Here is a 72089-nt window from a genome sequence, read left to right as displayed (position 1 = left end):
TCAGTGACCTTGCACGTCACCCCTGCTGGAACTTTGGTTGACAATCTAGGAAGTCTCGGGAGGTGGGGGGATGTGGAGAGTGGGTCGGAACACCTGGATGGCGTCTCATGTGTAGATGAGAGTCTCAATGTTACTTACCTACTGGTAGGTTTTGGTGAGTGGGGATTCTCGATGTTGCGGCCATTGAAGGAAGGGTGGTAACTGCAGATTGTTGGTGAGCAAACTCAAAAGGATGCCGGTGGGTCTGCGGGTGCATGATTGTGTGGGGGTTGGAGGTCAGTGGACCGGAGGTGGTCAGCGACCAGCGTGTGCAGCTGCTGGGATAGGTTGGCTGCTTGGTCTTTTGTGGCTCATCCTATCTTTCCACTATTGCTTCGACTTCTCTGATTCTTCCTCCAGTTACACATGCCTCCACCTATTCTTCTCCTTGTTCCTCATGTTCCCTCTTTTCTTCCCATCTACCCTATTTTTACCCCTATTCCTCAAGTCTTCCATGTGTTACTACCATCTCCCCCTGTTCTTCACTCTATTCCTCCCATATCCCCCTATTTTCCCCCTATTCCTCCTGCCTTCTACTATTCTTTCCACTATTACTCCAGCCTCCTCCTATTCTTCCTCCAGTTCTTCCTGTCCCCACCTATTCTTCCCCTTGTTCCTCACACCTCCCACTATTCCTCCCATCTCACCTATTTTCCCCTTATTCTTTCCGTCTTCCATCTGTGACTACCATCTCTCTCTGTCCTTCACCCAGTTCCTGCCATCTCCCCCTATTTTTCCTCTATCCTTCCTGCCTCCTCCTAGTTTTCCACTATTGCTTCCACCTCCTCCAATTCTTCCTCCTGTTCCTCCTGCCTCCACCTATTCTTCCCCTTGTTCCTCATGCTTCCCTCTATTCTTCCCATCTACCCTATTTTTACCCCTATTCCTTCCATCTTCCACCTGTGACTACCATCTCTCTCTGTTCTTCACCATTTTCCTCCCATCTCCCCCTATTTCTCCTCTATTCCTCCTGCCTCATCCTAACTTTCCACTATTGCTTCCGACTCCTCTGATTCTTCCTCCACTTCCTCATCCTTCCCCTTATTCTTCCCATCTACCCTATTTTTACCCATATTCCTTCCATCTTCCACGTATTACTACCATCTCCCCCTGTTCTTCACTCTATTCCTCCCATATCCCCCTATTTTTACAATCTTCCTCTATTGCTCCGCACAATTCCAACATTAAATTTGTTATTTCATTGGTCTGAATATGTTTTGAGGGAGTACACTAACGTGCTATATAAGTAATATGTTTAAACATTCTGTAAATTCTGTACAAATATATTGCATGATGCTTGGTATATAACATATATATCCTTCTATGTCCTTTCTTGGTGTCCATCTTAGTTATTTACATGCAGGTGACTTAAAAACTGAGACAAACTAAATGTTTCTGGTCTTTGGGGAATAGATAGCAGTATGATGGATGGGTATTTTACTAACAACAATTCATGCCCATTTCACAGGCACTTCCTGTAACTGAATGTACAGTATAACATAGTGGGGGAGATGTTTCAAGCCTTGGAGAGAGATAAAGTCAAGAAGTTGTCCATATCATCCGATCAGCTTCTACTGTAACTGTTATTTAGCTGGCACAGTCTATAACAGTGTTGGCTAACCTTGACACTCCAGCTGTTGTGGAACTATATATCCCAGCATGCCCTGCCACAGTTTTAGCATGCCCTAATAGCAAAACTGTAGCAGTGCATGCTGGGTTATGTAGTTCCATAACAGCTGGAGTGTCAAGGTTAGCCAACACTGGTCTATAACATGAGAAGCTGAATCGTTGCTTTGGGTAAATACTTCACTTTATCTGTCTTCAAGAGGCATATTTATCACAAACCACATTTTTAATGTGGATGTGATAAATGATTTCTGCCCAAATTCTCAATTCTCACTAAAATTTACAAAAAATACTCTTTCCAGGAGATGGGTTCCAAAGAGCTGAAAGCAGTGTGATAATATAACGCTATCACACTGCTTTCTGGTTCAGGCAGTGTTGGACTTGGGCATGAAGGGCTCACTGGTGAATGCAATCATAGGGGCCCACAAAGGTGGCATGGTCATTTACCATAGGGGGTGTGGCCATCCATCTAAGAGAAGTGGCCAGCCATTAGAGAGGTTGTTTTCAGCCCACGCAGGGCATAATTAGTGCCATACCACAGTGGGGCAAATGTATGAAGCTCTGGGAAGTGATAAAGTGCAGAGTGATAAACAACCAACTCCCAACTGTCATTTTTCAAACACAGTCTATAACATGACAGTTAGGAGCTGATTGGTTGGTCGTTTATTACTCTGCACTTTATCACTTCCCAGAGCTTCATACATCTGCCGAAATATCTGCTTGTTTAGCAACTGAAATATACATATTACCCATCCTTCACAATTATTATTTTTGTAATTAAGGAAGACTACAGTATATCAGCAGCTTTATTTGGACATCAGGCTATTTACCGAAATATTCTTTGTCAATGGTTGAAAAGTCACTATATCATTATGCTATAATTTAAGACTGTAATCCATATATCTAATTACTCTGTAACTAGAGCAAAAAAAAATGTAGTTTATAGGTTTGTTTGCCCTTATAGGCACATACTTTAGATGGCGATAACGGGGGCAGGCAGCAGAAATAATGCTTTATTTATATAAATAAAAGCTTTTTTCAAAAACGAATGACATGTTGTTTCATCTTTTGTTTTATTGGTTTAAATAAACATTATCATATAGTGTAGAAGCCTCCCAGCAATGGTTACCACCTTTTTACTTTCAGATTCCCATACATGGGGTATGGTCAAAGAGTATGGCCAGTGGTGTGAACACAACCACAGTAGGATTACACACATTTTGTCAGAGTCCACTTATGCACATTTTATGCCATCAGAGCCCTACATGCCCCTTTATATGCCATCAGAGCCCTACATGCCCCTTTATATGCCATCAGAACCCCTTCATGCCCAGCTTGGCATTTCTCTAACATAAACAAGATCATAATTGTGAGGCTGTCCCCATAAAGTCATGGCTTGCCCTTAATACCTCCAGACAACCAATGCAGCTAGATATCCAACTTCACACCTCCGCACCACCCTGCAGCACAGCCAAGGCGAGCACCAGGTCTCCTAGCCTCCTGTGTAAGAATATTGGAGCTACCCCCCATTCTAAATATATCCATAATTAATACTATTATTATTATTATTATTATTATTATTATTATTATTAATAATAAATAAAACACCCACTTTGTCAAGCTTCATAAAAAAAATTAAACACACTGTACCCTTCTGGAGAAAATACACTCACACACTGTCTCACACAGGAAATATGTAAAACTCATTGTCCCCCACAGGAAAAGAAACACATACACTATCCCCCAAAGAGAACTGTAAAGACGGGACAGTGTGTGACTGTGTGACCTAGGATGTCACACTACCTTGTCACCATAGATCAGGGCCAAGGCTGTGTCTGAGAAGCCTGAAAGAGCACAGCACTGCCTGGACCTAAAGTTAGCACTGGGAGTGCTGTCGGCAGTTGGTGCTGCAGTTGCCGCCAGTCTTGATCAGTTTGGGCACCATGTGGCCGCTATGCTGGAATGGCTGGGCTAAGTGCAGCAGTGTAAAACAAGTGTGCATTTCCAGACAGTTACCATCCCTAATGATATTAAGAGAGAGCATATCTGTCAGCACATGTCCTGAAACAATCCCTCTCTTATAGAAGGCAGTGATGATTAGAGAGTACTTCCTCTTTATTGTCCCCTGTGCTTTCTATATACACCTACAACTGATGAAGTTAGCTGTTATACACTACTGTATATGTATTATACTAAATGTCTCCATTTATAAGCAGAGACCATTTTGTTGTACTGTAGCTCAGAAAGTGTAAAAAATACCCTCTATGGGGGTATTTCTCAAAGTTTGGAGAGAGATAAAATTGTGAGAGATAAAGTACTAACCAACCAGCTTCTCACTTACGTTTTACAGGCTGTGTTTGAAAAATGACAGTTAGGAGCTGATTTATTGTCACTTTATCTCTCACAATTTTTTCTCTCTCCAAGCTTTGATAAATACCCCCCTGAATCTCCTGGTCATTATTCGTATGGCAACTACAAGCAGCAACCTGATGTCCCCTGGTTCTGCCTCCTAATGGAGGCAGGGGAAAGGCCTCCTAGTGCCCTGCAATCCAGCATTGAAAGGCCACCAGTGGTCAACCTGCATATGTTCAGACAATCTGGGCCCCACCCACCTTCAGTAGTTGATATGGCTCTTAGGCAGTGGGGCCCCCTGGGGATTACCCAGGCCCCCCGCCAGGCCAGTAGGACCATCAGTTCAGTTAATCCTACAATTCCCGGAGATGACGTGTGGTGCGAGTGGCAAGGGGCATCTTTAGACACTTGCGAGTGCACTTTGCTGTAGCTCACTAACACATAGTGGGCATCCCTATACGACACAGTTCGAGAGCTTAATTTAAATATCCGGCCCCTTTTTGCCGGCAAGCGATCGCATCTTGCGAGCGAGTCAGAATGAGCTCCATAGTCCAAAAATAACACTAAATAGCCACGACTAGTCCTACTCCCAGTCTTTACACCTGTTCTGCTGCTTTATTTAATTACCGTTAAGTGACACCAGCAATGTAAGTGACGCTGGCAAGTCTACTCTGGGGCACCAAGACCCTGCTCCCTGGCACAACTGCCTTAACATGCTATTGACTCTGTTTTGTATTATTTCTGTACTCTCCAACCTTATATTAAATATCAATTTTTTTTTCCCATTTTGTTTCACATATTAAAGTAGCTCATTTATTCTATAGGCTTACAGCAGCTTACATACTGTATATAAACCAAAACATTTTAGTGATCTCACACCGTTGGGCATTTATACACTTAAAAATAAAAGAAAGTAAAGAAGTTGACTTGTAAAGTTTTTTTTACTCATTGTTAAAGTGTTATCCTTCTGTAGCATTTGTGGGTGAGAGAATAAGGAAGAGATTGGGTGGAAGATATTAGCTGTGTGACACATAACAATATACTGTATAACCGCTACTAGATTGGAATCTGAACCATCAGTAGAGACATATCTTTTAACTGAAATAAAACAAAATCATGAGAAGACAATGAGTAACAAATATACATCTTCAGTACATGAGTGTTTAATACTTCTAAAAATAATTCAACATGATGCTAATGGAAAATAGAGAAATGATTTACAAATCAGTAATAGGAGTACATACTACTGTATAGTACTAGACCAATCAGTAACTTTGATAAATATATTATCTTATAAACATCTACCATACTGTAAATGGACACCTCTTAAAACAATCACGTACATATAAAATACAACAACCACATAGTATTACAAATATATATATATATATATATATATATAGACTCAATATGATTATACCACCTTTTGCAATTCATCATTAATTTAAATGGATATTTGATACTACATCTAGGTAAATAGGTCCATGTAAGACACCGGAGCCTTAACAGCTGTATACAAATTTGCGGTCACTGGCTGAGACATGTTCCAAAATGCTTGCGACGTGCTTGCATGTTAGTTTCCACTCTCCCATTATCTCCCCCAAATGGTCACTACTTGTCAACACCATGCTGCATCCTAATCCACACTACGACCGCTGTCGCAAGACCGTTACAGCAAATGCCCAGTGAGACTCTGACGCGCACGCAGAACATAAACATTGACTGCTTGCAACCGAAAATGACACTGCATCCTCCTCTAAAACAAGCCCTGTAGGAGGAGGATGATGCTCAGCACAGGGCAATGCGATCCAGGACAGTAGTTTGACTGTGTCTGCTGTTTTGCTTTTAAATGTACAGAAAAAATTGTTAATAGGTCATTGGCATATCTATAACAGGTACAGGGTGTGTGGCACACATAAGACCCTGTGTCCAAGAGGCCCACACTGCCCACTCTGCATCCGTATAATTATTATACTTACCTCTCCGGAGTCCCGAGTCGGCCGGTGCTGCACACTTATTATTAGTTGCAAAACAAAACATAATAAACTGATTAACTAACCAACCAAAATAAGGATCCAGTCAGATGGTTCACAGTTACCATGTCGTCATTTATACTGTTGCCACGACAATGTCAACACTAGAATGTTGACAGGCACCATGACAACATTCTCAGGATGTCAACATGTTCACAATGTAAACATCTGAAATGTGGCCCTAACAAAGAGGTTGTCATGCTGTGGCTCAGCCATTTTGCCCTTCATGAATGAGACACAGTTTATGCAACATTATGGCTGGGGAAAACTGAATACATTTAATGGAATTAGATGTATTATGCAAAATAAGATGGATACACATTATACGATTTTGCCCAATAATACCAACGAGAAGATCAATCACCAACCAACCGTAACGATGCCAAAATTGGCCTATGTTCAGCTTATACACTGCACAAGAATTGTTTAGATCCAAATGATCCTCTCAATTCCAAATCGTCTCACCAGCAGATGTCGGACAGATTTCCATACACACCGCACTTTCTGAGATATGCCAAAATGAAAGATGAAACACAGGGCCTGATTCAGACCCGCTCACAAGCGGGTCGATGGCCAGGCAGTGCGCACGCAAGCCCGGAGCGAGTGAGAAATCACTTGCTCCGGGGCTTGCAACAAAACAGGGTGGCTGTCGATGTTGATCGACAGCTCGCCCCGTTTTGTAGGCGGGGAGGGGGTGTGGCTGCCCAAACGGAGACATTCCCAAAGGAACGCCTGCCGTTTGAGAGTGGCCCTACTGACATCACTCGTGATGTCAGTAGTTGAGCTTCCTGCTCTATTAGAGCAGGAAGCTCACTGGGGCTTGTGGGAATGAGACCCTACCACAAGGGTCTCGTTGCAAGCCCGATGGTCTTGACCATCGCGACCATCACGTGGCCGCTCGCAAAAGCTGTGGGTGGTCACCCACAGCTTAGAGAGCGGCCAGGAGACCGGATTGAAAAAAGAAAACAGGCCGCCCTGATTCAGAGCGAGCGCTTACAAAGAGCGTCTGGCTCTGAATCAGGGCCATAGTCTGTAGTACACCGTATGTTGGGAGCCGATCTGACAGGTTTTAGAATGACTATCAGGATCGGGTGCTGCATACACATCAAACAATTCTCACCAAATTGGCCTGCAAATTGTATAGTGTGCACCCAAATTTAGTTTTGGCCTTTTATCTTTCACTGAAGTTAGTTATTGAAGAACAGGAAATGCATCCGCTGTCTCCTATCTGACCAGATACAAATCTGCAGAGCTAATCTGTAAGAACAACATAAGCTGTTTGATGGACTATCATTTCCATTTGTGAAGCACTCATAACATCTTAGAACAAGATCTCTCTTCTGCAATAGTCACTTTAAATGTAATGTTTATATGTTCATTCTCGTACTGTTTGGAGAGAAGAGTGCTGTGAAGTTAAGACCACCACGCTGAGAAAGAGAGGTGAGAAGCAGTTACAATGGGTTGTGCACTGTAGATATATCACAATACATGTTGAGTTAGGAGCAAATTTGGCAAAAGGAAACAAAGTTACACCTGGACACCCCTTGTTGTGATATTTGGGGCAAACGTTATTTTGTGTTTCCATATAGCAAAATTGTAATTCAGAAATAGTATGATCATCTTAAATCATGACTGGCCTGGTGTCATTTCAACTCTTGGTAAATAATGTATATTATTAATTATGTTTCATTTCACACTCACCATTCATTGGGCTCCATTCATTGGGCTCGATTCAATTGAACGCGAATTAAATAGCGCTGGAAAGGAGCTCCCAGAGGTATTCAATTCTGTGCGCTGTCAAGAATTTGTTCTCGCACCACCTCCAGGGGTGTCAGCAGAAATCTGACAAAAGTACAGGCGCAATGCTGTTTTCTGCTCTTAGCGCCGCGGAAACAGCATCGCACCGGGCAGTTTAGTCAGAAAATGCCCGTTCTCGTGGATAAACACTGGGTTTAATATACGAATGGGCATTCTACAACCTAACAGCGCACTGAATTGAATAGCTCTGGGAGCTCCTTTCCGGTGCTATTCAATTCGCGTTCAATTCAGTCGCGCCCAATGTTTAAAAAGCAAAGAATCATTTTACCCACATTTCCAATGAGATGAGAAATGTGTAATGTTTTGCTGATAAAACCTGGAACTTAGAGCCTGGAGCTTATTAGTTGACTTGATCATATGTATCTGTAATGTATATAATCTAGATCTACATGCTACCTTTGATTAAAATGCTCTATTTCCATTTACTGTTAACTTACATGGGATCCAGTCAGATGGTCGACGGTGACCATGGCAACATTCATAATGTCGACACCTGACATTAAAAAGGGTTTGTCTTTGTTATGGAGCAGTTGAATAAAACACAACTTTAATTTTATATGCATATTACATAGGCAAACGCAGGGGGGGTTTCCGTCTCCCTGGAAACCCCCCCTCCCCAGCCCACACCATGACCACAATAGAAATAGTAATATAATAGAATGTTACTATCGCTGCATGTTCTTCTCAGTATTACAAATGAAATAATTAGCACCACCTGTGGATCTTTTAACATGTATCAGCCAGTAATAAATCACCTGTGCACCAACTAGGAGATCTGGAAAACATACACTGTTAGAGATGTACTGCTATAGAGCCCAATATATACATACTGTATATGTCCAGGGCAGTCCTAGGTTCTTCTGCTGCTCCTCCAGGCTCCCGGACTTGCTACAATGCTCTGGAATAGTGCCCACATCTAAAATAAATGCGTTCTGCTCAGGCAGGATGGCCCTACTGAAGCATCTAATGGCTTACTGTGATCACTGGTCCTGTATACGCTGGAATTATTACACATAATACATTTTGTATGAAGCTTATTAAAATACTAATTCACCCCTCTTCATTGACAGGCCACACTCACTCTAAAATTAAGCATTTGGAAACCCCGCTCTGGAAATCCCCTCGTTTGTCACTGTATTAAAATATAGAGTCATTTCTAAAAAAAAAAAGTTAGCAAAATATTAAAAAGAAAAAAATACCGTAGATACCAGATATGTACTAACTAAGCCTTGGAGAGAGACAAAATGGACAGAGATAAAGAACCAACCAATTAGCTCCTAACTGTCATTTTTCAAGCATATGACAGTTAGGAGCTGATTGATTGGTACATAATCCCCGTCCAATTTATCTCTAAAGGCTTAGTGTACCTAAACACCATTGTATCTAAAGGTGCAAAAAATGAAGAGGTAAATTGTAATTGAAAATGCAGTATTTATTCAGTGTACATGTCATTGTTATCTTATCATTATCAAAATTTCCAATTAGGCAGTTCCAAATGTGTGACCTAGAGGTGTATGGCCAAATACTAACATAGAATAGAAAAACATGTTTGTACTCCTACTGCGATCAGATTTTGAACTATAACCATGTTAAATCAATTTTTTTCATGTCAAACCCCCGTAAGATTCAGATTTCAGTTTATTATATATTCAAACTATATGGTTAAATATAGATATACTATTCTAAGCTGACAATAATGCTGTATGACATATAGTAGTGATACTTATGCCATTATTTTATGCAACTTTCAATCCATGCCAAGGATCAAATATTTACGTGCACTTAATACATATTATGTCCATATTTAGCCAAATATCTGGCAATGATATTTCATTAGGACCAGGGCCGTAACAAGGGTAGTGCGACCAGTGCCATAGCACAGGGCATTGCAGGGCAGGGGGCGCTGTATGGGCCTGTCAATTTTCATGTTTATTATCATTCTCACTTGTAGCTTCCTCTGCTTTTATCCCCAGCATCTCCTGGCCTCCCCTATCTCTTCCCTGGCCTTTCCCAATGAAGCCATGGCCCTTTTTCAGGTGCACTATCTTATGTCCCTATTTAAAACAGTGGGGGGGGGGGTGGCACCAATGCTCTCTCTCGCACAGGGCACTAAAAAGTCTAGTTACGGCTCTGATTAGGACTGTATTCTATCTCCTAGTATTATGCACAGATCCTAGTTTGTAAAGGTGCCGGACTATAAATAGACAGTAAAAAGGTAGACAATTTCTAGATAGACACCAGATGTTAGACAGTCAATAAGTCGACTGGGACAAAGGGTCGACACACTAAATATCGACATATAAGAAGGTCAAAAGATCCAAATGGTCGACAGGGTCAAAATGTCGATGTGAAAATTGTCAACACAAAAATGGTCGATAGGTGGATTTTTTTTGTTTTTTAGGGTTACGGTTATGGTTAGGCACTTACGGGAAGGTTAGGGTTAGGCACTTACTCTGATGGTTAGGGTTAGGCACTGACACCAATGGTTAGGGTTAGGCACCAGGAGGGAGTGTTAGGGTTAGGCACTTACTCTGATGGTTAGGGTGAGGCACTGACACCGATGGTTAGGGTTAGGCACCAGAAGGGAGGGTTAGGGTTAGGCACTAGAAGAGACAGTTAGGGTTAGGCACCTACCCCGATGGTTAGGGAAAGGCACCAGGAGGGAGGGTTAGTGTTAGTCACCAAGGGGAGGGGTAGGGTGAAGATTAGGGCTAAACAACAAAAAAATAATGTGTCGACCATTTTTGTGTCTACCATTTTCATGCCAACCTTTTGACCCTGTCAACCTTCTTACATGTTAACCTTTAGTGTATCGACCTTTTGTCCCTGTCGACCTTTTGTCCCAGTCGACCAATTGACTATCTAACATCTGGGGCTAAATGTAATAGGTTGCGAATTTGTAAAAATTGATAGTTTAGCGCTAAACTCGCATTTTTTTACTCACTCGCAAATGTAATAGGGTGCGACTATAGTAAAACTCACATTTTTCTGGCTTTACTATAACTCGCAAAAATTAATCTGGCATACAGATTTTTTCCCATTCTATAGATAGACAGTAATATGCACTCACACTCTATTACATTCTGAGAAATTGTAAAAACAGTAGACCAGCTTCAGGCTAGCGAGTTTGTCCTTAGCAGGTCAGAATAACACAGAAACATGCACATATCCATGTGATACTGTATGTGCATGTTTCTGTGTGTACATGTAAAAATAAGTTTATATAAAAATAAAAAAAAGATGTGTACTCTCTCCCCAAAAGCATTACCAGCCCCAGGCTCTGTACAACCTGTGCTGGATTTTAAAATCCAGGGGCCAAAATGTGTAGGGGGGGTTGTATTTTAAGAATCAGCACCAGTCTATATTTAAAGCCTTTCCTGGTTTTAAAAATACAGGGGTCATAATGCGTAGGGAGCCCCTGTATTTTAAGTGCCAGCACAGGGCTTATGAATGGGTCCTGGTTGTGGAAATACAGGGGACCAAACAAGTAGGGATCCCCTGTAATTTCCATTACCAGCACCAAACTCTTTCTAGCGGAGGGGGGGGGTAATGCCACAGCCAGGGAATCCCGTTTACTGGGTTCCCTGGCCAAAGCATTACCCCTGACCGCTAGTCAGCCCAGGCTGGGGATCCCCGGGGAGGTGGAGACGCCCCCAATGAAGAGGTCCCCCTCTCCAGTGCTGATAGCCTGGACTATCCCAGGCACCCCTGGCTGGTGAGTGCCAGGTTGATAGTGTAGTGTGTTGTAAAAATTAGATGTTAAAATATTGTATTTTGCTGTGGAACTACAGGTCCCAGCAAGTCTCCCCCATGCTGGTCATTGGAGAACCACAAGTACCAGTATGCAGGGCTTTACGGGACCACTGGTACTTATAGTTCCACAGCAAAAGAAATACTTAAAAAACCACAGAACACACACCGTGACAGTAAAAGTTTTTAAAAAACATACAGGCACACTCACACTCACTATCACACATACTCACCTAGTATCACTAAAGCCATCATGACCCCTTGTCCAGTTGGAATCCAAAGGGTACCTGAAAAAAAAAATCCATACTCACCTATCCTATGGATTGTTCATGTCCTCATCAGTCCATTTAGGCATCTAGGGTGTTACATTTGTAGTGAAAAATGTTATGTCCAGGTGGAAGTTTGCACCCTTAGGGCCTGATTCAGATATCGACAGAATTGCAGAGCTGCAGACAACAGCTGGGCAATTCCGTCCCCCTAAAATGCAAATGCAGCAAGATGTGCGATCCCAGGAGCTGCATATGCGATCCCAGCGAGGCGACCAAAGTCATCATCATTGCAAATGGGATCATCATTGCGACCTGTCAAAGCCAGATGATTGGCTGAGACCAGATCTTAAAATTAATATTGAGCGACGCTATTTTAGGTTGCCCCTGACAATGCCATCTTGCGTCGTTAACATGAAACCATTGTGTGTGATGCTAATATGCTATTATTAGCATCGTGCGATTGCATTGCCACCACATACTGTTTAAAATCCTATCATACCCCATACTCACGACTACACATATAAATATATATATATTTAAAGACTTCATATATTCAGTGATGACAGACATGTCTTGTGGACATGTTTGTGACAAATAATTAAGAATACACAAGGATACTTTGAGTGTTTGCTCTGCATACAGAGACAGTGTGTCTGTGACAATTGAAGTACAACACAGACACTGATTTCTGAATGTGGATTTGGAAACAATGGTCAGATGTTTAGCTATCGTTTAACAATTGTAGGCCTTGTATCCAATGCTGATGTGGTTAAGTAGAACTAACAGTTGTATTCTGGATAAACATAGGAGAGCCTTTTGTTAAAATGATCAAACTGTTTTCCAAAGCTTGCTCCATCTATGAACAGGACAAACTCTATTGTCTGTCAGTTTTTAGGTCAGACAGAAGTAATATTGATAGTATCCAGTGACTGTTTGACACATATATATATATATATATTCACACACTTAAATGACCGCTGTCACGACCCTGTCTAGTTGTCACCTTTTGCCTTGGGACTTACCCCTGTCAGCTTCCCCATGGATCTCTGTGTGTAATTTGCCTGGAGGATTTGCTCTGATTATTGCACCTGGCCTCTCCTCTGTCTGTGAGCACTGCTAGCCCTGATTGGAATCGCAGGTGTGGTTCTGATTCTAAGAGCTGTAGTGATGAATACTCCCTCTGCATGTTGTGCCTTCCACCAGTCAGAATGCTATTACCAGACCACCTGTCTGTATCCACCAATTGCTGCCAGACCCATGATATATATATATCCTCTCTTGATAGCATTCTGGGCCTGAACATCTCGTCTTCCTGTGGTGTATGGTTCATGCTGTTTCTGTGTTCTAGTATATCCCTGAAACCTGCTACAGCAATCCCTGGTGCTATCCAGAAAACCTGTTTCAGCTGTACCTGGCAATCCAGTAAATCTGCTGGCAGCAACCCCCGGTGCTTCCAGAAAACCTGTTACTGCCAAACCTAGCAATCCAGTAAGCCTGCTGACAGCAACCCCTGGTGCATCCCGAAAACCTGCTACAGTAATACCTGGCATCCAGACGTCCTGTTACAGCAATACCTGGCCTGTGCTCTGCTGCTAGTCCTACTCCTGGTTGGTCTCTGGCACTCTGTAAACCTGCATCGTGTCACCCTGCCTTGCTTCCTGCTGTGGATCATCTCCTGCCCCTTTTACCTACCTACTCCCTCCCTGAACCTAAAATTCCCAAACTTACCCATTCCTTCCTGAAACCTGTTATTCCCAATTATCCTATCCAGCCTGCACCTGAATTCCAACCTTGTCACAACATTTCCAGATTACCCAGTTTAGCCCTCATCTCAGCATTACCTGACTTCCCTTCAGCCATTGTCACATTCCAGTCCAGAGTCAAGTTCCAAGCTCATCAGTTCAGTCCACGTTGCTCCAGTCCAGAGTCAAGTTCCAAGCTCATCAGTTCTATCCACGTTGTTCCAGTCCAGAGTCAAGTTCCAAGCTCATCTGTTCAGTCAACGTTGTTCCAGTCCAGAGTCAAGTTCTTAGTTCATCAGTTCAATTCAACAAGTCTTCCTGCCGGTCCCTCCAGTTCCTGTCATTTATCATCAAAGGCAGTTTTCACTGCTACACAAGTCTTATAAATAGAGCTATCTACATTATCTGTGATTCCAGTCATGCCGGCCTCCGTTGAAACCCGATCACCACCTGAGACAGGTAACTCGCAGACACCAATCATGACAACCGCATGTGTATCCACAATGCGTGCACACATATATACAGTTGCAATTATAAATAGAAACACACAGCGCACTTTTTATGCTGCATGAAGACACACAGCGCATACTTACATATAATCATAACCTAAACTGAATTAATGAGCCATTTGCAGTTTCACTGTACCGGCCGTGTGTACTTACAAACACTCATCAAAGGTTCCTGCACATTATGATTTATATTAAATGTATTAATTATGATGTAAAATGTATGTATTTGATATTAATGGTATACAACATGATAGACATGGCATGTTTAGAACTAAACTGACACATTTTATTTCCAGATATCTGAACTTATCAGCGAGGGAGTCGCATCTTGCATTCGATGGTTCTGGAATATAGGAAATTATTGGTTAGAATGTTTACACTGTAATGTAGTGTCTCTATCTAGTTTAAATCAATTAAAGAAAGACAATGTAATCTGGAGAATTGGGACATACCCCTAGTGAACTGTCCTATGAACTACAGCGTACTACAAAGACCAAGAGCAAGAACCAATGGAATTATGTTTGTCTGTATACTGTACATTGTTGTTATCATGATCTGTTAGGGTATATAGCCTGTGTCCCGGTCCCAGTTAGTAGCCATTCTCTTGGATGACCACAGACCTCAGGATTGATAACTGTTACTGGGACCGGTGAAGTCAGTTTGAATTCACCACAGGTAGAATCATTTACAATAGGTGATTATTCTGCTCCTCATTGTGCAAGCTGACTGTAATGCCCTGCGGGCCGACTGTGCATAATGGGAGGGAGTGTGTGAACGTAGCTCACTGAAAATCATTTACCAATCGATATTCTCTAGAAATTGCTAAGCGTTTTCTCAGATGGGGCGAAGCAATCTCTGGAAATGGTCGATGATGTGCTGCTGATGCAAGGGCCGACTGGATTGGCCAAGTATATTATGTTTAAAAAGTACGGTATGTAGCTACGGTGTACTGTAGCATATGGGTCAACATGAACAAAGAATGTAGGAAACATTTTCCCAAAATCGGTAGCTTTGATTCAGAGGTACTGAATAATGTTGGAAGTAGTATATGTTTAGTGAAATCTCTAAAGAAAAGTATAAAGTTTAATGATTGTTTAAAGTTGTGGCAGCACAAAGGGAAACATGTGGTTAGCAGTGTGCACATGATGCTAACTAGCGTCACGCCCACGAAGCAAGTGACCGCGTATGCAACACTAAATAGCATTGTGTGTGCACCGCAAAAGAGCGTGCATGCACAGCAAGATAGTGTTGCAGAAGGTATTGTTAGTAGCGCATGCACACCATCTCCACCCTATGCGGATGGAGATCAAGGTACAGTCGATCTCAAAACCCATAAAATTTGAACAAGTAACTTGTACCCTGTCCTGTGTAACTATAAGGAACATGTTTATAATGCAGATGATGAACCTGTTGTAATGTCAGCTCTTTCCCATGTTGCCCATATGTTAAATGTACCATTCCAGCAAGCACAGGTACCTGCCCCACCTGTACCCCCATAGTGGAGGTAGCCCCACAATTGATAGTGCAGGAAGTATTAACACCCACTGTAACAGTAGCAGAGGTTGTTAATATCATAGTGGTAGGCTGAAACCTCAACCAGGTAATCAGACCAAAGGTAGCAGTGTGGCAGGCATCCATCCTGTCCGGTCAATAATGGTTCCCAATTGGAATCCGGACGCACATGGTGTAGCGGCCACAAGGAATGTAGTGATGCATTGTCCATGGACAAGAGCAGAACTACATTCCATAATTACAGATTTCCCTGACCCTAGGAAAGAACTAGCAAAGTGGCAGAGATTTGTAAAGGATTTAGGTAATGCTCATGAGCCAACCAAAAAAGATTGGTGAGTGGAATTACGGGCATGTCTTCCACACAATACCGACATGAAAAAGTTTATCACAGCCTGTGTATTGTATGGAGATAATCCCATAACAGATGAAGGTAATCAGGACAACATAGCCCGTATTGTCAACCAGTTGGCCGTATATTTCCCAGTAGTAGTTAACTGGAGTAAGATTTTCACAATTAAGGAAAAAGACAGTGAGTCTGCAGCAGATTATTTCACCAGGTATAGAGGATATAAAAGACAACACACACCACAGGGAAATGACAATCGCAGTGCTTATGGATGGTCTTAAAGACACTCACTTCCTGGTTGGAGGGGAGTTACGGTAGACACACTCAGGGAAACTTCAATTGAACATGATAAAAACATCCTTAGGAAGAGAGAAATGCAGAGCAAGAAACTAATGGCTGTTAGTAAGGAATGCAAATAACACCGAAGCACTCTTATCACACACAGCCACAATACACTCATCCCACACAACCTCCAAACCCTTATCCCCATACACAACCACAATCTTTTCATACTCCCCAACCCACACAACAACAACCTTTCAATACACATCAACCACGAAGGTGTTATAGATGTAACAAGGAGGGGCACATAAGTAGGTTTTGTAAAGCTAGACAGTGGGAAACCCCAAACCAGGGAACACTGAGATACCCACAGAAGGGACACCCACCACTGTCAGGACATTTCCAGCCATCACCTGCTCACATCGTAGCGGTGAATGCTTTGCTGGAAGAAGATAGTCAGCTCTAGGGGTCAGGTCACACCTGCAGTCTACAGCCAGTCAGGTTAACTGGGAGTACTAGGGAAGAACCTAAAATGACAGTTGATGTAGCTGGTACTAAACATTATTTTCTTGTAGACACAGGGGCAACCAGATCAGTGATAAAATCTCCATCTAATTTACAGATGACCAGCAAAACAGTACCAGCAATGGGTGTAATGGGTAAAGTGCAAAATTATCCTTTAAACAAATCTGCAGAGGTTACTATAGGTCCATTGCATACCAGGCATTCCTTTCTCCTGGCAGCAGCAAGTGTAGCCAATAGTCCCATTTTTCCAGTGAAGAAGGCTGGGGGGAGGGGCTATAGGTTGGTACAAGACCTTAGAAGGGTTAATAAGGTAGTTGAGAGCCAATTTGCCGTAGTTCAAAATCCAGCTGTCATTCTCATGCAGATCCCTCCAACTGCAACCCATTTTACTGTCATTGACCACTGTTCTGCCTTCTTCTCTATCCATCTTCATCCTGACTGTCAGTACCTATTTGCATTTACATACAGGGCTCACAATACACATGGACACGATTGCCCCAGGGTGTCATAGACAGCCCCAGTATCTTCTCCCAGGCCTTACACGACTGTTTACAATCTTTTCAACCTGCCAATGTATCTGTTCTAATACAATATTAGGCAATTTATTGTTGTGTTCTGATTCATTTATGTCATGTTTAAATGATACTAAACTACTGTTGCATTCATCTCTCATAGACAGGACACAAGGTTGCTTAGGACAAATTACAGCCATGCCTGTCCAGGGTTAAATACTTAGGACACTGTCTAACCCAGGGATTATGACATCTGACTACTGACAGAATCCAGGTCATACAGACCATGACACTGCCGCAGAACCAACAGCAAATCCATACCTTCTTGGGGATGTGTGGATACTGCAGAATGTGGATCCCAGGTTTTTCTATTTTGGCTTTACCATTACAGGACTTAGGACCTCATTCAGAGTCGGTCAAAGCGGCCGCACGGTCGTACGTCACCGATGTTTGCTATACTGCGCATTCTTAAAGTTCGCAATGCGCGTGCGCAAACTAGCTGCTACGATCAGAAATTTCTCTCTCCTTGAACATAGCCAGGTCGGTAGTTTGAGTGACAGATTGAGGCGTTTGTGGGTGGTAACAGGGGAAGGTGCTTGAAAACGGGGGAGTGGAGATCCAAACGCAGGCGTGCCTAATTATGTGAACAGCGTTTTATGGGAGTGCATACAGTTTATGGGAGTGCATAATTAACAAAGTAGCATCATGGCACATGTGACATGGGAGGTTTTTTACACTGACATGATCGTAGAGCTTAAGAGAGGGTATGGTCAACCTTAAGCTCTATGACCAGTTCCGATGGTTCCTGATGGTCTCGATTAATCCTTATATTCCCAGAGATGACGTGTAAAGCGTACGAGAAGGGGGCGTATTTTTTTGTCTTCCGGCCGCTTCCTCCCCTTGGTCGGCCAGCAGCCGATCCAAACTTAGGGACGCAACTTGCAAGGGAATCATTTGCATATCCGGCCCCTTTTCCCTTACGACCATGCGGCCGATTCGACCGACTCTGAATGAGGTTCTTAGTCTCTTCCTCAAAGCGCGATCGTGTCGTACAAACAGTGGAAACAGAGCAAGCTTTCCTAAACTTAAAGGATTGTCTGACAAGAGAACCTGCATTGGGAATACCTGATTATGAAAAACATTTTGATTTGTACTGTACGGAAGCCAATGGTTGCGCAGCTGGTGTCCTCACACAAAAACATGGTGATGCCAGTAGGCCTGTAGCATACTACAGTGCACAATTGGACACTGTGGCAAGATCACTCCCAACATGTTTAAGAAGTGTAACAGCAACTGCTCTATTGGTCAGTAAGAGTGAGGATGTAGTATTAGGCCATGATATGATTGTTTATACACCACATGCTGTATCTGCTTTGCTGAATTCTGTCCAAACCAGCCATGTCTCCTCAGCTAGGTTCACAAAATGGGAACTAGCTTTAATAGCACCTGCAAACATCACCATTAAATGGTGCAGTACATTAAACCCAGCAATGTATTTACCATATGTGCCTCAGGATGCACAAAGGGTGGAGAAAGGTGAATCGCTGGCGGAAGTGAGTTCTGCAGGTATATTGATGGACATGATTGTATGGAATATTTGAATCAGATCTTTACTGCAAGACCTGACATATGTGATACACCTTTATAAAATGTAGATGTGACATTTTACATGGATGGGAGTTGTTATAGACAAACTGACACTGGAGAGTTATGTACAGGTTATGCTGTGGAAAATGATGAGGACTTTATAGAAGCCGAACCCCTTGGTCCACCTCACTCGGCCCAAGTGGCTGAACTGGTGGCATTGAGGAGAGCGTGCGAACTGGCAGAAGGTAAGTCAGCTAATATCTACACTGACTCTAGGTATGCCTTCGTGGTAGTGCATCATTTTGGAACTCTTTGGCGTCTGAGAAATTTTATGACAACGGCAGGCACACCAGTTGCACATTCAAAACATATAAAAGGACTATTGTCAGTGATCCAAAAACCAAAGACAGTGGCCGTCATTAAGTGTAAAGCCCATACATGTGAGGACAATCCGGTGTCACTGGGCAATAACAGGGCAGACAGAGCTGCCAAATGGGCAGCAAGTTTAAGAGTGAACATGCCAGTTAATAAAATGATGGTTTTTCATATGAATGATATGCAGAAATTTATTGAGATGCAAAATTTGTGTTCCATTAAGGAAAAGGCAGTCTGGAGATCCAAGGGATGTGAGCAAGAGTCCTCTGGACTCTGGAGAGATGGACAAGGTAAGCCGGTGGCACCCAAGGCATACTACCCAAGCTTGGCTGAGGCAGCACACGGTTTGACTCACCTGGGAAAGCAAGGTATGTGCAAGTTGGTGAGGGCATATTGGTGTGCACCAGGTTTCTCTTCCCAAGTGGAAAAGAAGGCAATGTCCTGCTTGACATACTTGAGAAAGAACGTTGGAGAAACAATACCAACTGAGCCATCTCACATCCCTCCAACAGATGGACATTTTCAGGTAATACAAATTGTTTTCATCCAATTACCACCCCGCAGGAATCTCAAGTATGTATTAGTGTGCACAGATGTATTTTCTAACTGGGTAGAGGCATACCCAGCTGTCACTAATACTGCTGCGTTCACTGCTAAAAAGATTGTACAGGAGTTTGTATGCAGATACGGAATCCCTAGAATTATTGAAAGTAATAGGGGTACTCATTTCACAGGTGATGTCTTCCAGAACATATGTAAGTTGATGGGTATTAATAGTAAACTTCACACCCCCTATCGACCACAGGCCAGTGCAAAGGTGGAGAGGGTAAACGGTACTATTAAGAATAAATTGAGTAAGATCATGGCAGAAACTGGACTGGGGTGGCCAGAAGCATTACCGCTAGTCCTTCATAGCATCAGGACAACTACTAGACCCCCTCTTAATCTGTCCCCCTTTGAAGTACTGTTTGGTAGACAATCTCATTTGATGATAAGTCCACAGGAAGATTTGAAAAGTAACAACGAGGTTACAGTAAGGTATCTTTTAACAATGAGTAAACAGTTGAAACAGCAGCAGCAGAAACTGAAATTGTCACCTGATATGCCAGAAGCAAACTGTCATGATGTTTAACCTGGAGAATTTGTTATGATCAGAAATTTCTTACATTCAGGTTGTCTGAAAGATCGGTGGGAAGGCCCGTATCAAGTGTTGCTGATGAGTTCAACTTCCTTGAAAGTGGCAGAGAGAGATACCTGAGTCCATTCCTCTCACTGCAGAAAGGTCAACCAACCAGTGGAGATACAAAGCGGAGTTGAGCCAGATAACGTAGACCTGTCAATCACGAGCTTGTTCCGGGAGAGTTAAAGAATGCCGTGAGATAACCTGAGCTATGGAAATTTGCAGCCCACTGTTCCAGCAATGGAGTGGCGGGCTGGGTTTGTGTCCTTACTTTCTTCCACAGTTCTCATGATCCTTGTTTGGTTAGGGAGGTCCTGTTTCTGTAACGGTGGGCAGATGATGGAGAGAGAGGTCAATGGTGATATTGATGTAGTGGAGTCGGGAAAAGGAGTGTTAAACCAATCGGGGGAGTATCACTTGCTAGGGAAATGTGTTTGACGATTATGATGCATTCTATTCCTTACATTCTCCCTGATGATGTGTATTTTATATGTCGAAGGAATGCGTATAAGTAGCTCTCTCCGAGTTCAGAAGGTTTATGCTACCTAGGAAGAGTAGTTCCAGAAGTTATGACCCTTACACATGGTGAAATGCTTGGTATCCATAAAAACACACCATCTACATACCTTCATATGCATTTTGAACACCATGACAAGAGAAACATAATACCTGGTGATGTACATAAAGCCACACAGTTGATTAGTCAAACAACTGGCTTTCAAGTTTTAGTAGCATTGGATCCCATCAGGATCGCTCGGGGTTCTCTAAATTTCAGATATATTCAAGGCCTTGCTAAATTAATAGATAATATCACCAAGCTGCATGATGACACATTCAGGTATACAGGTAGGGAGTTACAAGCTTATAAGAAAGAACTTGTGCAACATAGGCTAGTGTTAAATTATTTAACAGCTGTCACTGGAGGGTACTGTGTAACTTTGGCCACCCAATTTGGTGTCAAGTGCTGCACTGATAACACTATTGTCCCCAGGGAGATGATAGACCAGAAAATGGATGAAATTCTGCAGTTAAAATGGGAATTTTGGAAGAACCATAATGCTTCATTGATTGAAGTTGAAGAAAAGGTAAAAGAGTGGTTCACTTGGTTGAACCCTGTGAAATCCTTATACTGATTGTCATCTTAGTAATTGGCTTATGTGTCAGATGTGTTCCTAATGTATTGAAGTTTGGAAAATGTACAAGGGCAAACAGAGAAACCGAGATGATGGTGGTGAGCAATGATATTATGGATACCAAGGTCAAGGAAGAACTGTATTACATTCCTGAAAAAGAATGAACCACCAGATGATGTATAGATGTAGTCATGCATAAAATATATTATTAAATGTTATTTTAAACATCCTAAATAATGTAAGTCCCTATCCCCTTCAAGACTTCCTTTATAGGATAGATGCATCCCCACATCTTTCCCATGATCTTCCAAGATCCGCGGTGTGCGTATAAGGGTAGTTTTATGTCCCTACCAGAGACAACTTATTGATGGTTTAATGACCACATTGTGCCATCCCATAATATAACTTTAAATAATATCCCATAGTGTAAGACTAAAAATAAAAAGTAAGTCCAGAGTGTGATAGCGTGTTGTTTGCTATCCAAGGGTGGACTGTCAAAGCCGGATGATTGGCTGAGACCAGATCTTAAAATTAATATCGAGCAACGCCATTTTAGGTTGCCCCTGACAACGCCATATTGCGTCGTCAATATGAAACCATTGTGTGTGATGCTAATATGCTATTATTAGCGATCGCATTACCACCACATACTGTTTAAAATCCTATCATACCCCATACACACAAATACACATATAAATATATATATTTAAAGACTTCATATATTCAGTGATGACAGACTGGTAGAATATCATATTAGGACATAACGGTGTACGGAGCGCCGCTAATCTGTTGGTTAGTGGTGCTCCGTACACCGTTATGTCCCAATATGATATTCTGCCAGTAAGCGCTGCAATATGTGGAATACTTACCCAATATTAATATGTATGTCGCAGCGCGACCAGCAGGATACTGGTTGTTAGCATATTGAGATGCACTGCATTGCAGCACAAGCAGCAAGAAGCTGCTACTGTTAAACTTATCTGAAACCTATCTGAAACTGTGATATAAACTAAACAATAATATGTACTAATATCACCCACTTACCGGATCACTGCTGACACAGCAACTCGGTGCAGTGCTGTACCACGGAGGGACCCCTCCGGACATACACTTTAACACATAGAGATTTGTAAATAGAGCAGGATAGTGGAAATAGAGACATTAAATATTTGCATAAATCATTTCCCAGCAATACCCATATACATAATGATGGGAGGACATAGGATATGAGATATATGAAATGAGATCATAAATTTATGTGGGAGATATATAGTCACATGTGAAGTTGTATGACACCAAATACGGTGGAATGTCCATGATATAAGCATTGGACTTCATCACTGTGAGAGTGACAGTCACAGAGAAGAACCACACAGTAGACGTGCTGTGATAGCATTGGGTTCAATAATAGAAATAAAGAACTTTATATTTGTGCACAAATAAGTCTACTGGTCACGTGCTAAAATACATCACATACCATAAATTAAATCTTTTATTAACACTGTACAAAACACAAGGTGAAAAACGATTATTAACATAAGTAGGGGAGTTGCTCTCCATTACGTTCCTGAATAGTGGAATGGGACTCGTTATAGGCCGCAATGGATGATACAACCTAAGCAGAGATTTACATGATAATATCAGAGGAAGAGATCATTCCCTCTGTAACAGTGTTAATTATTGAGTATTTGTTTAGATATGTGATGTGAGTAAGAATTTACAACGTGACAGTCATAAGAGGATGATATTTTAACATCATTCGGATTGAGATAAATCCTATATATTATATAGACCACACATCATGCTCAAGTGTGGCCAACATATTTTTAGGTGACACTACTTCGATCTCAATATATGTAGGCCAACCGGTTATTGATACAAACATCAGGGCATTTAGTGGAATAGGAGCATACGCATTTTTTATAACACATTCATTTACATTACACACACTATCCCCATTTTTTTATATTTCGCTTTTTAGTCTTCAGATATAATATATAAATTAATAAAAGTTATATTTTATGTATCATTTTTTGTTTAGTGCACTACAATGGACATTTCTTTCTTCTTTTTTCTATCCACATGCTCTGCATAGAGATACAGTGTGTCTGTGACAATTGAAGTATAACACAGACACTGATTTCTGAATGTGGATTTGGAAACAATGGTCAGATGTTTAGCTATCGTTTAACAATTGTAGGCCTTGTATCCAATGCTGATGTGTTTAAGTAGAACTAACAGTTGTATTCTGGACAAATATAGGAGAGCCTTTTGTTAAAATGATCAGACTGTTTTCCAAAGCTTGCTCCATCTATGAACAAGACAAACTCCATTGTCTGTCATTTTTTAGCTCAGACAGAAGTAATATTGATAGTAGCCAGGGACTGATTGTTTGAAACTGTGTATATATATATATATATATATATATATATATATATATATATATGAGAAAATAAATGTGCCCGCGCTCGGTTTTACCCATGTCTTACATGGTACCAGCAGCATGGCAATATTTATGCCATAAATGTATACAAAACAGAAAAACTTTTTGCCATCGGCGCTAACAATTATATACTGCAAATTTATGTGTGTGCAGCAAATATAACAAAGGGGATTTTGTCATGATTTGATCAAAGCATTTAAGCCTGCAGCCCAGCATCAAGGGATCCCATTTTTCTGCAGGTCCCTAACACTAGCATATATGCCTAGCACATCATTACATTGCAGTTAAATGTACTCACCTCCTAGATACAGAGGGACACATCTATGCTGGGCTGCAGGCTTAAATGTTTTGTATACAGTTATGGCATTAATATTGCCATGCTGCTGGTACCAGGTATGATATGGGTTAAACCGAGCGCGGGCATATTTCTTTTCTGTTTTGTTTCAAAATTTTGCCTTGTGCTATCATGGCAGCTTCCAATTATGGCTATAAAAAGCCTAGTTAGGTGGGGCTAACACCCAGTCCCTGTATAGATGTGTCCCTCTGTATCTAGGAGGTGAGTACATTTAACTGCAATGTAATGATGGCTTAAATCCTTTGATCAAATCATGACAAAATCCCCTTTGTTATATTTACTGCACATACACAAATTTGCAGTATATTATTGTTAGTGCCGATAGCAAAAGTTTTTCTGTTACATATATATATGTATATATATATGTATATATAAACTTAAACAATCGCATGTGTATCCACAATGCGTGCACACATATACAGTTGCAATTATAAATAGAAACACGCAGCGCACCTTTTACACTGCATGAAGACACACAACGCATACTTACATAGAATCATAAATATACTCGCATTCATAAAAGGTTCCTGCACATTATGGTTTATATAAAAATTATTAATTATGATGTAAAATGTATGTATTTGATATTAATGGTATACAACATGATAGACATGGCATGTTTGGTACTAAACTGACACACTTTATTTCCAGATATCTGAGCCTATCAGCGAGGGAGTCACATCTTGCATTCGATAGTTATGGAATATAGGAAATTATTGGTTAGAATGTTTACACTGTAATGTAGTGTCTCTATCTAGTTTAAATCAATTAAAGAAAGACAATGTAATCTGGAGAATTGGGACATACCCCTAGTGAACTCTCCTATGAACTACAGCGTACTACAAAGACCAAGAGCAAGAACCAATGGAATTAAATTTGTCTACATTGTTGTTATCATGATCTGTTAGGGTATATAGCCTGTGTCCCAGTCCAAGTTAGTAGCCGTTCTCTTGGATGACCATAGACCTCAGGATTGATGACTGTAACTGGGACCGATGCACCTGCGTAATGTATCAACTGTACCTTGTTTATGTATAATCTTTTGCGCTAATTGTATTTGGATCACAGCGTTTATCTAAACGCTTTTTATGTGAATAATAACTTTTTGTGCTTTTGAACCACACTCAAACTCTGGAAAGCAATTATTTCTTGTGCGATTTACAATGCTAAATAGCAATATTTGGGTATAAAGGTTATTAGGTATTCATAGACCAACGGTAGCGATTGTTGCTCCTTTGGTAAGGCTACGGGAGCTTAAGTTTCCCGCAGTCTGTCCGGGTCCTGGTCACTTGAGAGACCAGGAATCCACGTCCATTGACGCAGACCCTGGCCTCACCCCACCCATAAAATGGGAGCGACATGCCCCCATTTCAAGGAATGGTGACAAGCCATGCTCCCGCTCTGCCCCACCAAACACCGCAGCATATCAGTCATGATGCGGCTTGGGGGGTCTGCAAGCATGATCACAGGACCCATTCTGCACATGTGCAGAATGCGTCCCGCATATGCGTAGAGTTGGAAACATGAGAGACATACGCTAACTATCAGGTTAGCGTACATTCTGAATCGGGCCCTTTTTTCTAACACATAATTCTAAATGAGATCCAAGATATGTGATAACATTAAAGATACATTAATGATATTCATGAAGAAGTTACAGATAGAAGTACCCAGTATACTACAGAACAATAGTAACTGAAGTATGGAAGAATGTTTCACAATTTAGTAAGCTCCACCATAAATATCTAATAAAACAGTTTTTTATGGTATCTATAGAACTATCAGTAATTTCTTCACTATTAAAATGGACAGATAATCCTGTAACAGGAAACATGAACTATAATTGCTGATTCATCTCTGTAGGATTTTGGTCTATGCTTGAATAATATATAAATATATAAAAATGGAGATCTATTGGGTATAATATCATAATTACTAGCTGCCAATTTTGTTTTACAACTATTTGAAAGGTAAAGATTTTAAAGATTTAATGTAGAACTCCATTCACTCAATGGGCTCGATTCAATTCAACGCAAATTGAATAGTGCTGGAAGGAGCTTTCGGAGCTAGTCAATTCAGCCCGACTAAAGAGCGCTCTGCATTGAAAAGCTTTGGGAGCTTCCTCCCAGCACTATACAATATGCGTTGAATTGAATCGAGCCCAATAAGTAGAACAATAGGAGACTCATACATGAGAAAACTCTATTAGGGAAGTGCTCTGCCATCAGTGTCTACAACAGGTAAATCTCCAGGTGTGAAAGTCTGAAGACATTTGAATACCAATTACATTGTGCGAGATAGTCAGATAGCTGCTGCCGTTCCTGTCACTGCCTCTCCGAGAACATAGTACAGCACTTTTGGTCTTGAAAAACCTCTGATGTACATTGTATTCACATTTGGAGCACTTCACAAACCATCTGTTGACAAGAATACTGTAGGATTCAGGATATAACATTAGTTTTTGCTGGGGCACTTTCTTCAAATGTAACTATATGTAGTAAATGCAGTAAAATAATCTCTGTATATTGTTAATTATTCTATTACATGATGAATTCATATTTTTAAATACTTAGTTTTCAGTTGAAAATCCATCTATAGTATTTGCTCTGCTCCTTTTAGATTTACTAAGTTTCTTATACATGTTATAATTCTCTTTATAGGGTGAAAGCGGTCATGACGTCTTCTTCTATGGATAGAAGGTCAAACACGTATGTCTTATCATTTGTTTGCTATCTAGTCATGTTGTACAGTGTCTGTTTTACGGTATATTATTTTCAGATACAAAAAATTTATTGGAGTCATCCAATCCATCTGACTAGAACTCAATGAACTATTCACTTAAATCTTCCATCAGTTCATTGCATATAGTAATTGCAAAACCTGGCCACACACTAATGGTTACATGGGGGAGGTCATACTTACCAACTTTTACTGGGAGGCCTCTGGGAAACCTGTTGATTGCAGGTCCAGGTATGAGGGGTGCTACAATTTACTTTATCACAGACCCGCAACCTTATGCCATGATATGCAGCATTAGGGCATAGGGGAGGAGCCGGGATAATGCAATTCATAGCAAATCATGTCATTGTACCCCTTGCCCTGCCCACTTGGGAGAATAGGTAACATGCTGGAAAATTGTCTGCTATAACAGGAACCAAAAGAGTCTCCCAGATATCCTAGGAGATTGGGCAACTATAAGATGGGTGGGTCTAGTAGAACAGGGTGAGTGATAGACAGGGACATGGTGCACAGAAACACATGGAGTAGTGCAACATGGTTCAGATGTTGAGGCATACAGTACCATAATTTGTAACCATCTACATCAATGAAAATGATGTGATAACAATATATATTTCAGGTGGCAATGTTTCACTAAAGGTGCATCTACAATATATGAGAGTAGCATAGGCAGTATAAACAACAGAGGTTCAAAGGGCATCATAACATGTAAGCCCCACTATGTTTAGTCTGAATTCTCTTTGGGCACACAAAAAAATGCAAGCTCCACCGGAGAACAAATACAGTATAGGCCAAGACCAATCTTCATAACCTTGATGGAGTTGTAAAACATAAGTCCTCTCGCAGGGATGCAAAAAATCTGTGGTTGTCAATAAAAGCACCCCGGTAACTGTGTACTCTCTACATCTTGAAGCTCATTTAAATATCTTCACCTGCAATAAAAAGCTAATTTTAGCTTGAGAGCACAAAGGACAATGATTCAGAGATGCACACATGTCCATTTTGTGTGCAGATCTTTTTGGCTCATGCCCCTCAGCTAAGCATACACAATTATGGGTCATAGGCATCTTAGTTACATGTCCACTTGCAGGCAAACGAACAGTAATAGGTCATTTCCATGTAGGCTAAGTGTTCTGTTTGTATGTCGTAGGTGTGTTGACAGATTTGTGGAAGCTTCCTGAAGAAGCCGCTGACTGACCTTAAGGCGGAGAAACACGTAGAAGGCTTTTCACAGCATCAAGCTGCGAGTGTGATAACATCGTCTATGCCGGCTACCCCACCGGACATCAGCGCCTAGCGATACCGCTTTTGACACTCTATACGGACCCAACACCAGCCACCAAAGGAGGAAAGATTGATCTTAAAAATGTGAGTGCACCGCGTATTTGCAGCAGTAAATGCTGCTGATTGGTTCTTTTCTCCAGTCTCCATATATCCTGGAAGAGTTCATATATTGGAACTTATTCCACGAAAATCGCTAATACTGCCACACTTCATGTCATTGACACTCTATATGATTACTCAGCTTGCCACATAAAGATTTCATGAAATGCTGGCGTGTTAAAGCCAGAAAACACCCCTAGTCCTGAAAAATTCTTGGACACAAACCTTTTAAACTGGATATATCTAAATCTTCTAATGTGGCAAACCTTGTTGTTTTATTGGTTCAAATTGTTTCAATAATAATTATTATATGGTGAATGGCACTGTTGGAATGTTTCATATTGTATCATAGTGCTATCTCAGCACAGTTATAGTTGTCAGATACCACTGCTTAATTATCTGCTACATTGTATCTGCCATAATAGCATACATATGTGTTAGATCAGTCTTTTAGGTATTATATATTATATTACATGTCACCAGGTTTTCCTGGTAGTATACACTTTTTTATTTTCATACCTTTTATGATTAAATACTTTTTTATTGCTAAATATTGAGACAGCGCTTCATTATTCTATATCATTTTTTGTCTTTGTTGCATATCTGATAGGTAAGGTACAGACTATCTTGAAGTTGAATCAGCAGTCTTATTGTGGATTTAAAACAGCTGTGGGATTAACCAGCGCTAGATTGTGTGTTTTTCTTTTACTCTATGGTTTATCCAGATTTTCTCCTACAATTTGGTCACAGGGCTGCAACAAGAGGAGCATACCATCACAAAATATCATATGTTCTGAAAGATTACATATTAATGTCCTTTATTATAATTTTCAGAATACTTGCAGAACACCAAGGTGCAATATGTGACATTCCTGTGCATTTTTTAAGTGAAACAAACTGTTCCTTAATGTTTCTAAACTTTTTAGGCATTCCACTTTTACCTTGCCAATACCTGAAATAGCAATCCACATTGTGGGCCTCATTCAGAGGCGGTCGTAGGATGCAAGCGGTCGTTCTGAAACAGGGCGGCCGCTTGCATCCTGAACGGCCGCCTCCATGTCGGTCGTTAGGCTGTGGGTTAACACCCACAGCTCTAATGACCGACAAGGGTGATGGTCACGATGGTCAAGACCATTGCGACCATCGGGGCTTACGACGAGACCCTAAGGTAGGGTCTTGTCAACCTTAAGCCCCAGGGAGCTTCCTGCTCTGATCGAGCAGGAAGCTCCCCACTGACATCACTGATGATGTCAGTTGGGCCGCCCCCAAATGGCAAGCGTTCCGATAGGAACATCTCCGTTTGGCCAGGCACGCTCCCGGCCTGCCCAGCAAATGGGGCGAGCTGTCACTCAACATCGACAGCTCGCCCCGTCTGCTACGAGACCCCTAATGACGGATCACCCGTCGTTAGCCGGGTCTCGCGCATGTGCACGACGGAGCCAGCTCCGTCGTGCGCATGTGCAGTGGGGCAACATCGAGTCGGTCATGAGCGCTCAGCGCTCACGACCGACTCTGAATGAGCTCCTGTATTTCCATATGTTAGAGACTGCATGTAGTGAGAGCTGGGACAATGACGGTGTCAAGTTATTGTGCTCTGTGGTTTGGGCATCATGACATTAAATTTGTATAAGTGAGAACCTCACATTTCCAGAAATAGTTGGGAATATTAATTCCGACATCCTCACAGTCACTGCCCCAATGGAGTTTACAATCTATATCCCCTGCCACATGTACATACACACTTTTGAGTCACTGCTGTGATGCATAAAGCTAATGATTATGTTACCATGCTTCCTATTTTGCTTTAATAAATTATTTTACTACAGTAATGAGTAAATTAGTTCATTATGTTTTTAGGAATTTTACTGGAGACATCTGGCTCAATTCTACCTTCAACGATGATGACAACACAACGTACCTTGAAGGTCTTAAGGAATATACTGCATATTACAATTTAATAAACATTATAAGAACAATATCCATTACATGGTACAGTGTGACTATGATATTGGGGACAGTAGGAAACGGTTTAGTCATCTGGATTGCTGGTTTCAAGATGAAGACAGTCAGTGCCGTGTGGTTCCTAAACTTGGCTATTGCTGACTTTGTTACATGTATTTCTCTCCCTATACGTATTTCTGAGTGGTCTGTGTATTGGGAAATTCCTTACGATCACTTCCTATGTAAGGCTGGTAAAATGATTTTCTTCATAAACATGTTGAGCAGTGTCCATTTCATGACCGTCATCAGCATTGACCGTTGTGTTTCAGTTTGTAGGCCAATTTGGACCAAACTACATAGGACACCCAGGTTAGCCAATATCATAGCTGTACTGGTCTGGTTTATGTGCCTACTAACTAGTATTAACCATGGGCTTGAATTTCTTACTGAGTGTTATACTAAATAATTGAATTTTTTTGTAGATAGAAGAAACACAATGTTAATTACAAAAAATATCTGCATATTTGCATTCCCATTTGCCATCATCTTAACATCATATGGCATATTGTTATTTAAGATAAGAGTACTTAAAAAAACAAAACGGTCTCACAGACCTCTCCGAGTTATCACTGCTGTCATAGGGTGCTTTTTCATCTGCTGGTTTCCATATCACACGTGGCCATTAATAACTCTTAATATAGAATACTTCAGAGCTGATGTTGTCATTACAGAAGTTTCCATCTGCTTGGCTTACTTCAGCAGCTGCATCAACCCCTTGCTCTATGTTTTCTTTTCCCACGATTTCAAGAAAAGTTTTGTAAAGTCCTTACCTGCCATGTTGGAAAATGCTTTGAATTAGCGATCCGAGATTAACTATTTGGACAATGCCACCAGCACATTTCCAACATTACGTTTGGAGTCTTCATTAGTCTGAATATTTTGTGAAAGAGCACACAAAGATGTTATATAGATGATATTCTTAAATATTCTGTACATATGTTGCATGTTGCTTTGAATACAGCATCTCTATCCTTCTATGGGTCAGATTCAATAAGCTGCAGTAATTATGGGTGGGCTCTTTGGTCGGCTGGGGCTAGTCAATTACAATCCTCAGCAGCCAGAGATAAGCCTGCAGGCTGCATTTAACTATGATTTCTCTCTGAGCCTGAGGGAAGTACGAACAGAAAACTGCAGTAAGTGCCCTTATCATGGGTGCCCTAAATGTGATAACTCATAACTCCTGGTTCTTGTCTAGGAATTAATGCACGTTAGCTGCAATTTTGACCATATGAGGAAAAGGGGATGTAATTAAATAGCCTGGGGCATATAAGTATGAGGCTACCACCCTTTTCCTCACATGGTAAATTATTGTGGCTAATTTAATCCATTCCTATGTAGTCTTGTCTTTGGAGAGCTATGGATGGGGGATTTACTAGCATCCGTTCCTGCCCATTTACAAGCAACTATTGTAATTGTGTATAATGTAAAACACATAGATCATTAGCATGCTTTTTGCTGTTACAGTTGATTTGTGCACTGCAAACAAATGCAAATTACATTGTACTTGGTGCGGTAAACAAAGGTCAACATTCAGAATGTTAACAAAAGAATGTCGACATGGTCTGAATGTTGTTATTCAAAATGTTGACATGGACTGTAAGTTGCCATATAAAATGTTGACATGCACAATGTCAACAATCCCATAATATCAACATTGTGAATGATGATAGTCTTCATGTCGACCGCATGGTTTTGTCTACCTGATATAACTAACCTTAATCCTAACCCTAACTCAGCCAACGCTAATAGCAGCTTAACCCTAATGCTAACTGCAGCTTAACACTAAACCTAAACAAACCCTAACCACAGCCTAACTTTAACTAGCCTAAACACATCTTAACCCTAACCTTACCCTAATCCTAAACATAACACTAACCTTACCCTAACCCTAGCTGAAACGTAACCCTAAACAAAACCCTAACCGCAGCCTAACTCTAACTGTAGCCTAAATGCAACCTAACCCTAACTGCAGCATAACCCTAACCTTACCCTAACCTTATCCTAACCCTACCCTAACCCTAAACATAACCCTAACCTTACCCTAACCCTAACTGCAGCTTAACCATAAACAAAACCCTAAACATTGTCTAACTCTAACTGTAACTTAGTGCAGTCTATCCCAAACCTCAGCCGAACCCTGACCCTAACCGCAGCCTAACCTTAACTGTAGCCTAACTGCAGCCTAACCCTAACTGTAGGCTAACCCTACCCTAACCCTAACAGCAGCCTAACCCTAACCTTACCCTAACCGCAGCCTAACCCAACCCTAACACTTAACACAACCCTAACCACAGTCTAACAATAATCCTAATCACAGCATATCCTTAACTGTAGCTTAACCACAGCCTACCGCAGCCTAACCCTAACCTTACCCTAACTGCAGCCTAACCCTTCCTTAACCCTAACTGCAGCCTAACATTAACCTTACCCTAACCCTAACTGCAGCTTAACCCTAAACAAATAGCCTAAGCGCAGCCAAACCCTAAATGCAACCTAACCCAAACTGCAGTCTAACCCTAATGGCAACCTAACCATAACTGCAGCCGAACCCTAGCGTCAACCGAACAATTAATGCAGCTTAACCCTAACTGCAGTCTAACTCTACCCTAACTGCGGCCTAACCCTAACTCTAACCCTAAAATTGGCTAAAAGTGTCTGTCGACGTTTTCAATGTCAACATTATGACATGTTAACATTCTGTCATTGTTGTCATGTTGAATGATGACTTTTTGTCCATGTCGACAACTGTAGCCTAACCGCAGCCTAACCCTAACTGCGGGCTAACCCTACTCTAACCCTAACCACAGCCTAACCCTACCCTAACCCTAAACATTACTCTAACCACATCCTAACAATAATCCTAATCCTTGTTGACATGATGAATGATGACTTTTAGTCACTGACGACATTCTGTACCACTGTAGTAGGTAAATAATATTTTTTTATGTGTTCATTCAAAAAAATATATAACCTAGTTGTTTCTATTAAATAAGAATAAATAATATGCATAACTTGCTATAGTAAATTACCACTGTTTGTAAATATTACACTAACTTTTAATAACAATATCAGATTTCCTTTAATATTGTGATTAAAAGATCTGTCAAATGCTTTTTAAGTAACTGTCATAGTTTCATTCTACATATCCTATTTAATTAAAACAATAATTAAAGTAGGTTTATACAAGGTTAGTAAATATGAAAATATATTACTGCACTGTTGATCTCCATCAGACATGAGCACTTTTATTATGATTTTTCATGAAGAAGGATACTGCTCACTTGCCTACTTTATACAGCTAATTTTTGGACCTCGCCTCTGGGAGATCAAAGCAGCCCTAGGGGAAAGTGCGGGAGGCAGGGTGATGTCATTTGCATCATCACGGCCCCCTAGCTGACAGTAAACATGGCATCATGGCCCGACCACTTCACTAGGAAATTAGGGAAGTAGGCTGGATCCTGGAGGATGGTTTACTCTCTTAGAAATCTGGTGGAACTCCCCAAAATTATTCCAATCATTCCAGGGGAGTAGACTAATATTTTATGTTGATTTTTGAAATGAGCAATGCTTTTGTATAATTCGTTTTTCACAGATTTGTATTTTTTGCATTATAATAATAAAAACTTATATCTCACAGTTTATATTTAGTCTTCTCCGTTTTAGTACTCTCATCTCTGTACACAGATAAACTGTGCCCAGATAAACGTCTCCATGTGCAGGAGTAACATCAGTAACATTTGCTTTTTAAAAATATACTAAATAAGGATAATATCAAAACATAACATAACAGGGATATACACATTGGAAAAAACATTGGAAAAAGTGGCTTCTTCAATCATTTATTTTCAAGCAAGTAAAAGGAACATTGGCCCTGATTCAGACCCACTCGCAAGCGGGCGCACGTACGTTAGGCGTACGTACAAAAATATTTAAATTCAATGGCTCGCTCGTATTTTCGTTCGCATCTAAAATTCCTCCCTAAACTCTGACGACCCCTCCTCTAACTAACGAGCGTACGAAATAGCGAGCGTACATCCCCGAAATGGCTTGAAAGGAACGCACGCACAAGTATAAACAGGAAGTGGCCTTGTCAGATGTCGATTACCTGCTCCTTTATTCTGCCTACCTCCATCAATCGTATCATGCCAATCAATGTATCAATTAGCTTAATTGTTTGTTTTTTTTCAACACAATGCAAGAAACTTTACTCTTGTCCGTGTTTGTGTTTACCCGCAGAATACGTACGGATGAAACATTCGATTTATTGTTCAAAAAACATGTGAACCACAATTAAACAATTGTTCTATTGCTGTGGATCCCCGCATATTTCCCTGGGTTCATTTCTTTATTTAAATTTGCTTACGCATGTCACTGCATCAAGCCTATCATAACTCTCCAGAGATTTCTGGCCCTGTCGAACACATGACTCATACACTAACCAATAAAATTGCTCCTGTTAATTTCCAAAATACATTAGCCAATCAGAAAATTTTTACACACTTTATCAAAAATGATTTTTAAGAAAAACACCATTGCCATCATGAGAGCCTCCGCATTCACCAGGCGCGAGCTGCTGGTGCTTACGGAGGTCATGGATCGCCGGATCACCAGCCAGCCTCCACCCATCACCAACCGGCAGAAGCGCTCCGCGTATGCGGAGGCACGGTCCCGCCTGCGGTCCTTCAGCTCACGCCGCAACATCGGGCAGCTGGAGCGCAGGTGGTCCGACCTGCAACGGCGAACGCCCCGCTTGCTGGCATGCTTTCGCATGCAGATCGAGGAAAGTAAGTGTTATGTATTGTGGTTTTAATGTTTGTGTTTGTGGGGCAAACTGCGTGTGCATGTTTTCCTGTCTGTCCTATTTATTATTTGTACTCATATCTGCGTCTGCATGTTTTCCTGTCTGTCCTATTTATTATTTGTACTCATATCTGCGTGTGCATGTTTTCCTGTCTGTCCTATTTATTATTTGTACTCATATCTGCGTGTGCATGTTTTCCCTCTATTTCTGATTTATTCATTCTACTCCTATTTGGCTTATTTTTTGGGTTGTGTTTTTTTTTTAGTTTTGGTCCCCGGATTTGTCCATAAACTAACCGCAATTTCTTTGACATATTTTAGGGGGACAGCCAAGACTCCGCCGTCACCGTCCGTCCAGACGGCGTTCCCGGCCACTATCCCCAACCCCCAGCCAACACTCCCCCCCAAATCTTTCCCCTATTCCCCACTCCTCCCCATCCTTCCCAGACCCTCTCCCGGAAATGTCGGGCCTCCTTCCCCTCCGTCCCACTTCCCCCTCTCCTCCACCCACCCCTCTTCCAATTACCCCCTCCCCGGAGTCCATCATAACTCCTCCCCATTCTTTGGGGAATGACGGATCCTCCGAGGAGGATCATGGAGGCATTTCCGGAGCTCCCGTTTTGGCTCCCGGTATGTTTTTATTTTGTTTTTTTTTAAAGCACAAACTGTTTGTATGTAATCATGTGTCGTGCCTTTCTTCATGTTTTTGTGGCTTGACTTTTGGTGATTTAGCAGTTTGCCTTTACCTCTTCCTGGTGATTTCAACATACACATATCACACCTGTGGGAATTTGTACATAGGCCTTGTATTTTTGCCAGCCCCCCCCTTTTTTTTTTTTTTTTAGGTTTAGGAGTGATTTCGTTGTGTTTTTGTTTTTTTAATGTGGATTCCCTATTGTTGTATTAACCCACACACTTTTCTCACCCACAGAGGAACAGAGGCGTCGGCAAGAGGTGGCGGATTGTGTTGGCCAGATGCGCCAACATGTAATTGGCATTCTTGTGGCCCTCGACCGGCTGTCTGGCCTCCTTCGCCAGTAGTTTTTTTATTTTTGTTAACTTTTCAAAATAAATTTTTTCATACAAATATACGTTCTGGCTCATTTTTTAAATCCAAAACCAAGATAGTTTAGCCTGACATAAGTAGACTGTTCCTGCAAGGATTTCCCTTTTTTAAAAGTTAGATTGTGTTTTGTCTTTGTATGTCAAACAGACACAAGAAACACATAACAGTAACAATGTCATTTCCCTTTTTGGGTGTAGTGTCAATTACATGTTTCTACATTTTACAGGTTCCTAGTTGGTGCGCAAGCTGCTTAGGCCAATCTTACAAATCCCAAGGTTGGGCCAGGCTTCCTTTTGGTGTGGGTTGGGAAGCTGAAAACATATTTCAGTTTAGCTCAACTGGCGTCAGTACTGGATTACCCCTTAGTCAAATGTAACTTGTGTTAACCTGGTTACACTTGCTGTTAACGTCCCAAAAAAGGAAGACCATTTCACTCTCCAAACATTTATTCACAACATAACAGAGAAAACAAAGTGGTCACTCCCAAAAAAAGAACACAGTGATAAATTCAAATACAACACATACCAAGAAATAATTAAATAAAAACAAAAAATCAAGAACTGGTTGACGAAGGACCATGCCAACATGATTCCACAAACATGGCGTTGCGATATGGGTTCCAGAATATATGCCCAAAAGGACCAGATCCAGGTTTGGTAAGGGTAGCAGGAAGTAGTGAGCGTTGGAGTGCCAAAGATTATGTGAACAAACAGAAGATGGTGAGAAAAAAAACACAAAATTAGATGTTCGCAAACAAACACAAACACATTAGGTATAAACACTGTAGTTTTGTTACAACTTACCTAAAAAATCTGGCCACAACATCATCGCGTATGGCCCCCCCACATACTGACCTCCGACCAACCTCGGGGGGGCCATCCTCAGGTAAGGCATCCTCTGGCTGCATTGGGACACCACTCCTTATGGCAATGTTGTGAAATATCCCACACAGGACCACAATTTTAGACACCATATCCAGCACATACATGAGCTCGCCACCAGAGCGGTGGAGGCATCTGAATCGGCCTTTTAAAAGGCCGATACAGCGCTCCACCACTTGCCTGGTGGCTGTAAGTGCGGAATTATACGCACTTTGTGGCCCTGGTGTGGGAGCCAAATAAGGAGTGAGCAGCCAGGACATGCAAGGGTATCCACTGTCTCCTGTGAAAAAAAATAGACAACATCAGGAACACTGTGTATCAAGCTTAACATTGTTATGTACTAAAGGTCTCCACTTACCCAGAAGCCACGCATCACCAGCTTGTAGGTTGGTTAATTTCTGCCATATCCCTGATTGCCGGATGACGAAGGAGTCATGAGCACTTCCTGGTAATCTAGCATTCAGGGACAGGATCTGGAGGGAGGCATCACATACCACCATTACATTCAGGGAGTGATAGTGTTTACGGTTTCTAAATATTGCCTCCAGCCGTGCTGGAGGCTGAAGTGGTATGTGAGTACCATCCACAACCCCTATGATGTGTGGGAAGCCAGCTATTTGGTAAAAATTGGCCTTGGCCACACTAGGGGCACCCATATCCAAAGGCATTTTAATAAAATGATGGAGGTGCTTGAAAAGTGCCTCCATCACTGCCCTCAGGATCCGGGAAAAGGAGGATTGGGAGATGCCCGCCACTATTCCCACCGTTGTTTGAAAAGATCCTGAGGCACAGAAATGTAACACCGCCATAAATTGCGTCAGTGGTGGTATTGCTGTTGGACTGTCAATTTGCCGCTCAAGATCACTTTCTATTAATGAGAGAGTGTCTATGATGATTTTGGGAGGTAGACGGTAGCGTCTTAAAACCTCATCATCGGGCATTCCAAAAAGGGTGACACGTGTTCGAAATATCTGGGGCCTTGCATGCCTACGATGCCTACGCCTGGGACGAGTTTGAGGTTGGTCGTCTTCCGGGAGCAGGGCCAGAACAATTCGCCCCAGATCTACCTGAAATTCAAAGTTTACAATGTAAGGCTTTTGAGCCACCCCAAAAGTAACATAAAACAACTTAGCTTTATGATACCATCCATAGCTGCTTACATGCCGGGGTATTGTCATGATACGTATAAACTGTAAAAAAGCCAAAAATGAGACATCAAAAATTTAGAGGGTGATTTTATGTTTGTCAAATTGGTGCAAGCCAACACATAAAATAGGCGAAACACACATTTGGCCATCGATGAAAACGACATTGCACACCGTACGTCAAATAGGGGTCAAATGGACCCCAAAAATGGAAAAGGGAAAAGCAAAACTGGTTTACATGATGAATAAGCCTCGAAAAATGCGTTAATTAGTTCGCAAATGCAAGTCACTACACCAACAGTCAAAAATGCGTTAATTATTTCGCAAATGCAAGTCACTACACCAACAGTCAAAAATGCGTTAATTATTTTGCAAATGCAAGTCACTACACCAACAGTCAAAAATGCGTTAATTATTTCGCAAATGCAAGTCACTACACCAACAGTCAAAAATGCGTTAATTAGTTCGCAAATGCAAGTCACTACACCAACAGTCAAAAATGCGTTAATTAGTTCGCAAATGCAAGAAAAATAATCGACTTACCAAAATCGAATATATAAGATTGCCCTCAAAAAGGTCTTTGGGTCCGAAAGCCAAAACAAACTAAATAGATGAAATTAGTGTTAAAAAAAAAATATCAAACAAAAAACCAGAAGTAGACACCAATTGGCCACAAATTAGACTGCACAAAACTTACCAAATCAGGAAACGATGGCAAAAAATAAACCAAAAAAATGCGAACGGAAAACCAAAACAACTGTAGCAAACCAAAAAAAATACAAACACCGCCAAATCCTCCAACCGCAAACAACAAAATCAAACCAACTTAACCGCCAACAATCCAACAACGCAACCTCGACTCCACACACACCAAGCCATAAATAGTGTTTATTTTCCCGCACAAATTAAGGATGAATCATAGGGACGCACAATCAATGATGCGGCCGCAAACTAAGGACGCATGTATAAATACGTCACGAAATCACATTTAATTTCTGGTTGATTTCATTCTGGAAGCAGAGACATGGCTTCAGACCAGGGAAACAATGGCCAAAATTCCGGCGGTAAGGCCTTCATGCATTTTGTCTCAATGATTCTTTTAAAACATAATATTGTGCAAGTTGTGAAGTGGCTAAATCTGCATATTTACCCAAATAGGTGAGGAGGATGACATGGAAGAGACTGCTGGCCCCAGTCAACCCGCCAAAGCTGCCAAAAAAAAAAGGCAGCCACATTTCACAAGCAAGGAGATGGAGGTTTTGATCCAGAAGTGCGTTGACATCCTGCCCCAGGCAGCCAGGAATATGAGCCAAAGCCAGAAGTGGAGAATGTGGGAGGAGGTCGCCGTTGCTGTCAATAGGGTGGGTGATTATGTCCGTCTAGCCCGGGATGTCAAACGGCGGTAAGTAAACACTTTCCCATCCTATAAACAAACCCCATTGTAAAAAAAAGGATAATGGTTCTAATTTCATTCCACAGATGGGCAGACTTCAAATATCGTCTCAAGCAAAAACTTGCCGACAGGGCTAGGCATGCAAGGGGGACAGGTGGGGGTCCCACCCCTGTGTCATTGGAGTTGACAGACTTAGAAGAGCTGGCACAGGGGTGTGTGCAGGCTGTGGAGGTGTTTGGCGTGTCCAACATGGATACGGACATGCCAGACTTTGCGGCTCCTCATGTTGGCCAAGGTAAGTCTTGTGATGTCACCAACTCTGAAATGCTATTGTGCCAATATGTAGATTCTAATGTGAGTCTTTTCGCATTTTTCCTAACAGAGACAGAGGCGGATGAGTCTGCTCCAGAGGGGAGCCTTGGCCGCAGAATTTCTGCTGGCTCTGCAGGGGAGGAACCAGTACATCCGGCTGAGGACCCTGCAGAAGCCAGTCCAGGGCGTGCCCCCTCGCAGGCAGTGGGCCTCCTCACAGAACTCAATTTTAAATCGGATTTCCATACGGAGAGTCTGCAGAGGATGGACGCCAGTCTGATACGGGTGGCTGAGGCCCTGGAGCAAAATGCTGCGGCCAACGTGACCATTGCTCAGGCCCTGGCGGAAAATACCAGGGCCAACATCCGCATCGCCGATGCCCTGGAGCAGCTCGTTCGCCAGCACATGGTGGAGCCGACCTCCCTTCCTGCCGGAACATCCGGATCCTCCACCTCTGGCACAACATCAGCCAATCCTCCAAATGTGCCTAGCCCTGTGCCTAGTCCAGAGGCCACAACATCTGCCTCTGGACAGGCCAGCCCGATGGCATCCCGGACCCGGTCTGGCGCCCACCCTCACCCAGCCAAACGGGCGAGAAAACGGTGACAGCAATGGCGACTTTTCCCACACTCCTTCTGTGCTTGGCTCATATTCCTTTCTGGTCAAAACTTCCCTCTCCTTTCTTGTGAAATGTTTTTAATTTTGGTATTTACGTTTATGTTACTAGTTATGGCTTTTTTTTTTTTTTTAACAAATATCTTTGCCCCAAAAAAAAGGCAACAAAATATTAGGCCAATTTGTTTGTGTTTAAACAATAAATTTAAAACAAAAAACTGACATTGTATTGTGACATTATTGTACAAATGGGTTACATTTAATCCTGGCCCTAAAGGCAAAAACTGACCCTCTTAAAAAAAAAAAAAGGCCTCTTTAAGGAACGTTTAAAAAATCACATAGCGATGCAAATTCCACAGTAAACCAAAAAAAAGGGGAGCTAATTAAAACATGATGACATTATTGTTACAATAGGCCATAACCAACAAATTGTGGCCAAAATAAAACACCAAAAATGTACGCTAATTGATTGTGTAATCATGACATTAGCAGCTCTGATTTCCACCTGCGTACGCTTTTGTGCTATCCCAATAAACTGCTTTCCAAACACATACCAAGCCGGTTTTCAATCCAACACTAATTACTTTACTGACCAGCCGCGATTAATCGCAGCACCATCGTTGAGTCCCGGGACGGAGGAGAAGGCCATCGCCAATGTGGTCGAGTAATCCTGACCCTAAGCTGTGCGAGCATTTTGAAGGGAAAGCGGATGTTCCAGTGACGTATGAGACGGTCCGAACACATTTCACGTTCGCATCTGCTAATGTATGTACGCCCCAAAAACGCCTCGCCACGTCTGCGTTTTTTCATCTCCACCCCCGTCAACACCCAAAAACGCCCTGTTCTGTCAATCACATTTGACATGTCACTTCCTGTACGCTATTTTAGGAACGAGAGAAAAAAAGCTCGCAATCTGCCGTACGCACATGCGCAGTGTAACACCGACGCATGCGCGGTTAGTCAACATCGGAACGCAACGAGCGTACTGTTGTTAACGTGTGGCTCTGAATGAGGGCCATTGGCCCTAACACAAGCAACTTTGTCATATTAAACATAAATATAAGTTTAATTTATTTTCATCCAAAAACTATAAATGCTATTGATGAATGCTTGCCTAAGAACTTCAGAAAGGACAGTGTAAGGCATAGACAATCTGCCTGAGCAAGGTTAAACCCCAAGGTTGGAAGTGCAGTGAGCCTTTAAGAATTATGACTGCCGCCGCTTTCTGCATTAATAACGACATTATCCATGTAAAAAATAGAGATGTGCAGGCTCGAATTAGTTTGGATTTTCCCGCCAAATTCAGATTTTTTGTCCCGCCAAAAATCGGGTCTCAAAAAGAGGCAAAACGTCATCTTTCATTGACAAACATCATCATTCCTGGACAAAGGTGCATGAAAGATGATGCTTGTCCATGAAAGATTACATTTTGCCTCTTTCTGAGACCCGAGTTTTGGCAGTAAAAATTTTAATTTGGAAGAAAAATCCGAACAAATGCGATCCGGCACATCCCTAGTGAAAATTTGTTTACAAAAATGCAAAGGACAGCCCTTCCAAAAGAGTTGTCCTTTGCGTAGAGAAGAATTCCCGGTTTATTATTATTTATTATTATTATCATTTATTTATATGGCGCAGCGCCTTACAAAGCACATAACCCAAAAAGTGACTTATAGTACAATACAATACAATGCAGGACAAGGACATGGATAATATACATTGATACATTGGTGGCCATAACACCAAAATAAGCAACAGAGCATAAGCAACCAAGTGTTAGGTGTCCTAGTGGTGTGTAAGAAGTAGATGAAAATAAGGTAAGAAGAAGCACAATAGGGTAGAGGGCCCTGCTGGCAAGAGCGTACATTCTCAAGCAGAGGGAAAGACAATACAGATGGGGAAGACAGGGAGAAGGGAGCATGTAGCAGCAAGTTAGGATGAGTGCTGGAAAGCATTGAGGAAGTAGTGAGTCTTGAGAGCCCATTTGAAGGATTGTAGAGTGGTGGAGAGTCTGACAGGGAGAGGGAGAGAGTCCAAAGGTGGTGAGCAGCATGGGCAAAGTTTTGGAGGCGGGAGTGGGAGGAAGTAATCAGTTGGCAGGAGAGGCAGTGTGCATTTGTTTAACGAAGAGGGAGGACAGGAGTGTGAAGGGAGATGAGGTCAGAGATGTAAACGGGAGAGGATTGGGAGAGGGCTTTGTAAACAAAGGTGAGAACCTTGAATTGGGTTCTGAAGGGGAAGGGGAGCCAGTGGAGGGCTTGTAAGAAAGGGGAGGCAGATGTAGAGCATTTGGAGAGAAAGATGAGTTGAGTGGCAGCATTGAGGACAGACTGGAGAGGAGAAAGATAGGAGTTGGGGAGGCCAGATAGGAGGAGGTTATAGTAATCCAGTCTGAAGATGACCGGTGAGTGTATTCGGGTCTTAGTAGCATCCTGGCTGAGAAAGGGTCTGATCCTGGAAATATTTTTGAGATGGAAATGAAAGGACTATGAGAGGCTCTGGATATGTGGTTTGAAGGAGAGGGATGAGTCTAGGGTAACTCCAAGACAGTGCACTTTGGGGCTACAGGAGATAGTTGTGCATCAACTGATAAATACATAGTGAGAGGTGAGGTTATGTGGGAGGGTGGGAAGATCATCATCTCAGTCTTAGACATATTAAGTTTAAGAAATCGATGGGGCATCCAGGAAGAGATTGCAGAGATACAGTTGGAGATATGAGTGAGGAGAGAGGGAGAGATTTCAGGAGAGGAAAGGTAGATCTTAGTATCATCAGCATAGAGATTATAATGGAGGTCAAAAGAGCTGATGATGTCAGCATAGGTAAAATGGAAGGGGAGGGATGACCTGCAAAAGAGGAGGTGTCATGCAAGGGGACTGGTGGGATATGATATCCTGACATATGGAGTCAATTTTAGATGTAAAGTAGGTACCAAAGTCAAGGGCATAGAGCAACAAGGGAAGGTGAGGAGGGGATGGGCAGAGGAGTGAGTTCAAGGTGGTGAAGAGACGCTGGGGATTTGAGGACTGGGAGGAGATGAGGTGCTTGAAATATGACTGTTTAGAGAGGGAAAGGGCAGCACTGTATGATGAAAGCATACATTTGAAATGGAGAAAATCTGCTTTTGAGCGTGACTTTAACCATTGTCACTCGGCGGTTCATGAACACTTTTGCAAGGAGTTTGGAAGTAGAGGATTCAGTGGGGATATCAATTGGAATATTGAAGTCACATAGGATAATGGAGGGAAGGTCTGAGGAGAGAAAGTGAGGGAGCCAGGAAGCAAAGTTATCAAGGAATTTGGAGGGAGGGCCAGGGGGATAGTAAGGTGTGCTGGTTGGAAGAGGCATATAGCATGAACCTCAAATGTAGAGATGTAAGGGATAGTTCAGGGGGTATAAGTTGGTAGCTGTAAGCAGGGGATAGAAAGACCCCAGCACCACCACCATGGTGACCCCTGGGCCAATGGGTGTGAGAGAAGGTGAGGCCCCCAGAGGAGAGAGCTGCAGCAGAAGTGGTGACAGAGGGTGAAATCTAGGTTTCAGTAATGGCAAGGAGATGCAAGTTCTTGGAGATGAAAAGGTCATGGGTGGGTACCAGTTTATTATGGACCAAGCTGGCATTCCAGAGTGTACAGGATAAAGGGAGAGATGTGAAGGAGATTATCAGGATTACTGTAACGAGTATTTGAGATTAATTTTGGGGACCGAGAGGAATAGAGTGGAGAGATTGTGTGGGCACCAGTGTTGGGAAGAGAACCTATAGGTGCTGAGTGGGGAGGGAGTTTAGCAAGATGTGAATGGTGTTGGGATGAGGTGGCATGGAGAGGAGGGTTGGAGGAGGGATTAGCAGTGGGGTAGTAGGACAATGGCGGGGTAGAAGACAATGTAAGTGTAGTAGTGGGAGAGGAGAGTGAGGAAAGCAGACAGAGGAGGGGAGATAAGGGAAGATGGAGTAGGTGGAGGCAAGGGAGAGAGGATAAACGTGGAAGAGGGGGGAAGAGCAGAGGATTAGGTAGACACTGAGTGAGGGAGGAAGTGGAAGAAAACATGGTCATGGTGAGCCAGAGTTGAATATGGGAAGGAAACCTGGAAGAAGGAATAAAGTATGAATGTGAGTGAATGCAGGAGATTTGCAGAAAAGAAAGTGAGGATACAGTGGAGAAAAGGTGTCTGCACAATTACAAAAGTTTATTATTGAGGGGAGTTAAAGTGGAGATTTAATGGGTGGAGAAAATTAATGTTAAAGTAGACTGTTGGAAGATAGATTACATGTGGCAAGGCATAGGTCTAAGGCAATAAGACATTATATCTAAGAGGAAAACTAACATTGGGACAGAATACAGTACATTTTTGAGTTTTTGTGTAATCAGAGAGTTAGCACAGAGTTTAGCAAGTATAATGTTGAGTTCTTATAATGAGCAAGCGGAGTCCAGTGATTAAAGTCCTGGTAATGCTGACATTCAGTGCTTGTATTGATTAAATAGTTTTTGAACTCACATTTGTTGTTGATATTTTGTCCAAATGTTATTAAGGTTTCTGGTGGAGTTTGAGTGTTATCTTTCTGTTTGAGTTAAATAATGAGACCAAGCATGTGCATGCAATGACTACAAACAAGCCCCAATCCGCACCCACTGGATGGCTAGCAATAAACTTAATTAAACAAACAAGCAAGAAATACCACAAAGCTAAGAAGTGGATCTATACATATATAAACTAAAAAAAAAACAAAAAACATATGCTTGAGATATTTGACCCAGGAGTCCTTTTGCGCATTCGCTGGCCAATGCTAGAGCCACAGGGGGCACTGGTGGCAAAGCAGCTGTTTAAAGGAAGTGTGTGAAACTCCCATGAAGGTGTGGGCTCATAACACATGGAAATGCGTAGAGCTGACAAGTGTTACATATTGTAGGATCTCCCTGCCTGCCTGAATACTACATTTATTATTTATGGACCAGTTCCTTCTGGTGATGACAACCTGGACTGTCAACAACCTCTAGATGGGACTTATTGCAAGGAGGCCTTGCTAATTAAGTTATATATTCTTTATAATATATAACAATACAAGAGTTCCATTAATGAAAATACATGGTTTTGCCTGACATTATTGAGCATTGTTTTTTAAAGTGTTGAGGTCCTCATACAGTAAATACTGTACAGTGAATGGACGTTGCCATGGGTTTCCACCAACCACTATACATTTATATCTAGGAGGAAAAACCTTTAGGGACCTTGGTTTTTTATTTATTATTACTGTGATATAATAAGATATTTTTATGTTGATAAGGGTAGATACGATTCTTTTTATATTGAACTGTGAAGGCGAGACTTGAATTAAGTTATCCTACTTGTGATCAGAGGGTTTTGTAGCAAAATGTATGCTGTCCTTTACAATAAAGAACAGCTTTATTTCAGTTCCCAATAAAATCTGATCATATCAGTTCTATATATCAGCTTAATACCTCTCTCTGAATGTGCTCCCCAGAAGAAATTAGATGGATTTAAACAAACTCGTTTTGAAATCCCTTCCAACATATACCGTACATAGATTATGGGATTACACAGCTGTTTAAATAGCATAATTAAAAAACAATATTATTCATGATCACCGATACATATTGATTGATTTCAGTATTTATGTACCCTAAGAAATGCCAGAGATGGAACGGAAACCAAAAGCAGAAGAAACAAATGACAATGGTAATAATGTCTTTGAAAGGTCGATTTGACCCAGAAACACTTCAACTTCTTCTCAGTCTAAATGTGACAAGACTGTAACAAACTATTATTATACAAAATGGCATTAGGAACATGAAGACAAATCTGGTAATGAGCATCGCTGTAAACCTCATGTTATATGTAGGATAGTCTTCACCATATTTAGCAATGCAGTATGAGATACTTGGTAATGAGCAATGTGCAGGAAAGCAAGATAAGGGGAAATTATTAGAAAACAAGACACCCAGATAACTGCTGAGATCACTGAAGATAATTTGAGAGTTCTGCAGTTTTGTGACCACACTGGGCACAAGACTGATGTGCACTGGTCAAAACTGATAATCATTAGGAAAGAGGTGCTGACAGACATGTTGAGTAACAGTACAATGATTATGGCCTTGCAAATTATTAGTCACCCCAAAAAAAATTAGCAGTGGGAAGGTGACATTCAAGGCAAAGTCATCTACAGCCAAGTTGAGAAACCATATAATGGTAATGGTCTTCTTCATCTTGAATCCAGAAATCCAGATGACCAGTCCATTCCATATTGTCCTCAAAATGAAGGTTATAAGATTACAATTTGTAATAGGGATTAGCCAATAATTACTGTAAAATTCCTCTGTATTCTCAGTTTCTCCATACTGGTAGCTGTAATCTGTGAGATTGTCTGTGATATCTATAGAAAATTAAATTCCTTCCATGTCTTATAATGTGCTGTAAAATAAAATAAAAAACTAAGGAAAAAAAAGTACAGTTCTGGTATAATAAAATTTGGTTAGTCTTAAAATATTCTAACAGCAAGTTGTAAAAAATTTCAAAATCCAGGTCAAATTCTTTATGTCCATTTCGGGGGATGTAATCTGTTACACCATTCATGAAGTGAAAAGCAAATGAAAAGTCTTTTATGTTTTCAATTATTCAAAACTTTTTTAAAAGAATCTTAATAATACAAAAATAATCACTTAATTACATCGTGGGCAACAATATACATAGCAGTCATATTCAATTATTTTGAATAATTTCAGATAACACTGTACTTAATATATACAGTATTAACTTATATAATTCCTTTTGAAATATGGTCACATAAAAGCAAAACTAAATTCCTTAGATTGTATATATAAAGATTCCAGAAACTCCATCAAAGCAAAGAGCTCAAATCAGCAAGATGCATAAAAACCGTCATGAGATGTATTGTACACGGGTTCCTCAGCATGATTGTGTTGGGGTACTGTCGCATTTCTTTGATCTATTCAATTTTGTTAAAGGATAAGGTGCAGCTGGACCTTCTGTTGTCCTTATAATTATATATAAAATATTAAAGAATAATATGGTACTTACATCAAGACAAAGAATTAAAAGAAAAAAGTTAAACATGAACAGCAAATAACATTAATTAAATAGGGATTAGTACAAGGCTTAATAAAAATGGAGCAGATGAGTTATTTATGTAGGAAACTAGACAGTACCTGCTTTGTTATAGTGTGAGTTTGAATGACATGGACAATTACGAGCACTTCTGTCACTGTCTAAATACCTCTTGATCATCAATGCCGGTCAACATACTCTGCTCGAGAAGTGCCGGCCTCCTCCAAATGGGTGCAGGGCCCAGCATCAGTCCTTCTAGCATGATGGTGGTGCTCCTAATTTATTTTAGTTGTCCTTGAAATTTTGCATTCAAACAAAACAAGCACATTTAGTTCTTATGTTAGAGATTTGACTTAAGTACATTTTTGATGCTGGACAGTGTTTTTTTGTTTTACTAATATATATATATATATTTATATATATATATATATTAGGGATGTGCAGGCTCGGATAGGTTCGAGTTTGCACGTGGAGTTCGGATTTTTCCCTCCAAAAAACGGAACTCAGAACGAGGCAAAACGTCATCTTACATGGACGAACATCATCATTCCTGGTCTTTTGTCCAGGAATGATGATGTTCGTCCATGTAAGATGACGTTTTGCCTCGTTCTGAGTTCCGTTTTTTTGGAGGGAAAAATCCGAACTCCACGTGCAAACTCGAACCTATCCGAGCCTGCACATCCCTAATATATATACATATATCATAGAAACATAATTTGACGGCAGATAAGAAACACTTGGCCCACCTAGTCTGCCCTTTTTTTACTTTTGGTAACCTCAACCCTATGTGCTCTTCAGTTCTTTGTAAGGATATCCTTATGCCATCCCAAGTATGTTTAAATTGCTCTGCTGTCTCAGACTCTACCACCTCTGCTGGGAGGCTATTACAACTATCTACTACCTTTTCTGTTAAGTAATTTGTCCTCAAATTTCCTTTGAATCTACCTCCCTCCACTTTCAGTGCATATCCTCGTGTTTTAGTACTTCTCTTCTTTTGAAGAATATATATTGCTGTTACTGCAGTTATGACTGCACATTTGTTTTATGTGTCTGTATATACTGCATAACTCCATACTGTAATTGTTTTCTCCTATATCACTATTGATTTTAGTGCAAATAGATTTTTATTATTTTCCAATAAACAATTTGGCAAAAACAATTTTGGCTGTATATATTACAATCTACAGACACAAAGATAATAGAGACATTTAAATATACAGTATATAAAGAAAAAAATTACAAAGTCATACAAAATAGTCTCAAAATAAATCAAAACAAAACCAGAGCAAAAAAAAAAGAGATAAAAGAAAAAGGGAAATAGAAATAGCTCCAAATCCCACAGAAAACAAAAGAGAAAGAAAATTAAATCCACCAAGTACAAGAGAACCAAATCAGTGCCCAAACCAAGGGGCCAAGGACCAGAAGGATCTATATATTGTAAGGAAGTATTAGGAGAGGTGAGATGTGATAATAACCCCATAGGTCCCTGAATCCTTGAAATCCATCCAGCAGAACCAAGTATCCCTGAAAACTGGATAGTTCTCATTATTATTATTATTATTGTTTATTTATATGGCGCCACAAGTGTTTGCAGCGCCTTACACAGTACATAAACAAATAGATTGATTTCCAGTGACTTTGTCATGACCAGGGTTTCTTGGCATGGTGGTTGATGGGTATTACCTGTGAGGTCACTGTGGCGGGGGGCGTCTGGCGGTGGTGCTGGTGTGTGGCGAGGGGCAATGGCTGTGCGTGGCTCTGTGCAGGCATACTGTCACGTTGGGCTGGTGAGGCCTGGCAGTGCTTCCGTTACATTTGGCATGGGTGCCGCCATCTTGCCTCCAGCCATGTGTTCCCTGTGCTCACCACCTGTTACCAGTGTAATGCTACCTGCCTGCCTGCTTGTCTGCTCCAACCCCGCTGGACTACCCTGCATCCTCCATTACCTTCCCCTTGCCTGAGTACCTGAGTCCTGCTGTTCACCCTGTACCTTGCCTCCACTGACACTCTGCTGGATATTTCTTTCTCAGTCTGCATTTGCCATTAATCAGTCACCACCTGGACAGTTCCCCTTGTCTGCCACTACCTGGACATTTTCTATTGTTCCAGTCACTACCTGGACATTTTCCATTGCCTGTCACTAACTGTACTTTCTCCTATTTGCCTCACTACAGCTCCCAAGTGCACTTTAGTGCTATACCCGGACTTTCTGTTTTACCTCATTCATGTCTGTTATGCCACTCATTAAAAACTCCACATTTACTTTTAAACCTGCTTCAATGTCTGCTCCTATTACCACCCCGGGTCCACAACAAAACTAGAACCTCACAGACTTACAGTACAGTACAATGCAATACATTACAGGACATGTATAATATACATTGCTACATTCACGACCATAACACCCAGATAAGCAACAATGCAAAGCAACCAAGTGTTAGGTGCCCTGGTAGAGAGTAAGAAGTAGATGAAGGTAGAGTAAGGAGAAGCACAAGAGGGTAAAGGGCCATGCTCATAGGAGCTTACATTCTAAGGGGGACGGACAGACAAACAGGGGCGACACAGATGGGTTAGGCAGGGAGGAAGGAGTATGTAGCAGCAAGTTAAGATGAGAGCTGGAAGGCTTTGATGAAATAGTGTGTCTTGAGAGTCCATTTGAAGGATTGAAGAGAGGTGGAGAGTCTGATGGGAAGCGGGACAGAGTTCCAAAGGTGGGGAGCAGCACGGGCAAAATCCCATCCACAGAAGATAAAATATCTTCCATGTCCATGTAAAAGTCAATTTTAGTAAACCAATCCTCAACTGTTGGAGGTTGGTATGACTGACTTAGCAGCGTTGTTTAGGTGACACAACAGGGATTTTTTATATATCGAGGTAGGGGCAGGGGACTGGTGGAATAACCAAAACAATAGGTCAGAAGGAACCGGTTCTCCAATAATAATAGCAGAAAGTCTAAGAACCTCTGACCAAAATGGGCGGAGAAGAGTGCCTTGCCACCATATGTGAAATGGGTTGACAAGGGCATTAGAGCATCACCAGCAAATGTTGGGCACACCAATCAACATCTTGGAAAGAGTATCTGGACACCAATACCAATGGGATATTAACTTGTACTGAGTCTCCCAAACACCAACACTAGGCGAGTAAACATGTGCCAAATTAAATATTTTAGCCCAGTTGACCTCCTCCACTTCCCTACCCAACTACAATTCCCAAGTTCTAGTGAAATGTGGAAGAAGGAGACTCACATCTTCTGAAAGAAAATTGTATATCAGCGAAATAGTATGAGAAGGAGCAGAGGGACCAGCACATAGGAGTTCGAAAGGCGTCAGAGTGGCATGAGGGGTGTTGGAGGAGCCAAGAGAGTAGAGAAAGTGGTGCACCTGAAGATATCGCCAGTATTCTCCCTGAAGTAGGTTCCATTTGCTCTGCATACCAGCAAATGACGCAATCTTGCCCTCACTCACCAGCTAGCCGATTTGAAAATCACTATTGGTTTTATGTATCATTGCTACTGTATGCTTTTATACTGCATAGCTGTGATTGCTTTGTAACAGTTTGTATACGTACAGTAACCAGCATCTAGATTTCATTATTGTCTTTACCCATATTTTTAGATTTAAAACTTTTTATGATCATTGATTTATTTTTCATTCAGCTAAAAGTTCATAGATAAACACTCACTGCTGATATTTACTGCACAATTCTATACTGCATTTATTTGTCTCCTAACATCTGTATTTTTCCAACCCCTCTCGCTCCAGAAGAAATATATATATGTAATTAATCAGCAGTTATCTCACTTATCTGTATTGTCTTTAACTGATAAATATTATCTGCATACTGTGCTTGTGTTACTTTATCTGTGATTCTCTAACTGCCATCATATTGTTGTCCTTCCCTTTTACCTCCAACACAAACTATGTTAACAATATAGCAGCTATATACTTATTATTTATTTATTAACAGTTTCTTATATAGCGCATTATGGCCCTCATTCAGACCCACTCGCAAGCGGGCGCACGTACGTTAGGCGTACGTACAAAAATATTTAAATTCAATGGCTCGCTCGTATTTTCGTTCGCATCTAAAATTCCTCCCTAAACTCTGACGACCCCTCCTCTAACTAACGAGCGTACGAAATAGCGAGCGTACATCCCCGAAATGGCTTGAAAGGAACGCACGCACACGTATAAACAGGAAGTGGCCTTGTCAGATGTCGATTACCTGCTCCTTTATTCTGCCTACCTCCATCAATCGTATCATGCCAATCAATGTATCAATTAGCTTAATTGTTTGTTTTTTTTCAACACAATGCAAGAAACTTTACTCTTGTCCGTGTTTGTGTTTACCCGCAGAATACGTACGGATGAAACATTCGCTTTTATTGTTCAAAAAACATGTGAACCACAATTAAACAATTGTACTATTGCTGTGGATCCCCGCATATTTCCCTGGGTTCATTTCTTTATTTAAATTTGCTTACGCATGTCACTGCATCAAGCCTATCCTAACTCTCCAGAGATTTGTGGCCCTGTCGAACACATGACTCATACACTAACCAATAAAATTGCTCCTGTTAATTTCCAAAATACATTAGCCAATCAGAAAATTTTTACACACTTTATCAAAAATGATTTTTAAGAAAAACACCATTGCCATCATGAGAGCCTCCGCATTCACCAGGCGTGAGCTGCTGGTGCTTACGGAGGTCATGGATCGCCGGATCACCAGCCAGCCTCAACCCATGACCAACCGGCAGAAGCGCTCCGCGTATGCGGAGGTACGGTCCCGCCTGCGGTCCTTCGGCTCACGCCGCAACATCGGGCAGCTGGAGCGCAGGTGGTCCGACCTGCAACGGCGAACGCCCCGCTTGCTGGCATGCTTTCGCATGCAGATCCTGGCAAGTAAGTGTTATGTATTGTGGTTTTAATGTTTGTGTTTGTGGGGCAAACTGCGTGTGCATGTTTTCCTGTCTGTTCTATTTATTATTTGTACTCATATCTGCGTCTGCATGTTTTCCTGTCTGTTCTATTTATTATTTGTACTCATATCTGCGTCTGCATGTTTTCCTGTCTGTTCTATTTATTATTTGTACTCATATCTGCGTCTGCATGTTTTCCTGTCTGTTCTATTTATTATTTGTACTCATATCTGCGTCTGCATGTTTTCCTGTCTGTTCTATTTATTATTTGTACTCATATCTGCGTCTGCATGTTTTCCTGTCTGTTCTATTTATTATTTGTACTCATATCTGCGTCTGCATGTTTTCCTGTCTGTTCTATTTATTATTTGTACTCATATCTGCGTCTGCATGTTTTCCTGTCTGTTCTATTTATTATTTGTACTCATATCTGCGTCTGCATGTTTTCCTGTCTGTTCTATTTATTATTTGTACTCATATCTGCGTCTGCATGTTTTCCTGTCTGTTCTATTTATTATTTGTACTCATATCTGCGTCTGCATGTTTTCCTGTCTGTTCTATTTATTATTGGTACTCATATCTGCGTCTGCATGTTTCCCCTCTTTTTCTGATTTTTTAATTCTACTGCTATTTTTTTTGGTTTTATTTTTTATTATTTTTTTTTTGTTTGTTTGGTTGCCCGGATTTGTCCATAAACTAAACGCAATTTCTTTGACATATTTTAGGGGGACAGCCAAGACTCCGCCGTCAACGTCCGTCCAGACGGCGTTCCCGCCCACTCTCCCCAACCCCCAGCCAACACTCCACCCCAAATCTTTCCCCTATTCCCCACTCCTCCCCATCCTTCCCAGACCCTCTCCCGGAAATGTCGGGCCTCCTTCCCCTCCGTCCCACTTCCCCCTCTCCTCCACCCACCCCTCTTCCAATTACCCCCTCCCCGGAGTCCAGCATAACTCCGCCCCATTCTTTGGGGAATGACGGATCCTCCGAGGAGGATCATGGAGGCATTTCCGGAGCTCCCATTTTGGCTCCCGGTATGTTTTTATTTTGTTTTTTTTTAAAGCACAAACTGTTTGTATGTAATCATGTGTCATGCCTTTCTTCGTGTTTTTGTGGCTTGACTTTTGTTGATTGTGAAGGTTTGCCTTTACCTCTTCCTGGTGATTTAAGCATACACATATCATACCTGTGGGAATTTGTACCTAGGCCTTGTATTTTTGCCAGCCCACCCTTTTTATTTCTGTTTTTGGGTTTAGGAGTGATTTGGTTTTTTTTTTATGTTTTTCTGTGGATTCCCTATTGTTGTATTAACCCACACACTTTTCTCACCCACAGAGGAACAGAGGCGTCGGCAAGAGGTGGCGGATGTTGTGGGGCAGATGCGCCACCATGTAATCGGCCTTCTGGTGGCCCTCGACCGGCTGTCTGGCCTCCTTCGGCATTAGATTTTTTTTTTTTGTTCTATTTTCCAAATAAATTTATTAAGACAAATATACGTTGTGGCTCATTTTTCAAAACCAAAACCAAGATAGTTTAGCCTGACATAAGTTCCTGCAAGGATTTCCCTTTTTTAAAAGTTAGATTGTGTTTTGTCTTTGTATGTCAAACAGACACCAGAAACACATAACAGTAACAATGTCATTTCCCTTTTTGGGTGTAGTGTCAATTACAGATTTCTACATTTTCCAGGTTCCTACTTGGTGCGCAAGCTGCTTAGGCCAATCTTACAAATCCCAAGGTTGGGCCAGGCTTCCTTTTGGTGTGGATTGGGAAGCTGAAAACATATTTCAGTTTTGCTCAACTGGCGTCAGTACTGGTTTACCCCTTAGTCAAATGTAACTTGTGTTAACCTGGTTACACTTGCTGTTAACGTCCCAAAAAAGGAAGACCATTTCACTCTTCAAACATTTATTCACAACATAACAGAGAAAACAAAGTGGTCACTCCCAAAAAAAATACACAGTGATAAATTCAAATACAACACATACCAAGAAATAATTAAATAAAAACACAAAATCAAGAACTGGTTGACGAAGGACCATGCCAACATGATTCCACAAACATGGCGTTGCGATATGGGTTCAAGAATATATGCCCAAAAGGACCAGATCCAGGTTTGGTAAGGGTAGCAGGAAGTAGTGAGCGTTGGAGTGCCAAAGATTATGTGAACAAACAGAAGATGGTGAGAAAATTTAAAATAAATTAGATGTTCGCCAAAAAACACAAACACATTAGGTATAAACACTGGAGTTTTGTTCAAACTTACCTAAAAAATCTGGCCACCACATCATCGCGTATGGCCCCCCCACATACTGACCTTCGACCAACCTCGGGGGGGCCATCCTCAGGTAAGGCATCCTCTGGCTGCATTGGGACACCACTCCTTATGGCAATGTTGTGAAATATCCCACACAGGACCACAATTTTCGACACCATATCCGGCACATACATGAGCTCGCCACCAGAGCGGTGGAGGCATCTGAATCGGCCTTTTAAAAGGCCGATACAGCGCTCCACCACTTGCCTGGTGGCTGTAAGTGTGGAATTATACGCACTTTGTGGCCCTGGTGTGGGAGCCAAATAAGGAGTGAGCAGCCAGGACATGCAAGGGTATCCACTGTCTCCTGTGAACAAAAATAGACCACATCAGGAACACTGTGTATCAAGCTTAACATTGTTATGTACTAAAGGTCTCCACTTACCCAGAAGCCACGCATCACCAGCTTGTAGGTTGGTTAATTTCTGCCATATCCCTGATTGCCGGATGACGAAGGAGTCATGAGCACTTCCGGGTAATTTAGCATTCAGGGACAGGATCTGGAGGGAGGCATCACATACCACCATTACATTCAGGGAGTGATAGTGTTTACGGTTTCGAAATATTGCCTCCAGCCGTGCTGGAGGCTGAAGTGGTATGTGAGTACCATCCACAACCCCTATGATGTGTGGGAAGGCAGCTATTTGGTAAAAATTGGCCTTGGCCACACTAAGGGCACCCATATCCAAAGGCATTTTAATAAAATGATGGAGGTGCTTGAAAAGTGCCTCCATCACTGCCCTCAGGATCCTGGAAAAGGAGGATTGGGAGATGCCCGCCACTATTCCCACCGTTGTTTGAAATGATCCTGAGGCACAGAAATGTAACACCGCCATAAATTGCGTCAGTGGTGGTATTGCTGTTGGACTGTCAATTTGCCGCTCAAGATCACTTTCTATTAATGAGAGAGTGTCTATGATGATTTTGGGAGGTAGACGGTAGCGTCTTAAAACCTCATCATCGGGCATTCCAAAAAGGGTGACACGTGTTCGAAATATCTGGGGCCTTGCATGCCTACGATGCCTACGCCTGGGACGAGTTTGAGGTTGGTCGTCTTCCGGGAGCAGGGCCAGAACAATTCGCCCCAGATCTACCTGAAATTCAAAGTTTACAATGTAAGGCTTTTGACCCACCCCAAAAGTAAGAAAAAACAACTTAGCTTTCTGATACCATCCATAGCTGCTTACATGCCGGGGTATTGTCATGATACGTATAAACTGTAAAAAAGCCAACAATGAGACTTCAAAAATTTAGAGGGTGTTTTTTTTGTTTAAAAATTGTTGCAAGCCAACACAGAAAATAGCGGAAAAACACATTTGGCCATCGATGAAAACGACATTGCACACCGTACGTCAAATAGGGTTCAAATGGACCCAAAAAATGGAAAAGGGAAAAGCAAAACTGGATTATATGATGAATAAGCTGTCAAAAATGCGGTAAATAATTCGCAAATGCAAGTCGCTACACCAACAGTCAAAAATGCGGTAATTATTTCGCCAATGCAAGACAAAAAATGGACTTACCCAACTCGAATATATAAGATTTCCACAAAAAACTTCTTTGGGTCCGAAAACAAAAAAAAACTAAAAAAGATGAAATGAGTGTTAAACAAATTAACGAACCACAAAACAGAAGAATACACCAATTGGCCACAAATTTGAATGCACAAAACTTACCAAATCAGGAAAGGATGTTGAAAAAATGAAAAAAATGCGAACGGAAAAACCAAAGAAATGTAGCAAAAACAAACAAAAAAACAACTCTGCCAAATCCTCCAAACGCAAACAACCAAATCCAAACCACTTAACCGACAACACTCCAACAACCCCACCTCGAATCCACACACACCAAGCCATAAATAGTGTTTATTTTCCCGCACAAATTAAGGATGAATCATAGGGACGCACAATCAATGATGCGGCCGCAAACTAAGGACGCATGTATAAATACGTCACGAAATCACATAGAATTTCTGGATGATTTCATGCTGGAAGCAGAGACATGGCTTCAAACCAGGGAAACAATGGTCAAAATTGCGGCGGTAAGGCCTTCATGCATTTTGTGTCAATGATTCTTTTAAAACATAATATTGTGCAAGTTGTGAAGTGGCTAAATCTGCATATTTACCCAAATAGGTGAGGAGGATGACATGGAAGAGACTGCTGGCCCCAGTCAACCCGCCAAAGCTGCCAAAAAAAAAAGGCAGCCACATTTCACAAGCAAGGAGATGGAGGTTTTGATCCAGAAGTGCGTTGACATCCTGCCCCAGGCAGCCAGGAATATGAGCCAAAGCCAGAAGTGGAGAATGTGGGAGGAGGTCGCCGTTGCTGTCAATAGGGTGGGTGATTATGTCCGTCTAGCCCGGGATGTCAAACGGCGGTAAGTAAACACTTTCCCATCCTATAAACAAACCCCATTGTAAAAAAAAGGATAATGGTTCCAAATTCATTCCACAGATGGGCAGACTTCAAATATCGTCTCAAACAAAAACTTGCCGACAGGGCTAGGCATGCAAGGGGGACAGGTGGGGGTCCCACCCCTGTGTCATTGGAGTTGACAGACTTAGAAGAGATGGCACAGGGGTGTGTGCAGGCTGTGGAGGTGTTTGGCGTGTCCAACATGGATACGGACATGCCAGACTTTGCGGCTCCTCATGTTGGCCAAGGTAAGTCTTGTGATGTCACCAACTCAGAAATGCTATTGTGCCAATATGTAGATTCTAATGTGAGTCTTTTCTCCAATTTCCTAAAAGAGACAGAGGCGGATGAGTCTGCTCCAGAGGGGAGCCTTGGCCGCAGAATTTCTGCTGGCTCTGCAGGGGAGGAACCAGTACATCCGGCTGAGGACCCTGCAGAAGCCAGTCCAGGGCGTGCCCCCTCGCAGGCAGTGGGCCTCCTCACAGAACTCAATTTTAAATCGGATTGCCATACAGAGATTCTGCAGAGGATGGACGCCAGTCTGATACGGGTGGCTGAGGCCCTGGAGCAAAATGCTGCTGCCAACGTGACCATTGGTCAGGCCCTGGCGGAAAATACCAGGGCCAACATCCGCATCGCCGATGCCCTGGAGCAGCTCGTTCGCCAGCACATGGTGGAGCCGACCTCCCTTCCTGCCGGAACATCCGGATCCTCCACCTCTGGCACAACATCAGCCAATCCTCCAAATGTGCCTAGCCCTGTGCCTAGTCCAGAGGCCACAACATCTGCCTCTGGACAGGCCAGCCCGATGGCATCCCTGACCCGGTCTGGCGCCCACCCTCACCCAGCCAAACAGGCGAGAAAACGGTGACAGCAATGGCGACTTTTCCCACACTCCTTCTGTGCTTGGCTCATATTCCTTTCTGGTCAAAACTTCCCTCTCCTTTCTTGTGAAATGTTTTTAAATTTTGTATTTACGCTTATGTTAGTAGTTATGTTATATTTTTTTTTGGATCAAATATCTTGGCCACAAAAAAAGGCAATACAATATTAGGCCAATTTGTTTGTGTGTAAACAATAAATTAAAAACAAAACACTGACATTGTATTGTGACATTATTGTACAAATGGGTTACATTTAATCCTGGCCTTAAACGCAAAAACTGACCCTCTTTAAAAAAAAAAAAGGCCTCTTTAAGGAACGTTTAAAAAATTACATAGCGATGCAAATTCCACAGTAAACCAAAAAAAAGGGGAGCTAATTAAAAGATGATGACATTATTGTTACAATAGGCCATAACCACCAAATTGTGGCCAAAATAAAACCCCAAAAATGTACGCTAATTGATTGTGTAATCATGACATTAGCAGCTCTGATTTCCACCTGCGTACGCTTTTGTGCTATCCCAATAAACTGCTTTCCAAACACATACCAAGCCGGATTTCAATCCAACACTAATTACTTTACTGACCAGCCGCGATTAATCGCTGCACCATCGTGGAGTCCCGGGACGGAGGAGAAGGCCATCGCCAATGTGGTCGAGTAATCCTGACCCTAAGCTGTGCGAGCATTTTGAAGGGAAAGCGGATGTTTCAGTGACGTATGAGACGGTCCGAACACATTTGACGTTCGCATCTGCTAATGTATGTACGCCCCAAAAACGCCTCGCCACGCCTGCGTTTTTTCATCTCCACCCCCGTCAACACCCAAAAACGCCCTGTTCTGTCAATCACATTTGACATGTCACTTCCTGTACGCTATTTTAGGAACGAGAGAAAAAAAGCTCGCAATCTGCCGTACGCACATGCGCAGTGTAACACCGACGCATGCGCGGTTAGTCAACATCGGAACGCAACGAGCGTACTGTTGTTAACGTGCGGCTCTGAATGAGGGCCTATATTCCATTACGGTTATATAATTCCCTCTGCATATCTGTATAGTCTCTACTGTATATTTTTGCACTTTATATCTGGGACTGTCCTCTAATGATTTCCACTTTTGTTTGATTAGCAAACATCCCTTATGTTTAGTTACTGTTATTGTGTTTATAAAGACAAAGAAAATAATATGGCATAAACATGCACTGAGCAAAATCTGCCCATTTGGGAACATGTAATTTTAAAGAATTAAAGGGGCTTTGTCTTTAATGATATGGTCACAATTAGAGATGAGCGGTTCAGTTCTGCTGGAAGCTCGAACACACCGGAACTGTGGGGCACTGATGTGAAATGAGTCCTGGTTTAGATTACTTTTGGGGTCCGAGTAGAACTGAGTCATAGCCAGAGCCATCTTAATGTTTAGGCACACTGGGTGGCTGCCCAGGACCACATGGTTCTAGGGGCTTTGTAGCAAGGGGTAAGCTGGGCCAGGGGGGTATCAACTTGGAGTGTGTGTGGCCCCTTGCTCTGGTTATACGGCAGGAAAAATGGAGGGTATGCGCTTAAAGTAGATTTTTATTTCATTTTTGACAACACATGGTTACCACCAAAAAGAAGGTAGTTCCGTTTTGCAGACTTCCTGTTTTAACTGATTGCTTAATAAAGAACAGTATAAATAGAGACCACAAGCAGCCCAACCCCCATCCTTGACAAAGGACCCAGCGAGGTCCGAAACACGTTGGAGCAGGAGAGTCTGGAGTCACGTGGAACAGTCCTCACCGCTAGAGCCCGCTAGACACCCGGCTGCCGCGGCCGCATCTACAGCGCTTCAAGCAGAGTCGTGATCTGGAGGGAAAAAGCACCTCGTGCAAGGGAGAGGATCGCCACTATCACCAGACACTCTGAGGTATAGTAAGGGATAGTTAGGAGAGGAACGGGCACATGGACTGTCACTCACAGCAACGCTAATAATATACCAGCAAGCTGCAACTCTCACACCAAGTCGCAAAAGTCTATAAACATATGTGTTATTTGTACGTTTGTTTGTTTGTCCGCTCAGATCACTACAAGCACTTAATCACTGTTTTCTGGGTATACGGCAGCTTGCTGAGAGGCAGGCAGATAAAGAAGCTCCCCAGCCATTCTGATTGTGAATTAAACACAGAGTAGCCAGGCAACAATCTGTACTTGCCTCCAAGCCTGCAGCTACAGAGCTGGATTAAGGCAGAGCGGGGGATGCAGGGAGCCAATTCCCACAGATTTCCCTCCTTCAGGGGGCCCTCCATACATTAATCACAGCTGCAGTTCAGAGCAGGAACTGCACTGCGAGCCAGAGAAGAGGGAGATGGAGTCTGTAATCCTCACTTTAGATCATGTTTTTGATGTTTTAACATTAATGTTGTAGAAAGTACAGATAAAACTAAAGGTTTTATTTTTTTGACTGGTTACATTTTAAATCCCATGAATGGGTGGGCAGGGACCCCAATGCACTGCTTTGCCCAGGGCCTGCAATGTGTTAATACAGCCCTGGACACAGATCGGGTCTTCCCGCAAGTAAAGTATCGGATCTGAATACCGGATTGGGCATGTTTTTGATTGCATGTAAGTCCCTCCCTCCTTATTTCAGGTGCCAAAGTTGGTCTAACGTGACTAGAAATTATTGGAAATTAATGTTATTGATCTTAATAATACTATAGGAGCAAAAACAGGTCCAAGTTACTGTACATGATTTTAGCTGTTTTTAACATTTTTTTTAAATAATCCAAAACTGAAACAGAACCAAAACACTTGAGGGTGGTTTTGCTAAAATGAATAACTCTTTATGCAAAGTGCACCAACCAGCTACCAACAACGAGAGGTCAGCAGTTTCAGATTTCAGAGATCCAAACCCACCCAGACTTAGGGGATCTGAGTCAGATCCGAGTTGACTTGGATTTTCCTGCCTGACTCGAATCTGAAAATGAGACAAAACGTCATCATCCCGCACTGTCAGAAGCTTGCGGGTTTTGAATTCTATAAAGGTCCCGCGATTGCCACCATTTTTCAATCCATATGTGGAGAGTGAAGAGGGAGGGAGCTGGGAACTGTGCTGTGCTGCTGTGCATAGTGGCTGGCTACAGTTGTGTTGCTTAATGTCCATAGGGGCTGGCTGCTGTCCATAGAGGGCAGTGATTTTCAACCTTTTTGAACTCTTGGCACACCGAACAAATTTTTAAACATACCAAGGCACACCATCTGTCCCCCATGAAGAAAAACATGCACATTGGTCCCCACGGGGAAAAAAAGCACATATATTGGCCTCCACGGAAACCAAAAAAGCACATTGGCTTCCACATAGAACAAAAATAAAACATATTGCCCCCATTTAAAAAACAATCACACTGGCCCACACAGAAGGCAAAATAATACACAAGGGCCCTCATTCAGAGCCGCTTGCAAAAAGTGAGCACTCACTCTGAATGAGGGTGGCCACTTTGCTTTTCAAAGCCGGCCTCCTGGCTGCTTGATAAGCTGTGGGTGACCACCCACAGTTTTAACGAGTGGCCAGGTGATGGTTGCCGTGGTCGCGACCATCGGGGCTTGCGACGGGACCCTTGCGGTAGGGTCTCATCTACCACAAGCCCCAGGGAGCTTCCTGATCTGATAGAGCAGGGTGCTCCATATTGACATCACTTGTGATGTCAGTAGGGCGCTTCCTGATCTGATAGAGCAGGAAGCTCCCTACTGACATCACTTGTGATGTCAGTAGGGCCACCTACAATGGCAGGCGTTCCTTCAGGAATGCCTCTGTTTGTCTGGCCACCCCCCCTCCCCACCTACAAAATGGTGCGAGGTGTCGATCAACATCAACTGCCCTGTTTGTAGTGAGCCCTGGAACGAGTGAAGTTCACACTCGCTCTGGGGCTTGCGCATGCATACTGCGAGCGCTGTGCATGCGCAGGCCCTCATCATTGACCAGCTTGCGAGCGCTTGCAAGTGGGTCTGAATGAGGGTCCTGGTACCCACACAAAAACTCAATTACACTGGTACCTCCAGAAAGCAAAATAAAACACACTGGCTCACAAATGAAAAAAAAAATCACACTATCCAGAAAGCAAAATAATACACATTGCCCCCACATAAAAAACATATTTACACCGGCCCCCAAAGACAGCAAAATACTACATATACAGACCCCATACCAGGAGCTTCCTATCCCTCTGTAGCATTAATGGGCAAATCCCTCAGTCCCTCAGCTCCAGTTGGTGCAGGCTTGCATCAGCCTGTCACATTCACTGCTTATCAGCAGAGTGAAGTGCTGTGCAGGTGGCACAGAGATGTGGTGTGTGTGACCTATGATGTCATGCCACCGCGTCTCCATTGGTACGGCCCGGGCAGTGGCTGAGCCACTGAGAAGAGCTCAGTGCTGCCCCGGGAAAAAAGTGAAGGAACTGGATAGATCTAGTTAAGCTGTGGGGAGCATCTCTTGGTGGCAAACTTGGGAACCGCTCACGGAAAAAAATAGTGTGCACGGCACAGCAGTTGAAAATCGCTGATATAGGGGTTGGCTGGCTGTTGTTGTGACTGAGGTTGTCCTGTCCATTCATAGGGGCTGGCTGTCTGTTGTCCATATATAGGGGCTGGCTGGCTGTTGTCCTGTCCATAGAGGCTAGCTGGCTGTAGTCCATAGGGGCTGGCTGGCTGTTGTCCATAGTGGCTGGCTGTTCTGCTGTGTTGTCATGGGGGTGCTCTGTCCATAAGGAGTGCTCTTCATCCCCAGTGTGAAGAAGAAAGAACAAAAAAAAATTTCTATGGTGACACTTGTCATCAACATATGAGTGCAGGAGTGCTGTGCTGCTGTCTGTCAAGGGGCTGCTGTCTCTTTCAGTGGTTTACCCCCTAGTGTGAAAAAAAACAAACAAACATTGTTTTCTGTGTACATGTTAACCACACTTGTCATCAACATAGGAGTGCAGGGGTGCTGTGCTGCTGTCTATCAAGGGGCTGCTGCCTCTTTCAGGGGGTTCACCCCCAGTGTAAAAAAAAACACATTTTTTTCTGTGTGCATGTTAGCCACACTTGTTATCAACGTAGGTGCTCAGGGGTGCTGGGACTACCGCCTCTTTCAGCCTCTTTTTATATAAAAAAAAAATCAAACATTTTTTTGTGTGTGCATGCTAGCCATGCCACCAGTCAAAAAATAAAAACTATTTATTGTGTGTGCATGTTAGCCATATTTCTCAGCAACGTAAGTGCGCAGGGGTGCTGTGCTTCCTGTGTCGTTTATCAAGAGTCTGCTGCCTCGTTCGGGTGCTCTCCCTCCCAAGTGAAATAAAAAAAATTAATTAAATCAGTCAATCAATCAAACTTTTTTTTTGTGTGTGTCAGGGGTGCTGCCTGTATCATTTATCAAGAGGCTGCTGCCCCTTCCAAGTGCCAAAAAGAATTAATCAATCAATGTGTTTTTTTTTCTGTGTGTGTGTATATGTGTTAGCCATGGCATCACAAACGCCTCTGCTGAGATTTGCAAAACATTTTCATAGGTTAAAATAGAGGATATGATTTACAAAATTGAATAAAGTAGCTAAAACTGTGTTCTCTGATTATAGTGTCCCTACTCCCTACCCATGGCCCCTCTACCTGACTTTCAGTGAGTCAGAGGGGCAACTCCATGCAACTGTATTCCAGACAGCAGCTGCTTCTCCTGTAGCCCAGGTCAGAAGATGTGTGGAGTGTGTGATAATGATATGGAGTAAAATGGAGCTCACATCCACTAAAGTGGACAATGAATCCCCAATCTAACAGGGAGTGCAGCTGTAATTTATACACAACACAGGATGGGATGACGATATAGGTTTGGGTGATGGTATTATCTGGGGTGATGTACACATCATCTTCTTCACACAATATTAATTTGTCCTCGCTGGAATCCATCATTACAGATGCCTCTGTAATTTTTGCATGTAATTGATGGTAAAGGTCTTTCTCATAGAATTTGCATTTCATTTTGATTGACATCATCTTTTCCACATTTTGGGGAAGTAGTCTCTACCCGATCACTGACAAGGTTCCCGGCTGTGCTAAAAACTCTTTCTGAGTACACACTGGAAGGCAGGCAGCTCAGGTAAAACAAAGGCAGTTTTTTTGTGTAAGGACCTCGAAGGGGTATATTTACTAAAGTCTCTAAGTATTAAAAGTGTTCATGTTGCCCATAGCAACCAATCAGATCCTATCTATAATTTTCTAGAATGCAATAGAGAAATGATAATTACAATCTTATTGGTTGCTATGGGCAACATGAACACTTTTCATTTTTAGAAACTTTAGTAAAACTTAAATTACCCCCAATTTGCCTCTTTTTCCACCCAGTAGTTATTTACATGTATCTCTTTCTCTTCAGATCTGTGTCCGTTGGGAAGAAAAATAATGTCTTCATCCCTTCTGGGATGAAAATCTACTCCCAGCAAGCAGGCATGGTGCTCAAGAATTCCCAAGAAAAACACAATGTAATACTTAAACCTTAAATCTGAAATTTTGCATTTAATGCTCTTTTCCACTTGTTCACATACCTGATATGGTTAAGTGGGCAGTGGGAACAATGGCAGATTGAAGACCACTAACTAACTCTGTTATTTTTACTCTCCCTGTACAGTTTGGGAAATGCCTTTAAAGAAGATTTGCAAAGAATTATATAAGTCAAATGTTTTTGGAAAGCATTCTTCCTGGTCCCCTCCTGGGATGAAAATCCACTCCTATCCGCATAAGCAGGTGCAGGATTCACAAGAAAAACACAACGTAAAGCTTGGAATCCACTATACAATTTTTTGTCAGATATCTGTCCTATCTGGCTGGTTGGAATGAAAACCTGGTAATGTATGGGAGTAAATGACAGTCAATCATATGGTTTTAAACACTGAAAAAAGGACAAAAAAATGTTCAAATTGGTTAAATTTGTGTGTTTTAACCAATTTTGGCTATTTTCCAGCGTTTGTGATCAAATGGATGATTGTCATTTGCTCTCATACATTACCAGGTTTTCATTCACTCCAACCAGCCAGATTGGACAGATATCTAACAGAATATTGTATAGTGGATGCCCAGCTTAAGGCCTTAAATCAGGGGTAGCCAACTTCTGTCCTCAAGAGCTACTAATACTTCACGTTTTCCAGACCACCTAGCTGGAGCACAGGTGTATTCATTACTCACCAACACATTTAATTATTTATTACACTTGTGATTCTGTGAGGAGACCTGGAAAACATGCACTGCTGGTAGCTCTCGAGGACCAGGGGAGGCTACCCCTGCCTTAAATCATAGGTCTTATGCTTGTCCACATATCTGTCCTGGTTAAGTGGCACTTTGAGGCCACTGTCCCTGTACAGGTTGGGAAATGCTTTTTTTATGTGGGAAGCACTACTAGAAGTCTTTCTGGTCCCCTTTTGGGATGAGAAATCCACTCCCAGGAGCAGCAGGCATGGAGCTCAAGGATTCTTCTGGGGCAAGAACTGATGTGAATGTGTCAAATATTTTTTTGTAAATGCCTCCTCCCTCAAAAATTTCCTTCAGAATAAGGAATAAAAAAAATTAAATGAAATTTACTGCCAGTCAACCATTCCTGTCCCTGCCCTGCTTTCAACTACATATGTACATACTCCAACTCCCTTAGGCCTCTCTTGAATAATAAAAACATATGTTTCCTAATATGCCATGTTGGAAGTTGAACTGCCATGTTTTTGCCACCCACTGCTGCCTCACAGCTTAGTCAGCCAGCTAGCTTGGTGCAAATTTTGGGCCTAAACTGGATGAATACAATATAGTCATTAGTGAGGTGGTAAAATTTGGCTAAAAATGAGTGGAAATAAATGTTATTGAGGTTGATAATACTATAGAAAGAAAAGCAGGTAAATTTTATGTGATTTTAGCTGTTTTCTTATTTTTTAAGAAAAAATCTAGATCCAAAACCAAACCAAAAAAAACACAGAGGTGATGTTTTGGCAAAACCAATCCAGATCCAAAACCAGAGGAGATCCAGATCCAAAACCAACACCAAAACACGGGGGTCGGCGCACATTTCTACCAACATCTGATGTACAGAAATCACTGTGGTCTCCATATGACCATGTTACCTATTGCCAGCAACATATTTAATTTGCTACCACAGTGATACTAATGAATATGCCAATGGAGTTAACATGAATCACCTGTCTGGTGAGGTACAATGACATCCATCTCCTCAGTGGCATCCTCACTGTGTTGCTGATAGCCTAATGAAAATAGCAGTGAGCTCATGACTATTGTGTACACGCATTGCACTTCCAGCCAGTGGGGACTCCACAAAGCCTTGAAGGCTTTGCTGAAGCCAGCAGTACTACAAGCAGTGGTAAGCTGATCTTGCTGCTGTTTGTTGATAGAGATAATAACACACTTTTTTGACTGCCAATGTATTTATGGCTAGAGATGAGCGGGTTCGGTTCCCTGAGAACCAAACCCACCCACCCAAACTTAGGGGATCAGAGTCAACTCGGATTTCCCCGCCTGAGTCGGATCTGAAAACGAGGAAAAATTTCATCATCTCACTGTCAGATTCTCGCGGGTTTTGGTTTCTATAAAGGTCTTATGATCGCCGCCATTTTTCATTCCGGCTGTGGAGAGTGAAGAGACAGGGAACTCGGAGCTGTGCTGTGCTGCTATGCATAGGGATGGCTATAGTTCTGTTGCTTAATGTCCATAGGGGCTGGCTGTTGTCCATATAGAGGCTGACTGGCTGTTGTTGTGACAGAGGTTGTCCTGTCCATCCATAGGGGCTGGCTGCCTGCTTTTCCATGTATAGGGACTGGCTGTTGTCCTGTCCATAGGGGCTGGCTGTTCTGCTGTGTTGTCCACCTCCAGTGTGAAAATAAAAAAAAACATTTTTTTTGTGTGCGTGTTAGCCACAACTGTCTTCAACGTAGGTGCACAGGGGTACTGTGCTGAGGTCTGTCAAGGGGCTGCTGCCTCTTTCAGGGGTGCTCTTCACCCACCCCAGTGCGAAAAAAACAAACTATTTTTTTTGTGTGCATGTTAGCCTGCCACATACTACCAGTGTTAAAAAAACAATATTTTGTGTGTGCATCTTAGCCTGCCACACCACCAGTGTTCAAATAATAACATTTTGTGTGTGTGTTAGCCTGCCACATACTACCAGTGTTCAAATAATAAAAAACTTATTGTGTGTGCGTGTTAGCCTGCCACATGCTACCAATTTAAAAAAAAAAAAAACAATGTTTTTGTGTGTGCGTTTGTCTGCCACATTTTACCAGTGTTAAAAAAATCCAATATTTTGTGTGTGCGTGTTGGCCTGCCACACCACCAGTGTTCAAATAAAAACTATTTTTTTGTGTGTAGTTGGTTGTGTGTGTTAGCCGCAAATTAGCTACACTATAATTGCTTGGTGACACAGCTGTAAGACCACAGTGAGTATGGAGGACAGTCACTTGACAGGAGAGTAGGATCCACATACCAGTCTTGTAGCTGCCGTCAGCACTCATGATGACGATGCAAGGTTGTCAACATCATCTAAGTCAGGCCAAATATTCAGGGTAAAAAAAAAAAAAAAAAACTTTTACCCTGTTAAAGAAGAAAAACTCTAAAGCTAAGTCAGCTTTAGAGAAACAAAAATTGGCAATATGCCATTCACTACACGAAGTGGCAAGGAAAGGATAAGGCCTGGACCTTTATTATTTATGACTGGTGGTTCTAGTGATGATTTAAGCCCCTCTGCTTGTAGGAGAGGTACCAAAAAAATTTAAATTGTTAAGACGAGTAAGACACTGGAACCAACTGTGCTCCGAAAAATCACATCCCCGAGGAGAGTCCAAGCTTTTCCGTGGTTGCTATGTGTGCGCCTGACCTTTTGGATCCTTCTTCCACCATTTGTGTGCCTTCTGCAAATGTGGTGATGAGCAGCAACATGCTGACTTAGAAATCGAGGATGCTTATATGGAATTGCTCCAGGAGGATGAGGAGGATATTTATGTAGTTGGTGATAACAACAAGGATGATGAGGATGTTGATGATGAGGATGAGGATGTTGATGGCGAGGATGTTTGTGTAAAAACTGTAAATCAGGCAACAGTTGTTGCCCATGGTGGGTAAAATCCCATTGTTGGCATGCCTGGACAAAGGACCAAAAAATCCACATCTCATGTGTGGAATCATTTCCTCCCAAATCCAGACAACCTTTGCTAAGCCATTTGTAACCATTGCCATGTAACAGTTAGTAGAGGTAGGGACCTTAACCATCTTGGAACCTCCTCCATGCTATGTCACTTGTAGCACATTCATCAAATTGGAAAGGGTATAGAAACTTTATGGACATAAAAGTGAACAACAATCAGTCCAGTGTCACCTAGCTTTTCCATTCTTTCTGAATCCAAGCACCTGCAATCTCCACCACAAACACCTGCATCATCATCAACATCCTCATTCGCGATCGGAAGTAGTCCTGCATCCAATATCATAAGGACTGACTCTTCTCCTATCCGTTGTTCCTCAGAAGTATCCTTGAGTGTTACACCTGCTGCTGCTGTTTTTATGACTGGATCTTCATCCCAGAAGGGGACCAGGAAGAAGACTATTTTTAGTAGTTCAAGTACAACTAAACAATTGACTATCACACAATCCATTGCATTGGCAAACAAGTATGACAGCAAACACCCAGCTGCACAGCAGATTACTGATGCCATAACAGCTATGCTGGTATTAGATGTGCATCCAGTATCCGCCATTAATGCACTGGGTTTTAGACAGTTAATGGAGGTCCTGTGTACCCGCTACCATGTCCCTTCTAGATTCCACTTCTCTAGCATAGCAATTCCCAATCTGTACAAGGACATTATAAAAACCTTATTAATGTCCTCTGAAATGCTGTTGTGCCCACTGTCCAATTAACCACAAATATGTAGACAAGTGGGACAGGGCAAACTAAGGATTACATGACTGTGACAGCCCACTGGGTAGGTGTATTTCCTACAATAGCAACAGCAGCAGCAACATCTACCAAAAGACAGCTGATACAGAGGCAGGCTACTCTTTGTGTAACTGGCTACACTAAGAGGTATACCGCTGAGAACCTATTAGAAGAACTCAGGCAAATTAGTGTAAAATGGCTTACCCCACTTGGACTCTCCTCTGGATTTGTGATTTCTGACAATGCCAACATGCGAGCATTACATGTGGGCGAATTCAAACACATCCCATGTTTTGCTCACACAATTCATTTGGTGGTGCAACATTTTTTTTAAAGTAAAAGGGGCTTGCAGGAGATGCTCTTGGTGGCCCGAATGATTTCTGGAGATTTTTGACATTCAGTAACTATTTGTCAAATATTGCTGTCATGTAGTGAAAGGTTTTCAAACCCTTCGAACTTACCACATGTGACGTCAGTTCAGACACTGCCAGCTTGAGTCAGGTCACTCTCCTAATCAGACATTTGCAAAAGCAGCTGGAGAAACTGAAGGAGGAGTTGAAACAGAGTGATTCTGCTAAGTATGTCGGACTTGTAGATCAAGCCCTTGATTCACTTTAACAGGATCCAAAGGTCATCAATCTCTTGAAATCACATCACTATATTTTGTCAACCATACTTGATCCTAGGTTTAAGTCATACCTTGTGTCTTTCTTTCCGATGGACATAAATCTGAAAAGATGCAAAGAACTGGTGGTGAAACAATTGTCAGCTCAAGCAGAATGTGGCAAGGCAGCATCTCCTCCTTCATGTTCTATAGCTGCAGGTGGTGAAGCAGATCAGTCAACAAAACCTCATGACATCTGGTTTGGTCTGAAAGAACTGGCTACAACGAGTGACATGACTTGGACTGGTACGGTCACCACTCAGAGAATGGTGGATAACTATTTTAGGGATAACATCCAAATAGGCATGTCAAAAAGTTTGTTTCACTACTGGCAGGAAAAAGAGGCAATTTGGAGTCCCTTACATAAATTGGCTTTGCTGTACTTAAGTTGCCCACCCTCCACTGTGTACTCTGAAAGAGTTTTCAGTGCAGCCGGGAACCTTGTCAGTGATCGTCGTAGGAGGTTACCTCCCCAAAATGTAATAAAGATGATGTTAATCAAAATGAATTACAAATTCCACGAGGAAGACCTTTACCAGCACTTATGTCCAAAAAATACAGAAGCGTCTGTAATGGTGGATTCTAGCTTGGACAAATTAATATTGTGTGAAGAAGAGGAGGATGCACACACTGATGGGGATGATGATAACGATGACGACATCTAATATAATGTATAGTTAAGCCAGTTTGTGTATGGGATCACTGCGACCAATTTCCACTGTGCATTGGCAGCTTGTTTTGTGGGGGGTCCAACAAGCCAATCATTTCAGCCACAACTGGCAGTCCCTGTCACTGAAGTGATTGGTTTGTTAAACTGTGAATGTCCTGCTTCATATATACAACATAAGGGTGGGTTGGAGGGCCCTAAGACAATTCCATATTACACTTTTTTCCCTTTCCATTATGTGCTGGTTGGGGCATTGCTGCCTGACATTTTTAATGTTATGGCTTATGACTGTCCAGAAATTGGAATGGCCACCGACAGCATCTCCTGCATGCCTCTTTTATTTTTTTTAAAGACAATTCTGAACCAATTGCTGCTTGTTGTGTCAACCCGATGGCACAAGTTGCACAACAGTGACATTCAGCCAAGGGTCCTAAGCCCTTAAGGCTGCATCCTGCTTCACGGCCCAAAAGCCAAATGACGTCACCCCTCACCAGCCCTCAAGGCTTTAATATCCGCAACTTGCCAAGAGTTCTAGGCCTCATGGCTGTTGCAGGACTGGCTCATTCCTAATCATGTCTCTGTATTCCACTACTACTCAGCCCGGAGGCATCAACAATTAACTATCAACTATCAATTATTCAGCCAGTGGCTGCACCAATGATCAATTGTTCAGCCAGGAGCCGCACCAATGATCAATTCTTCAGCCAGGGGCAGCACCAATGATCAATTCTTCAGTCAGGGGCTGCACCAATTATCAATTCTTCAGCTAGGGGCTGGAACAATTTATCAAGTATCAACTCTTCTTACTTCAGCCAGTGACTGCACCAATTATTAATTCTTCAGCCAGGGACTGCACCAATTATCATGTATCAACTATTCTTACTTCAGCCAGTGGCTGCACCAAATATCAACTATCAATTCTTACTTCAGCCAGTGGTCTTATAAATTATCAACTATCAATTCTTCAATGCTCAAGAGGTACCCCAACCATCATCTTTGCACAGTCCTCAACTCTATGTAACACGCAGTTTTGAGCCAGCTAGCTGGATGCAATCTTTTGGCCCTTAACTAGATGAAAAAATCAATATTGTGAGCTGTGAGGTGGTCAAAATTGACTGGAAAGTTTAATTATACTGTAGGAACAAAGAAAGGTCCATTTGATGTGATTTTAGCTGTTTTTATGATTTTTAAAAAAAAAATCCAGATCTAAAACCAAAACGATGCAAGGTTGTCAACATCATCTATGAAGGCCGGTGTACCAGGGCTTAAGTCAGGCCAAATATTCAGGGTAAAAAAAAAAAAAAAAAAAACTTTTACCCTGTTAAAGAAGAAAAACTCTAAAGCTAAGTCAGCTTTAGAGAAACAAAAATTGGCAATATGCCATTCACTACACGAAGTGGCAAGGAAAGGATAAGGCCTGGACCTTTATTATTTATGACTGGTGGTTCTAGTGATGATTTAAGCCCCTCTGCTTGTAGGAGAGGTACCAAAA

General features: G+C 42.0%; 2 pseudogenes; one reads left to right on the top strand and one right to left on the bottom strand.

The window, feature by feature from the left end:
- Positions 1-28410: 28410 nt before the first annotated feature.
- On the top strand, positions 28411-31843 carry LOC148525441 (formyl peptide receptor 2-like; annotated as a pseudogene).
- Positions 31844-46172: 14329 nt separating this feature from the next.
- LOC148525440 (formyl peptide receptor-related sequence 4-like) lies at positions 46173-66607 on the bottom strand (annotated as a pseudogene).
- Between the last annotated feature and the right edge of the window lie 5482 nt (positions 66608-72089).

Source organism: Taudactylus pleione, unplaced genomic scaffold (genome assembly GCF_031769625.1).
Source record: "Taudactylus pleione unplaced genomic scaffold, aTauple2 ptg000108l, whole genome shotgun sequence".
Classification (NCBI taxonomy): Eukaryota; Metazoa; Chordata; class Amphibia; order Anura; family Myobatrachidae; genus Taudactylus; species Taudactylus pleione.
Note: the sequence above shows the minus strand (reverse complement) of the source record. Positions and strands in the feature narration are given on the sequence as shown.